The 72,089-nt window shown below is 38.3% G+C and overlaps 1 protein-coding gene and 1 pseudogene across 2 annotated transcripts; one reads left to right on the top strand and one right to left on the bottom strand.

Annotated features, from left to right (window-relative positions):
- Positions 1-29,529: 29,529 nt before the first annotated feature.
- On the bottom strand, positions 29,530-31,085 carry LOC109730683 (choline-phosphate cytidylyltransferase A pseudogene; annotated as a pseudogene).
- Positions 31,086-35,843: 4,758 nt separating this feature from the next.
- LOC105862037 (NXPE family member 4) lies at positions 35,844-57,681 on the top strand. 2 transcript variants are annotated; one of them, XM_012748020.3, is made up of 5 exons: positions 35,844-36,940; positions 51,367-52,100; positions 52,598-52,659; positions 54,018-54,224; positions 56,696-57,681. In XM_012748020.3, the coding sequence occupies exons 1-5, from the start codon at positions 36,758-36,760 to the stop codon at positions 57,229-57,231; spliced, it is 1,722 nt and encodes a 573-aa protein (XP_012603474.2). In that variant the 5' UTR covers positions 35,844-36,757; the 3' UTR covers positions 57,232-57,681. The 2 variants fall into 2 exon arrangements, with proteins under 2 accessions (XP_012603474.2, XP_075858645.1); XM_076002530.1 differs by lacking the exon at positions 35,844-36,940 and having other exon boundaries at positions 51,618-52,100.
- The last annotated feature ends 14,408 nt before the right edge of the window (positions 57,682-72,089 follow it).

Below are 72,089 nucleotides of genomic sequence, written 5' to 3'. Positions count from 1 at the left end.
AAGTGATTTGGCAGGGCTCTTAGTAAACAGACTTAGTAAAGTCTGATTCTCCCAGAGTGAGTAGCCTTGGGCACGTACACAATCATCTTGGGATAACAGTGGTTTTATCAAGGCTGTCTTTGACCTTCTCTTATCCTAATTTCTCTGTTAAGTTTTCTGCATCTATTGGTATCACACCCAGCTCTTGGCCACCGCTACTTGTTAGCTGATTGCTCCATTGTACATCATAATGCCCTTGGAGCATAAATTGCTCCACACTCTAATCCAATTAAATATGGGCCCCTTTGCAGGGGCAGTTTTTGAGACCAATCTTTGAGGTTCCAATTCCAGAGGGCTCTATTTCGCTGACTTTCTGTGTGGCCCCTGCTGATAAATTGGCAACCTGCTCTTAATTACCTACAGCCAATATCTTCATTGTTTTTCAGAGAGGTTCTTTAGGATTGAATTTCCCCCCAGTCTGCTCCAAATAAAGTCAGTTCCCATAGGAAGATCTTTGGAGCATTCTGTTTTTATATTCTACCTCTCTTCGCAGGCCATTCCTCCAAAACTGAAGTCAGGGACAATGGCCTATTTCTCTCAGAGTGACATGCCAACACACTAGCTTTACATAGGTCTTCTTGACCTTTCTCTCCTAGCCAGTGAGCTGAAGTGGGGGTGATTGAGGTCTCATATTCTCAGCCTGTCACACCCAGAATAGTGCTTCTGCCCTGCCTTGTAAGTAAGGGAGGGAGGGGTAGAGGAAGAGAGTTCAGGACTTCTCAGCCATTCTTAGCTGGAATGGAACTTCTATAACATGGAACTGGAAAGGATGAGAAATGCTGGTGGCCTGATCTCCTAGAGAAAGACTCCACTGACAGGTGACAGAAGATGAAGCCATGTCTTCTTGATTGCACCTGCCAGAGTGGAGCTTCTGTCATGCTAAGCCAGGGGCTTGGAGTGAGGAAATGGAAGCATTTTGTGGCTCAATTACCACACAGACTTTTGCTGTTCTTACTGAGATATAGAAGATTTTCTTTTAAAAATGTCTCTTCATTTGCTGTATGCCCTTAGGATAATTTCCAAAGACTTTAAATCATTGTTTAATAATTTTCATCAGTTATGGTTGTTCCACTGGGGAAAAGGTTCACAGAGCTCCTCCTACTTCTGCTGAAGGTCATTCATGATTTCTATTGTTTTTGAAATTACTACTGAGCCTGAGACTTTTCCATGAGGCTCTAAATTTGAACAGACTCCCCCAGTTGCAGTGAGGATACCATTCATATCCACTGCTCTACAGAGGTAGGAGTGGGATGGGAGCAGCCCACATTACAATCTCAGTGATTCCACTCTTCTTATCAAATTTCAGTTACTTTCCTTAAATAAAAACTGTTTGATTTATTGTATACCTATGGTTACTTTTCAGAGTTCTGAAAACATTACTTTTGATAATTCTGTTCCGTTGTTTTTAGGGAGAGGATTTGACAAGGTTCTCATTCTACTATTCTGCCCTAATAATCTGATTTTATATTTATAATTTCCAGTAAAGATTAATAATTTATTAATATTTTATAAAGAAAATATAAAGACAAGGCATATTCCCTGCCCACTCCCATTTGTCTTCCTAGCCTGTTCTCTTTCCCTACTGGCTCTGACCAGACCCTAGATTACCTGTACCCTTATATACCTTCTGGCTAGGTTTATCTGGAGAACCCCAACTAAGACATTGGCCTTCACTAACAGAAATAGAAAGAAGACAAGCAGAAGCCTGTTCTTATCTTCCTCTAGCCTTGAAGTCTCTCTCTAGTGTCCCTTAATGATAGACTCTAACAAGAAATCAGCTGAGTTTTACAGAGTCCCAGCCACAGAATCACAACGCAGTATAGAAAAGCAGGCTGCAGTTGGGGGCCAATAGCTTAATAATAGGCACACCATCTATCTGCCTAGAGTTACTCAAATGTCATTTCTAAGAACCCTTCCTGAAGCATCCTTCTCCCTAATCAAGACTTGGGCTCCTTCTTTTTGTGTCTATCGAACTTCAACCTCACTTTCATCACAGCACTTATTACAATTTTTGTGTTTGCTTGTTTTGTGTATGTATGTCTAAAGTCAAGAACCGTATCTTTTATTTTTGTATCCCCTGTCTATTAGTTATCTACTGCCATGTCACTTAGTGGTATAAAACAATAAACTTTTATTATCTCACAGCTGTGTGGTGGGGAACTCAGGACAGGTTTACTCCTGGGTGGTTCTGGCTCAAGATCTCTAATGAGGTTGCCGTCCAGATGGCAGCTGGAGATTCACTCATCATCTGAAGGCCTGACTGGGGCCAGGAGATCCCTTCCAAGACGGCTTACTCAGACGGCTGTCATCAGGAAGCCTCAGTTCTTTGCTGTCCTCACCATGTGGACCTCTCCTTGGACTGCTTGAGTGTCCTCATGATGTGGCAGCTGGTTTCCCCCAAAGTAGGCAATCCAAGAGAGAAGGCAAGGAGGAAACTGCAATGCCATCTATAAGCTACTCCCACGCACCATCACTTCCACCAAACTATGTTTGTTAGAAGCAAGTCAAGCCCAGCCCTACTCAAGAGGAGTCAGGCTCCACTTCTTAAAAGAGGGAATATCAAAGAATTTATGGATATCTTTTGTGTTACATGTTTTAATTAATGAATGACCTCCAACTGAATTAACATTTAAAAGTCTATTACATCTCAATTAAAGCTTCATCAATATTTTAGGAGCAATTTTTCTAGTTACTAATTATAATTATGTTTATTTAAAATGCTGTTTTTTTGTTTTTTTTTTATTTTTTTTATTTTGGCATATTATGGGGGTACAGATTTTAAGGTTTCAATAAATGCCCATTTCCCCCCCCCCAAAAGTCTGAGTCTCCATCATGACCATCCCCAGATGGTGCACATCTCACTCATTATGTATGTATATACCCCCCTCCCCCCCTCCCCCCTCCCACCTCCCCAATACCCTATTACTGTAGCACCTATGTGTCCACTTAGGTGCTACTCAGTTAATACCAGTTTGCTGGAGAATATATCTGGTGCTTGTTTTTCCATTTTTGGGATACTTCACTTAGTAGTATGGGTTCCAGCTCTAACCAGGAAAATATAAGATGTGCTATATCACCATTGTTTCTTAGAGCTGAATAGTACTCCATGGTATACATATACCACATTTTATTAATCCATTCTTGGATTGATGGGCACTTGGGCTGTTTCCACAGCCTTGCAATTATGAATTGTGCTGCTATAAACAGGTGTTTATATTTAGTCTGCCACTCTTTCTCGGTTTCCTGATTTTTAAAGCAAAAAGAATGAATTAGAAAAGTTCAGAAAGATTCCTACAAGTTCTAGAAGATCAAAACCAGTTTCATCGCTCTCTGCAAATCAGGGTCTGGATGTTCATGTAAATAACTTTGGATACTCAGATAACTCACTGGACCATATGGCCAACACAGCACAGGTAGAACACTTGGCACATAGTAAATGCTCAATAAAATTTTGTTGAATAAATGAAAGAATAAATAGAAACAGAGAGGTGAGAAGCTTAGATGTCCTTTAATGTTCAAGCCTGTGTTTTGTTTCCGAGGGCTATGGGTATGGGTGTGATATGTGTGTGGGTGTGTGCAGGGGTGTGTTTTATGTGTATATGTTATATACAGAGATGTGTGTATTGTGAATGAAAGATAGTGTTTGTTTTTCCTTTGGTAATTCTGTCCACTATGACCTACACAAGAATTCAGTTTAATCAAAGGCTATAAACCCAAGGAAAAGACCAACAAACTAAGAAAGCATTCCAAGAAGAGCTGATATTCTAGCTTATATAAAGGTATCATACACTAGCAATTTGAGTCCCTTAATACCTCTTTAGAAATTATCTAGTGAAACAATGCCACATTTTTCAGATCAAGAAACCCAACTTCAAAGTGGTTATATGATTTAGGCCATATAGTTGATTAAACAACAGATTTAGGATAAACTAAGTCTCTTGACTACCACTCCAGTGAATTTCAGTTATACTGTTTTACCATTTCTGGGGGGGAAAAAAAGAGAATTACCTTTTGTTTGAAAATTCATGGATAGGCCAGGCTCGGTGACTCAGGCCTGTAATCCTAGCACTCTGGGAGGCCGAGGCAGGCAGATAGTTTGAGCTCAGGAGTTCGAGACCAGCCTGAGCAAGAGCGAGACATCGTCTCTACTAAAAATAGAAATAAACTACTTGGACAGCTAGAAAATATATAGAAAAAATGAGCCCGGCATGGTGGCGCATGCCTGTAGTCCCAGCTACTCGGGAGGCTGAGGCAGAAGGATTACTTTAGCCCAGGACTTTGAGTTTGCTGTGAGCTAGGCTGACAGCTAGGCTGACACCACGGCACTCTAACCTGGGCAACAGAGTAAGACTCTGTCTCAAAACAAACAAACAAAAAAGAAAACTCATGGATAGCAACATATTAAAACAAATCAGAACTGATCTGGGGACACACCCTTTAACTTTTGATGATACTAATAGAATTGAATTACTTTTAGGGGGGAAAAACCCCTTCCATCACCATCAAATTAAGGGTAGTTATGGATCTGGGGAACTTTCACCCTAAAGAAGGCCCTGGCACTGGCCTCAGGCTCACAAGGAATGTTGTAAAAATAAAAATGCTACTGTGTGTCTAGGAAGATGATGTCGTAAGAGGAATGAACCTATTACAGGGGAGCAAAGGTGTACAGGTTTCAAAAAAGCAAAGTGGAGGAAACTGCTGGGGCCCTAAAAGAGAGAGAGGGCAGGTGGAATGAATAGAACGGTGCTCTGAAGATGTGGAATGAGTCGTCAGATGTCTGGGAAATGTGCACTAGGGCCAAACCAGCCTGAGTGCTGGCAGGATTCTCATTGTGGGATACAAACTAACCGCTATCGTGGCTTCTGTACCTTAGCTTTTGTAATTCGCTTGCTTGCTTGCACTTAGCCTGACTGAAGCCATGACAGGCTTCTACAAAGTAAGAAAGAAAAAAAAAAGGCCCCAGGGAGGAAACTGTAAGGCTCTACCTTATGAGGTAGTGCAAAGTCCCTGGGACCTTGCCAACCAATCAATACACGGCCAGCGCGATCAGTGCGTGAACAGCTTGTGGGGGGTGTGTGCGGTCCGGGTAGGTCCCAGGTATCAGTTGTAACCAGAAACCTGAGTTGCTCAACAACCAGAAGTATAAAACCTGTGCTAAAACCTTGCCAAGGGTCCTTGTCTGAAGAGACCACTGGTGCTCTGGGACCTGGACCCTAGCTAGAGCCTGCATGAATAAACCTCTATTTGTTGCTTGCGCCGGTGTGAGCTTGTTACTCTGACATTCTGTTCTGGGATACGGAATTCTTGGACACAACACTCATAAGATACAGGAGAGTGCGGAACAAGTCAGGACCTTGGAATCAGAAAGTTGTAGATTTAACTCCTGGCCCTTCCCTGAGCTCAGTCTTCTCACCTGTAAAACAAAAGTTATACGAACTGCACACAAGCTTACCGTGGAGATAAACACTTTAGCGTAAAGCAAAGGTTCTAGTGCACTGTAGATGTTCAATAAGTTGCAGCTTTCATTAGTCAGGGCAGTGTGATGCATGAAGGGACAGTTCCAAGGCAGAACCTCTTAACTTCCAGTCTTAGCCCTTCTTCGAGTCTCTGGATTCTGACCTTGACATTATCTCTGGATGTTTGCCACCTACACACTCTGCTTTGCTAACTGACTCGAGATTATAAATTCTTCCTAACTTGTTAAACTGCCTTCCACCTACGCTAACTCACAGCAATCTGTCTGGCTGTGGCCGTCCTGTGTTGCTGACACTCGGGTAACTACGTGGGCTTCAGAGAAGTTGCTGGAATACTTTAAAAGGTACATGTCTTTCGCATGCTTTAAGAACCTCAGGCTTTTCAAACCCTTCTATTTTTAGAACTGATATCTTAAGTACTGGTGTACGGATGGTTTTCACAGAGTATGACTACCAGTGATATAGAAATCATGCAGTACTGTGCTCATAAAAATTATAAACTTTGGACAAGTTCAGAATATACATTATTGTTAATACATCACTGAGATGCGATGGGCCTTATAAGTACTGATATATTCCTTAAAAAGAGAGAGAAAAAAAGATGTGGGGGCCTTATAATCACATTCTAATTGCAGAGACTGTTGGGAAAAATTATCATTTCTAATTACTTATCATATAACTGGATGAGAGAAATATTTTAGAGAACAGCAAACATTCTTTTTTTAATTTATTTTAAACAGGTATTATTTTTTTGAATTTCGCCAAGATCATAGCATTATCATAAAGAAAATGGGAAAGGTGTGGCAAAGCTACCTTATATATCTGAAATGAAACTTTAATTTAGGTTTTGTTTGGTAAATGGGAATATAGGATTATATGATGTGGTGTATAGAAGCTTCTTGGCTTATAATGGGGTTACTTTTGACAAACCCATTGTAAGTTGAAGATGCATTTAATACTCCTAACCCACCGAACACCATAGCTCAGCCTGGCCTACCTTAAATGTGCTCAGAGCACTTACGTTAGCCTGCAGTTGGGCAGACTCATCTGGCAACAGGGTACACTGCAGAGCATCAGTTGTCTGTCCTTGTGATTGCATGGCTGGGAGCTGCGGCTCGCTGCCTCTGCCCAGCATCCTGCGAGAGTGTCCTACCACATACGGCTAGCCTGGGAAAAGACCAAAATTCAAATGTCAAAGTATGGTTTCTACTGAATTCCTATCACTCTCACACCATCAAAAGGTGAAAAATAGTTGGACCATCACAGGTTGGGGACCATCTGTATTTAAGTGCACACACAATGGTGTGTGTGTCGCTTGAAGGAATGTGTGTGTCCCAGGGGCTCCTTTTCTTCAGTGTGTGCAGAACAGTCTGTCAGGGAGCACATGTGGAAAACGACACTCCATCCAGGTTTTTTGAAAGTCAATTTATTGAGGTAAAATTTATATGCAGTAAAACTTACCACTTTAAATATACAGTTCTATGAGTCTGTACTATGTGTAACCACCACGACAATCAATATGTGGAACAGTTCCACCACCCAAAACTTTACCTCATGCCCCTTTATATTAAGTCCGCCCTTGCAGCTACTCCCAGCCCTTGCTAATCCCTTAATCTGTTTTCTGACACCATGGTTTTTCCTTTTCTAGAATGCCATGCAAGCGTTTTTAGTCTGTGTTCTTTCTCTTAGCACAATGCATTTGAGATTCATGCTCCAGTACTTGTGTGCCTTATTTGCTACCGCTGAGGAGTAACCACCAGTATGGATGTATCCCAGCTGGTTTGCCCAGTTGAAGGACGTTTGAATTATGTCCAGTTTTTGGCAATCGTGAATAAGACCTCTGTAAATATTCATGTATAGGTTTTTGTGTGAACATAAGTTTTCATTTCTCTGGTGTGATGTTGCTGTGTGGTGAGTCTATCTGAACATTATAAGAAGCCATCAAATGGTTTGCCAAAGCGTCTATGCCATTTTTGCACTCCACCAGCAATGTGCAAGAGTTGACATTCTAATAGGTGGGTAGCAGCATCTCACTGTGATTTTAATTTTCATTTTCCTAATGACATATAATGCTAAGCATCTTTTTATATATTCATTGACCATCTCGATATCTTTTATTTTTTTATTTGTACAAATTTATTGGGTACATGTGAAATTTTGTTACATCCATATCTTTTTTGATTAAATGTTTAAACTTTTTCTATTTTTTACTTGGATTGTTTATTTTCTTGTTATCAAGTTTGGGAGTGTGTATATATATGTATATATATGTGTGTATACATATGCTTTTTTTCAAGAGGCAAGTCCTTTATAATTTAAGTGATTTTCAAATATATACAATATTTGAAAATATTGTATTTTAATAGCAGTGTCTTTTGAAAAACAGAAGCTTTTAATTTTGTTGAAGTCCAATTTATCAACTCTTTCTCTTATGGATTGTGCTAATAGTGTCATGTCAAAGAAGCTTTTGCATAATTCAAGATCACAAAGATTTTCTCCTGGGTTTACTATTAGAAAGTTAATTGTTTTAAATTTTGCATTTAGGTTTATGATTCATTTTGTGTTAAATTTTGTGTAAGTATGGGTCAAGTTTCAATTTTTTTGCATAAGAATGTCCAATGGTTCCAGCATCATTTCTTGAAAAGACAAATTTTCTTCATTGAATTGCGTTTGTACTTTTATCAAAAATCCACTGACTGTACATGGACTAACCACATACTGGGAATCTCTGTTTTCTTCTATCGATCTAGGTGTCTGTCTCTTCACTGATACCATACTGTCTCAATCGTTAGCATTATAGAAAGTCTTGGAATAAGCTATTGTGAATTTGAGCAGAACAAGATGTTCTGCTATGCTTGCACTCAGCAATCCAAGTGGTACGTACCTAGGGTATAAAACCCAGAGCAGAGTGCTTTTGGGGTTCCTGAGCTACAGCATGATGACACAGGTAGACAAGACTCAAGCAGCTTTCCTAAGCCTTGGGGGGCTGGCTCACCATGGATCTAAGGCTTCTGTTTATCCCTGCTGCCTACCTGTGAGTAATAAAGTTGTTTTGCCTGATTTGTGGTACAGGTGTTCTGCTTCACAGGACTAGACCCAAGAAGCTTTGCAGAATCTTCCAACATTCCTCTTCTTTTTCAAAACTGATTATTCTAGCTCCCTTGCCTTTCTATATAAATTTTAAATTAGGTTGGTGATTTATGTAAAAAAGTATGCTACTGGATTGTGATTTGAAATTTATTGAATCTATAGGTCATTAGAAAAGAACTGAGTCTTCCCATCCACAAACATGGTCCATTTATTTATGTCTTTGTTGATTTCTTTCATCAGAGTTTGTGGTCTGCAGCATATAGATCTTGTGTATTTTTTTAGATGTATATCTAGATTTTTAAATATTTCACATTTTTGGTGCTATTCTAAATCATTCTGTGTTTTTAATTTCAATTTTTAATTGAAGATAGAATGACAATAAAGCTTTATATTAACTTTCAACATTATGATTTTGCTGACACTAAATAGTTCTGGTAAATTTTAGGTATATTCTTTGGGATTTTCCATGTAGATAATCATGTTGGCTGTGAAGAAAAATAGTTGTATTTTCCTTTTTCCAAGCTGTATACCTTTTATTTCATTTCTTTCTAAGACCTCCAGTAGGATGTTGATTAAGAGCAGCAAGAGTGAACATTGTTGACTTTTTACTGATGTTAGGAGGAAAGCATTCAGTTTTTTACCATTGAGTATGAGGTTAGCATAGGTTTTCCTAAATGCCTTTATCAACTATGGACATTCCTTTCTATTTCTTGTTTACCGTGAGTTTTTATTATGAGAATGCTAAATTACGTCAAAAAATATTTCTACTTATACTGATACTATCAATTTTTTATCTTTTGCCTAATAATATGATTACATTGATTTTCAGATGTTGAACAAAACTTGCATTACCAGAATAAACCTCACTTTATCAGGATGTATTTCCCGTTTTATAAATTGCATCTATGTTAATTCTGGTTTTGGAATCAGGGTAATGTTTTGCTCATAAAATTTATTGCAAAGTGTCCTCATCTCTTCTATTTTCTGGAAAAAAAAATTCTGTAGAATTGATATTATTTATTTCTTAAATATTTGGTAGAATTTGCAAATGGAACTGTCTATGCCTAGAGTTTTGGGTTTTTGTTTTATTTTGTTTGATGGGGGGGACAGATTTTTGACTATGAATAAAATTTATTCCAAAGATACAGAACTCTTCAGATTATCTATTTTTCTCAAGTGAACTTTGGTATAGTTTATGTTTCAAGGAATTTGTCCATTTCCTTTAAGTTAGAATTTATGGCTATAAAATTGTTTTAGTATTCCCTAATTGTTTTAGTATTCCCTGATTTTAATATCTGTATCATATAGTACAGATACAGTACATAGATACATAGTACTAGTATATACATAGTACTAGTATAGTACATAGATACTCCCTATGTGATTTCTAATATTGAGAATTTGTACCTTATGTCTTCTTAATCCGTTAATTCTCACAAAGGACTTCATTGTGTTTCTGTTTCTAATTTCATTTATTATTTGTTCTTATCTTCATTTCCTTCCTGTGCTTACTTTGGGTATATTTTTCTTTTTCTAATTTCTTAAGGTGAAAGATAGTTTATCAATTTTAGGCCTTTGTTCTCTTCTAATACAAGTATTTAATGTTACAACTTTCCCTCCAAGCACTGCTTTACTCATATCCCACATATTTTGATTATTGTGTTTCCATTTTCATTCCATTAAAAATATTTTCTAACGTCCTTGTGACTTTCTGTTTGTCCCTTGAGTTATTTAGAAGTGTGTTGATTAATTCCAAAATATTTGGGGTTTCCAAATATCTTTTTGTTAGACCATTTGGTATTATTGTTCCACACCACTTGGATACAGTAGTATTTTTATTCACCTTTTTTTTTCTCTTGTTTGTTTGAGCAGGATAACTTTCATTGACCTATCTTAACATTCAATGATTCTTTTCTCATTTCTGTCAAGTCTATTGATAAGGCCATCAAAGGTATACTTCATCCCAATCACTGTTTCTGTGTGATAATTCCATCATTTGGGTCATCGCTGAGTCTGAATCTATTGATTGCCTTGCTCTTTACCATGGATTATTTTTTTCTTCCTTTTTCGTGTGTCTCATAATTTTTTTTTTATTTATTGACAGACATATAGTTTAGAACAGTATAGAGTAACATAAATAGTATTTATGCAAAGAAACGAATACACGTCTTCTCCTAAGCAGTTAGTTGGGAAGGAGGGTTGACTCAACCTGGTCAGTCCTGCAGGGTTTGAGGTTCTTGGTGCTACGGCTGTTTTCTTTCACCAGCAGGTTCAAATTTCTCTGGAGTTGCTTGGCGTTTAGGGTGGGTATTGCGTTGACCAAAGGGTTTTCTCAGTGTTCCTATTTCACCTTTAGCTTAGCTCTTCCTCCTTTGCCTATGCCCCAGAGCCTCTCTCTAGGCCCCTGTTCCTTCTCCCATGGTAGGCTGCTGTTGCTTTTCACTTGGTGCAAAGAGAAGGAATGGGCTTTTCTTTTGTTTGGGTTCAGCCTCAATCTCAGGCAGGTCTTGTGCTCAGCTTTTGGGTTGTGGCAGGCAGTGGGTGGGGGCTGGGGGAGAGGGTTTCAGTGATCCTCTCCCTTTCTCCACAAGGTTAGCAAATCTCTAATGATCTGGGCTCAGGAGAGTTTCCTGCCTCTTTAGTAAGACAGTTTTCTGCCCCTCCCTGAAAGTTCACAGTTAATTTCTTTTCCATTTCCCCAGCCACAATGGGTCTTCATTTGTGCCTGGGAGTCACAGGATGTGCCTCCCCTCCCCCAGTGGCTTAAGGCTTTAGTGCTCTTAGAGGAGCAGGTATGGGGCAGCTTTTTGCCCTTCCCATCAAGGGCTGCTCTCCTCCAGGCCTGCACAACTGAGGAGGCTCCCTTCAGCCTCCTGCCCTGACCCCAGTCTTTCTCAGGAGTGCTCAGGGGAGTTCAAGGGGAAGAGCCAGCAGGTAGGTACAAACTCTCTTTACGTGCAAAGTCTCTTACGCCTGTGTTCCTAGAAGTTCTATACTCTCACACTAGCCCAGGCTCAGCCTTTAGCAATTCATTTTAAAAATTTAGCTGAAGTTTTCTTACTCATTTGCATGACAGTTTCATTGTCTTCCCCTGCTTCCTTCAAAAGTGAGTCAGTGTTTGTGTTCCTTCTGTTCTCTTTCCTTAGATATGAAGTTGGATGGTTGGCCTGTGATTTCAGTTTCTGATAAGTTAAACAAAAGTTATCATTTTGTAGATTAGCTGGATTTTTCTGGTTGCTGTGGGAGTAATGATGTTCCTTGCAGCCATCTATATCCTAGGCTGAAGCTGGAAGTCCTCCAAGTTTTATTTTAAAGGAAACAAAGCAATGTTAGAAAGACAAGATCCTTAGACCAGAGAATGCAACCCTAATTTAAAGAAAGTACACATTCAATAAGCTAACTGATTGGGCATTAATAGCCTACAACTAATAGTAATTATGTGTTCTATTCCCCTTTTGATTTAGAAGATAATGGCATTAAATGAGACTATGAAAAAATTTTGCTAAGTCTGTAAATGGGGCTGGAGGCTGATTTGCAAGTGAAAAGAGTATATTTATCTAAATTAGTGGAAAATACATTATGGTAAGTGCTAGGACAAGGGTTCTTAAACCTCTTTTTTTTTTGGTACATGGAACCTTTTCATGATCTATGGGCTTTTTCTCAAAACAATGTTATTAAATGCATGATTCAAAATATATAAGATTACAAAGGAAATCAATTAATTATACTGAATTACAATTTTCAAAGTATTTTTCATTAAGATATATAAACATATGCCCTTCCTATTTAAAACATTAAATAAAAGTATATAGTGGTGGGTCTAATTACTATAATTTCAAAGTAGTAGGGTAAAAGGCATTTTGTGATTCCTGCAACAATTGTAGCATGATATGAAATACTGCACTTTCAATTGGTACAAATCTTAGATATTGCTAATACTGCTGAGCTTTATTACCTACACTCAAATTAGAGAAAATGCTGATTTTCGGTTGGATGCTTCGGTTGGTGAAAATAAAGATGTCATCTTTGTCCCATACAAGTTCACAGATTCCTCTGAATTCTATCTAGAGATCCCCCTGGGGATCCCTTGGACAATTTATTGCCTGTATAACAAGACCTTTGATCTTACTGGAAAAGTAAAAATATCATAAACAGATTGACATCACTGCTGCTTCTTAAACAATCTCGTCCAGGGTTCAGCCCTTATATAATATGTTTATAATGTTTGCTTATAAACATTTCCTTTTGCATCTCTAATCTTAAATTGTTAAATCGTGAATCATAAGGTTATGTTTTAAAATCCCTTTCTCCATACACTTTTATAACTTTGAAACTTATATAGCCAGTTGGTATTGGTATTTATGCTTCTTAGAAAACCCTTTTTTTAAAAAAAAATCATTCATCCAACCAGTAAAAAGAAACAAGGAGGCCCAGTGTGATGGCTCATGCCTGTAATCCTAGCACTCTGGGAGGCCAAGGCTGGAAGACTGCTTGAGCTCAGGAGTTCCAGACCAGCCTGAGCAAAAATAGAAAGAAATTAGCCAAACAACTAAAAACAGAAAAAATTAGCCAGGCATGGTGGCCCATGCCTGTAGTCCCAGCTACTTGGGAGGCTGAGGCAGGAGGATTGCTTGAGCCCAGGAGTTTGAGGTTGCTGTGAGCTAGGCTGACTGACCCACCACATTCTAGCCCAGGCAAGAAAGTGAGACTCTGTCTCAAAAAAAAAAAAAAGAAGAAGCAAGGCACTCTGGGACATATAATGATGAGTTCAACGTCAGCAAAACCACTAAGATTTTACAAACAGGTTGCAAATTTGCACCTCTTAGTCATCTTTTGTTTGCTCCCAATTTTAAAAAATATTAAAAATTCAAATTTCACATGATCACCTGTATTTCTGGCTTCAATTAGAAAAGGCACTGGGCCTGCAGTCCCAAATAGAAAGGAGCCTTTTGTGAACCAGGCACAGGCATCCCGGTGCCCCATGGGTGCCACCACTCTGCCAACCCAGCCTCAAGACGTAGGTGCCTCCTTGATCCTGCTCTCTCCCTCATCCTTCATATTCATTCAGCGAGTCAACTCAGTCTCTACACTATCCTTCACCTCCATCTCCTTTTCATTCTAACTTCAAGAATGGTTCCAGGCCTTTATTGCCTCCTGAAAAGAATGATCATAATCATAGCTAAGGAGTGGCACTCACTGTGTTCAGCCTTGTACATGGACCATCTCATTTAACACTCACAGCAGCCCCCTGAGATAAATTCCATTGACAATATCATTTTACAGTAGAGAGAAGTGACACACTGAAAGCTTAACGCACCTTCCCACGACCCCACGTCCTGCAAGGGATGGAGTCTAGACACTGTACTCTTGACCTTAAAAATGATAGTCAGGAGAGTTTTAAGCTTGGGTACAGGTAGTTCTGATGCCTTGAGGCCTTCCCAGAATGGGTAGAAAGGAATAGGATGCTTAAGAGCATCATTTTCCATTCCAGATGCTCAGCTTCCATAAATACTCTTTCACGCCCTGGGTTCACCTGCTAACCCAACTGAGGTCTCAGAGCCCCCTTCCACTGCGGCTCTTCTCTCTCTACTTACCCCTCTCCCATCTTGATTCTTACTCGGGTGCATTGGCCCAGGGTGTGAAACACTCTAGGCACTAAATGAAAAGACAATTTAAAGTATTGGTGTAGGTTTTGGAAAAGGTGAATAGCTTTATCAGATCATCTGGAGGTCCATTTGAACTTCAAATTCCACTTCAGCCTGGGGTATAGCCAGCTGGAGTGCCAACACTAGGCTAACACCCTAATACCTTTTTTTTATTTTTTTGCTATTATTACCTCCGGTGTACCACAGACTTGAAATTCTTCATTGCCTTGTGCTTAGAGTGGGGGCTGAGAGGCAGAAGGATTTTTCCTCAGTTTTCCTGATTCCTGCTCCCCTCTCAGCCATCTCTATGCCAGTGTTACCAGCCTCCGCTCTGCCAGCTACAGATCACTGTTACTGTTGTTACCGGGTGCTAGGCTTGGGACTGGGGCAGGAGAGGTACTCTGTTTTCCTGCCCCAGCCTCTGTCTTAGGCAAGTGCCTGTCCAGAGTTCCCGCTCCTCCTTCCCGTGGCAGCCACGTTCTGCTTTGCGTTTATGGTTGGTCTCGGGTGGGCGCTGCTTGCCCTCCTCCCAGTGGTAGCAGAGCTCTGCTTGATATCAGTACATACCTTGGATCCAAGACGGCTTCCTGCCCCTCTCCTAGGAGTAGAGGGCTTATTCTTCTACTTCCTCCCTTTGCAGCAATAGGTCTTTGCTTCCGTCCTGTGGAAGGAGGATGTTACCTGCCCCTCTCCCAAGGCAGACAGATTGTATTTCTACCCCTGCTTCATTGGCAATGGATTTTTGCCTGGCCTTAAGGGCCAGAGTATTTGCTGCCCTCTTCCATTGATTCAAGGCTCTTGCTTAAGGCCAGGGTTTTATGCCCATCCCCTAGCAGCTGCCTGCTCCAAATAGTACTGTCAACTCCTGCCCTGTCCTTAGTCTTTCTCGTAAGCATCAGCGGAGCACCTTAGGGAGGAGCCTGTGGGTGACTGTGACCTCCCCTTGTCTGGTGACCCTTGCCATTCCAAATCAGCACACTAGCCCACATTTGGCCTTTAACAATTCATTTACATTTTGCTGGTTTCTTCTTTCCTTTTTCTAATCCTCTCTTCTCTTTTTCATGTGCTCTGCCAAAGTTGAAATAGTTTGTGTGTCTCATCCCTTCTTGAAGGGGCTTGTTCCTCTTTGGAATTCAGGTCATTTGACTATCTTGCTACTTGAGCCGTCTGATGTACTTGAAAAGTTATCTTGTTGTATAGTAACTGGGTTTTTTTCCCCTCGTTGTTATGGTAGAAGCAGTGTTATTGCAGCTTGTTAAATTTTATGTGGAAACAGAAATTTTTATTAGCCTTTTGTAATATGACTTTATTGATGCATATTTTACATTATCACATAATTCATCTATTTCAAGTGTACAACTGAAGTTTCTTTCAAACTGCACACAACCACCACTCACCCCTAGAATCCCTGCCTTAGCAAAACACTGTAAGTGAGAGCAGGGTCAGAATCCTCAGACATGCTGAAACGTGGAAAATGGTTGGTAAACATTAACCTAGAGGCAGAAAGACTATTCCAGAGACTATTGTGTGTAGATAGTAAAGGCACCTGGATTCATCCCTCCCCTGGACTCTATAATCATTTCCACCTCTCTATTTCTCCTGCCACCAGTCTTCCTCTATTTCTACCTGTTTTGTATTTCATGGTGATGTATAAACTTCACCATTAATCAATGAGAACATTTTCATCACTCCAAGATGACCCTACCTGGTTGCCCCAAGCAACCACTAACTGACTTCCTGTCTCTACAGCTTTGCCTATGCTGGACTTTTCATACAAATGGAATCATATAATATGTGGCTTCTTGTGTCTGGTTTCTTTCACTGAGCATAATGTTTTCAAGGTTTACCCATATCCTAATATGCATGTACCAGTTGTTCATTCCTTTTTATTGCAGAGTACTATTTACTGGAAAAAATATATAGTATTTTCTGGAGAACATTATTTTTTTTTGCTATTATGAATATTGCTGCTAAGAACATTTATGTGCAAGTCTTTGTGTGGTTCATTAGTATTACCATGCCCTGTGATTAAGATCAATGGAGAACACAACCACCAAATCCAGGCAGGACTACTAATAGGCCAGACCCTGCAAGAGTGAAAGCTGGAATTGTCGCACCAGATAAAGAACCATGGCAAACTGGGGTGCTTGCTGAATGCAAAAGGAATACAGAATGGGTGGTGGAAAAGGTAGTTATAAATATCAGCTGCAACCATGTAGCCAATTACATAAACAAGGACTGAAATTGTCATGAGTATTTCCTTCATATTTTGTTATGAATATATTTGTGTGTGTTTAGAAAGCAAATGTCTTTGTTTTCTTTCCTCATATCCCTTTGACATATACTGACTTCATATCATAGTATTTAAGAACTATTAACTTCACATTATATTTAAGTTACGGAATATGAAGTATTTAAGTTATAAGCTATTAAGAAAAGTAAACATCACTCAAGGACTTTATCTCTTCTGGGGAAGAGGTTAGTGCATTTTCAGTTGAGTGCAGGATAGTTGATTCATAGTAAGTGGAATTATAACCTTGTTGTCTTTATTTCAAGGTTAAGTATAATTTAAGGAGATGTATATGAGTGTCAAAGGGACAAGAGGTGGACTTACTTGTGATGGTTAATTTTATGTATCAACTTGACTGAGCCATGGGATATATTTGATCAATCATTTTTCTGGGTGTTTCAGTGAAGTTGTTTTTGGATAGCTTAAGATTTAAACTAGTAGACTGAATAAAGCAAATTGTCCTCCCCAAAGTGGTTGGGCTTCATCCACTCAGTGAAGGCCTGAATAGAAAAAAAGGCTGATTCTGAGTAAGAAAAAATTCCTCCTGCCAAACTGCCTTCAAACTGGGATATTGATGTTTTCCTGTCTTTGGACTAGAACCCAAGCTCTTCTTGGGTCTTGAGCCCACCAGCCTGGAGGCTGGAACTATACCATTGGCTCTCCTGGTTCTTAGGCCTTCAGACTCAGACAGAAACTACACCATCTCCTTCCTGGGACTCCAGCTTGCCAACTTACTCTGCAGATCTTGGGTGTGGTCAGCCTCTGTTGCTTGTGTCAATTCCTTATTAAAAATATACACACATACATACACACACACACACACACACATATGCTCTTCAAGTTGCAGTGGAGTTATATCTAGACTAACTGATTGTAAGTTAAAAATATCATAAGTCAAAAGTGCATTTTCAACTTATGATATTTTCAACTTCCAATTAGTTTATTCAGACATAACTCAATCATAAGTCAAGGGGTATACTAAATGAATATCACTTTCACACTCCTGTAAAGTCAAAAAATCATAAACCAAACCAGGAACCATCTGTATGTATACTGTCAATTCCACTTCTCTGGAGAACCCTGACTAATCTACCTTCTATGTCATATGTCTTTTTCTTTTTGGGTTGCATATAAGATTTTTCATTTTTGCTTCTTGACAGTCTGACTGTGGTATGCCTAGTTGGGGAAGTCTTTATTTTTTTGCTCTAGAAATTCACTGAGTTTCTTATACCTGTGAGTTGATGTCTTTTATCAGTTTTAGAAAATTCTCAGACATCATCTCATCAAGTACATCTACTGCCCCATTATCTCTCTCTTTTCCTTTTAGGCCTCTAATTACTCATATACCAGACCAACTGACATTGTTCCACAGACCTTATATATTCTGCTCTTGTTTTTTTCATTTTTCTCCTTTTGGTTTTTCAGTTTGGATAATTACTATTGACCTGCTTTCACGTTCATGACTCCTTTCTTCCTCTGGGTACAGTGTGCCATAATTCAAATAAATTTTTCATGTCTGCATTATTGTTTCATTTTTAGCATTTCCATCTAGACGTTCCATCAAAGAACCATTTGTTTCTTTTTAATCATTTCGATTCCTCTGCTGAAATTCCCCATCTTGTCCAGTTTTTCAGCTGGATTCTTTAGCATATTTGTCACAGTTATGTTAAAATCTCTGTCTAATAATGCCAACAACAGGACCATCTTTGAGTCTTCTTTGTGTGACTTGTAATTTTGACTGCGTCAGACATTCTGTATAAACAGATAATAGATTTTTAAGAATATATTAATAATATTTACTCCCCCAAAAGGGCATGTTCCATCTTCTGTCAAGCTGCTGGTATACAGGATGGGTTCAATTTAATCTCTATTTCAGCTATGTCTGGCTTTGTTACAGTTTTATCTTGATTAACTTCATCATTGGCATCAAGACTTTTGAGAGCAAGGTCAGGGATTTCCCTCCAGCAGAGTCGGGATCTGAGCATGCAGCAGACTCCATAGATCCCTGGGGGCTTTGGAGACCAACTACCAGCTTTCCAAATTACAAAGCCTGCTTTTGGGGCCTCTGGAGATTTCTCTTTGCTCCCCAGTCTCACCTCCAGATCACTGCACTTGGGCAGATTCCTCTACATGTGGCTGTCTTGTCCCCCAGCCTTTGGAGGGATTGATCACCACCTTGAACTTGAGGAAAGACACCTGAAGGGCTCTGGAGAGATTTCTCCAAGGAACTTGGTGAAAGCTTGGGTTGCCTCAGAGCAATTGGGTACAACATTCCTACCTTGTCCCCAGCTCAGCACTGTCTTAGAACAGCCCTGAATGTCTTGACAGGAATCTCTCTTAACCTTGTTTTCAAACCTCTAGTACAATCTCAGTAGGAATGGTAAGAACAGACATCCTTGACTTGCTCTTGATCTTAGAGAGAATGCGTTCAGTCTTGCTCTATTAAGCATGATATCAGTAGAGTTTGGCATAGATAACAAAATTACTACATGTCAGAATTTGTAACACATGGCCAGGCATGGTGGCTCAAGCCACTAATCCCAACACTCTGGGAGGCCAGACAGGAGGATCACTTGAGGCTAGGAGTTCAATACCAGCCTGAGCAAGAGAAAGACTCTGTCTCTACAAAAAATAGAAAAATTAGCCAGGCGTCATGGAGCACACCTGTAGTCTCAGGAGGCTTGAGCCCAGGAGTTAGAGGTTGCTATGAGCTAGGATGATGCCACTGCTCTCTAGCCTGGGTGGCACAGTGAGACCTTGTCTCAAAAAAATTTTTTTTTCTTATAACACATATATAAACAGAACTAGAAGGAAATTTACTTTCAATATATTTATTAAAATAAGAATATTTTAATTAGAAAACTCTTGAATTTAAGAAATTAAAACAGAGATAATCTCAACAAACAAATTAGCAAGAAATCAATGGATTAGCAAACCAAAATGCAATTAAGAGGACGGGTTTTTTTTCCTGACACCAGATATGTGTCCTTTTCCCACACATCAATCAATTCTCCAATTCTCTGCCACAAACTGGATGTCCCGCAATTCAATTCAATTTTGACACTAATAATCTGGTGTTGACAGAGACCACACAGGTTAAGGGCTCAGTCCCAGAAGACTTGTGTTCTCCTTTAAATAAGCACTAGATTTAGATGGTTTTACGAGTGACAGCTATCAAATTTTATGGAAGAGATCATTCTATCTTATACAATAAGATATATTTTGTTACAGAAAATAAAAGGAAAGCCCAAAGTTCATTCTATAAAACTTTTCTCCAAAACTAATAAACAGAGTACAATAAAAGAAAATTATAGACCCATTTAATTTAGGAACACAGATATGAAAATTCTAAGTGAAACATCAGTCATCCAAATCTACTATTAGATAAGGTGAATAATATACCTATACTAGTAATAAATACCCATTCAGGTTATGAAACTTAACTAGTGGTTTTATTTAATATTTTCACTTCACTGTATGAAGCCTCATGTTTGTTTACAAGGTTTGTTTGGACTTAAGACCCCTGGCAAGCAGGTGTGCTCTATGAGATGAAACCCACCATGAGAGCACATTTGCAGGTGTGTCATTGGTGTCTCTCTTTTCAGGGGACTTGCGCTGGTTTGCAGCAGTGACAATCTCCAGCCTCATGCTCCTTATTTGTCAACTTTGCAGTGAGTATGACATAATTTGCCTTGTGTCTATCAAATTCTTTTGCTCTGTTTTTTGTTTTTTTCCCCTTAAAGATTGAATTACATAAACATTGAGAACCACCTATAGCAGTCTTTGTGAGCATGAAAACTCCTTAATGAGAGAAGATAATATTTCTTATATTATGTAATTAATAAAGAGAAAGTGTCTTGGTAGGTTGTGTTCTCAAAATGATTTTTAACTATTGGAGTAATTGTGTCTATTTTAATGGTATTTGGTGGTGTTATAGTAAAAACAGGTGCTATTTTGATGGTGAGAATACTGAAAATATCTCCTGTTGAAATGAATAATAACTATATTTGACTTATGAGAACTTGCTTTTATAACTCGGGGGTTTTTTTTGGAAAAAATGAATTTCCCTGATAGGGTGAAGTGATCTTGAACTCATGATCAAATGAGATTTACCTTAGGAATGCAAGGATGTTTTAACAACAGAAAATCTATAAACATAATGACTGAAATCCCATTAAGGAACTTAGAAAGAAAAATTAATGCTTGTTTTAATAGATGCACAAAAACATTTTATAAAATTATTCTTATTTATAATAGATATTTATGATTAAAACGCTTAAAAATCTAGCAATAAAAGGTAGTCTTCATATTTCTAAAAGGCTGTCTGCCAAAATTCTGCAGCAGTCATTGCACTTAACAGAGAAAACTTAGACATAGTTCTTCTAAGATAGAGAAATGATAGGATGCCCACTATCACCCCAGGCCAGCACTTAAAGATGAGAAAACGGATAACAAAATATAAGAATTTGAAGAGAGGACACAAACTGTCATTATTTGCAGATTATATGTTATCTGCGTTTAATTTAGCAAAATCAAGAGATTTTTCTCTGAACTACTAATAGATATAAATGCTGGGTCAAAGATTATACACATATTCAATTTTACTAGATGTTGCCAAAATGTTCTCCCAAATTGATACTTATGCCAGCAGTGCAAAAGAGCCCCATTATGCCAACTATATACCAAAAAATTATAATTTTTTATATACTCTCAAATTTGACCTATATGATGAATGTGACATCTGTCACTGTGATCTGAATTTTCACTTACTGGATAACTAGTAACATTGAATACTTTCACATATATTATTTGTCATTCAAGTATCATTTTATATAGATTCTTCATTCATATCTTTTGCTCATTTTTCTGTTGGATTATCTTTACTTTTACTTTGGAGAAGTTCTTTATAAATTTTGGACATGAGCTTTTCGTTAGTTTTATTAATTGGAAATAGTTTATGCCTTGTATTTTTACTTTGTTTTAGGGAATCTTGTTGCACTGATGTTAAAATTTTTTAATATTCTTCTATAATTTATGTTTTTGTTTCTTGGTTTTTGTCTTTAAGAAATCCTTTTGTACTTCAAATTCTTAAATAAATTATTTTACATTTTCTCCTGAAAGTTTTAAAGTTTGCCTTTTCACAATTCAATAATGACTCCACCTGGAATTTGCAGAGGCATGTATGCTGTGGTGTAGGAATCTCATTTTACTTTTTTTTTTTTAGTATAAATAATCATTTATCGTTTATCCTTTTCATCAACTTGTAATGGCAATTCTATTTATCAAGCCTTCTTAATAGATTGATTTCTATAATTTTTTTCTCTCTCAGTGGTCAGTTTGTTTATAGCTATGCAAATACTATGTTGTCTTAATTATAATTGCTTTTTTAAATAAATTGCTATTTGGTAGCATAAGTTTTTTTATTTTGCTCTTCTTCTGAAGATTTGGTTACCTATTTTTGGCCCTTTGCTCTCCCATATAATATGCAGAATCAGCTTATAGAGATCTGATAAAATTTGGGGGAGAATTTCCATCTTTATGATATTAAACCTTCCTATTCATAAATATGACACAATATTACATTTAGTCAGCTCTTATTTTATGTCCTTCAATATCTGTAATGTTGTGCATAAGAATATTTTATATCTTGTGTTAATTTTAGATGTTACTGCAAATGGGACTTTTTCTATTATATTTTTAATAGGTTATTAGTACTGCTTAGGGATACAATTGAATTTATATTGTTGATCTTCGTATTTGTTTCCTTGGACTGCCACAACAAAGAAGCACAAATTGTGTGGCTTAAAACAACAGAAATTTATTCTCTCAGAGTTCCATAGTTCAGAAGTCTGAAATTAAAGTGTCAGCAAGCCAGTGCTTCCTCTGAAGACTCTCAGGAAGAATCCTTGGTGGCCTCTTGTAGCTGCTGGTGGCTCCGGGTATGCCTTGATTTGTGGCGGCATCACTCTCATCTCTGCCTCTGTCTCCACGTGACCTCCTTCTCTCCGAGTGGCTCTCTCTGTGTCCTCTTTTGCTTCTTATAAAAACAATAGTCACTAAATTTAGGGCCCATCCTAAATTGAGGTTGATTTCATCATGAGATCCTTAACTAATTACATCTGCAGAGATTCTATTTCCAAATAAAGCCACACCCTGAGGTTCCAGGTAGGGATGAATTGGGGGAGAGCACTGTTCAACTGACTTACAGTCTTGTATCAAACAATTTGACCAAGCTTCCTCATTATTTCTAATAATTTGAGGATTAACTATGTAGACTTTTATGTCACCATCAAATAGAGACAGCTTTTCTCGTTTTCTCTCTTCTCTCATTCTTTTTTCTTCTTAGGTGTTCTTATTTTGGCTACAACTCCAGGAAAATTGAACTGAATTAAAGTTGTGATAACAGAAAATTTAATTTATTTCTAACTTTAGTGTGAATTCTTCTAAAATTACACAAATATGTGTAATGTATTTGATGTAGGGTTTTAAATAAATATCCCCTATTACTGAGGCCTCCAACCTCTGGGCCACACAGCTGTGCCACCCCACCACCCTGTCTGTGGAAAAATTGTCTTCCATGAAATTTAGGATTTGGGGGTGGCAAGGGGAGCGGTGTCACACAGCAGGAGATGATCCTCTGGCAAACAACCGAAGCTGCATCTGTATTTACAGCTTCTCCTCTCTCCATATTTGCATCACCACCTGAGCTCTGCCTCCCTTCCCCCACCAGTCAGTGGAAAAATTGCCTTCCGTGAAACCATTTTTTTATTTTTTATTTTTTTGGGGACAGAGTCTCGCTCTGTTGCCCAGGCTAGAGTGCCATGGCGTTAGCCTAGCTCATAGCAACCTCAGACTCCTGGGCTTAAGTGATCCTCCTGCCTCAGCCTCCCAAGTAGCTGGGACTACAGGCACTCGACACCACCGCCAGCTAATTTTTTGTTTCTAGTTTTAGCTGTCTGGCTAATTTTTTCTATTTTTAGTAGAGACAGGGTCTTGCTCTTTCTCAGGCTGGTCTCGAACCCCTGCCTACAAGCCATCTTCTCACCTCAGCCTCCTAGAGTGCTAGGGTTACAGGTGTGAGCCATGGCACCCACTATTGTTTTGTTTTTAAATTATGAGTAAGTGTTGCATTTTATTGATGTTTTTCAGTATCAATTGAAATAAGAGGGTGGTTGGAAAAAATATGATTAAGTAACTAGGGGATTGCAAATTAAATTGACAAAAGACAGATGAACTGGAGTAAAAGATTTATACTATGCATATGAGAGCCAACGAAAGTTGCTGGCTCATTAAATGATTAAAGTTAGAAGTTTATATACCTCACTTAGTATAGAAAAAGGAGGGGTAAGAAAAGGCTCTTCTTATAGGAAGAACAAATAGGTTTCTTTAGGAAAGACAAATGGGTTTTTAGGCAAACAAAGGGAGACAAAAAAAGTTTGTGTAATGTTTATGTTAGGTGAGTGGAATCTTGCTTATGCCTATGAAACTCCCCAGAGAGGGAATTTATGGCTACCTCATTCCCCAGATGTTGCTGCTTTTAGTTAGATATGTAAAGCTCTGAGAAGGCTTCTGCACATTTGAATCACAAATGTCTTCAGCTTAAGATAATCTTTATATCAACTCTGGCATTCCAAGTGATTCCCCATGTGGTAAAATACAACAGATGTCCATCATATTCTTCCTGGGACAAACCTAACTTAGCCATGATGGTTTTCTTCCCCCATACACTGCAGAATTCAAATGGCTAGCAATTTATTTAAAACTATTCACTCTTGTTCCACGGTGAAATTAATTTTTCCTTTCTTTATTTTCCTTGCAAAATAGTTTGGGGGAATTTGCAATCTTTTTTCTATTTCTAAAATAGTTTATGTAACTTAGGTAAAGTAGAGTAAAAATGAAACGGCCCTTCAATAATGTGGTACGAGGTGAGAACTGTGGTAAAGGCCTTGCTAAAAATAATGACAATAATTACTAACTGTCCCCCTGTAATTGCCACTCTGGAGCCACACAACTGGTGGTCATAAAAATTCTTAACTTCTCCCCATAGCTGGTGTCCATAAAGATTCTTAACTTTCTCCATAGGTAACATCACCTTTTCGAAAACTAAAGGTAGTTTTTCAGGTATCTTCCAAGCCCCACATTCCAGTGGATCCATTGGTTCACCCAGACCAGTGACCCATACCAAGAAACTGACTCAACTGGAATTGTGACCCCAGGGACTAGAGCAACACAAGAAGATGATTTCTACATCTCTATAGTTTTGCCCTAATGAACAAATCTATTTGCCTAATCCCTTGCCTACCAAACTATCCTTAAAAACCCTGTCTCCCATGTTCTCGGAGAGACAGATTTGAGAAATTTCTCCAGTCTCCCCGCTTGGGGCTCTGTGAAATAAAACTCTTTCTCCATTGCAATCCTGACTGTCTTGGTACATTGGCTCTTCTCTGTGCAGCGGGCAATACATCCTGGTTGGGTGGCAACAATTAATAGGGTGAAATTTGTGCCCTGTGGCTAGAGATTCGAGAATTTTTTATTATGAATTCATATTCTATAATAATTAAATGTTAGCTGGACGCAGTGGCACACGCCTGTAGTCCCAGCTGCTCAGAAGACTGAGGCAGGAGGATTGCCTGAACCCAGTCTGCACAACATAGCAAGACTCTATCACTAAAAGTTAAAAATTAAAAAAAAAACTAAAATTTTTAATAGACTTTATTTTTTAAAAAAAATTAGATTTAGGGAGAGAGGAGAAGAAAAAGAAAAAATATTAGATTTACAGAGAAATTAAGAGGACAGCAAAGGTTTCCCCATATACCATGCCCTCGTCTATTAGTCACATCTTACATTACTATGGCACATTTATGCTATGATATAAATGTATATAGAGAGTATGTATTACTTTGGTAAATTACATATTATGGTACATTGTTACAATTAATGAGTCAATATTATCATTAACTAAAGTCTATACTTTATTCAGGTTTCCTTAGTTTTTACCCAGTGTTCTTTTTCTGTTCCAAGATCCCATATTACATTCAGTAGTCATGCATTCTTAGGCCCCTTTTGGTTATAACCGTTTCTTGGACTTTCCTTGTTTTTGATGACTTAGTTTTGAATATTAGTCATGTATTTCATATATTAATAGAATGCCCCTCAATCAGAATTTTTCGGGTGTTTGTCTCATGGTTAGACTGGGTTTATGGGCTTGGGGGAGGAGGACCACAGATGTAAAGTGCCATTTTTATCACATCCTATCAAGGGCACATATTATTATGATTTTCGTTGCATTTTTCACCTTGATCATTGGGCTGAGGTAGTGTTTGCCAGGTTTCTCCACTTTGGAAGTTACTCTTTCCCCTTTCCATGCTGTAGTCCTTGGAAGGAAGTCACTGTGTACAGAACAATTCCTTTTTTCACCTGGGTTTTTTTATTCTTCATCCCATCAATTTTTTGTGTTATCTACCTCAAAAATCTTCCCTCTGTGTTAAACTTTGCGAATATGTTGGCATAAAGTTATTTTAGTATTCTCTCGTGATTTTAAAAATATTCCTGGTGTCAGATGTGATATATCCTTTTATAATCCTAAAATTAATTATTTGTATATTTTCTTTTTCCTTTGATCAACTTTACTGGAAAGTTGCCCACTTTTTAGATTCACTCTAAGAATTAGTTGCATATCCTGCTGATCATTTCTGTTGCTTGTTTTATTTCCTATTAGTATCTTCTCTTATATTTATAAGTTCCTTACTTCTACTTTCTTCAGATTTACTGTGCTGTCCTTTTTCTATTCTTAACTTGGACACCTAACTCATTTAGTCTTAATTTTCATTGCTATGTAATAGCTGCATTTACACTTACATGTTTTCCTTTCCGTGTAATTTGGCAGCATTCCACAATGTTTGATACTCTCATTGTTAGTCATTGTCAAATAGTTTGCAATTTCATTGCAATTTACATGTAAATGATGAATTTGAAAATTTTTGAGACTTCCTTTGGGACCCAGTACATGGTCTATTTTTGGTTTTCACATGTACCCAAAAATAACGTATAGCCTCTCTCTTTTTTCTTAATTTTGCCCCTACCTTTCTGGGGATTTTTATTAAATATTGGTACCGATTTTTTATTCCTTTGATCCATATTTTTTATATTGTCTTTCATATTCTTTCGATTCTGTTTGCTTTCTTGATGATTTCTGGGAAAGTTCCTGAACCTGATCTTCCAGATCACTAATTTGATTTTTGTATACCTTCTACTCTTGCATCAGGCTACTTTTATTTCAGTTATTATATATTTCAGACCAAGAATATTCAACTAGTTCTTCTTTCTGACTGCTTGCCTCTGCTTTACATTACATTTTGCGGATTTATACCTCATCACTCTTTAATGATTGTTTATTATGCTTAATTGTAATTCTTGCTCTATGTATTTCATTTCTTTTTTCCATTCTTATATAGTAGTTGTGCTCTTCCAATGCCTCATTATTTATTCCTGTGAGGTCACACTGCCCTAGGATTGTCTGCTACTTTGGATGGCAATGTCTCCCTAGGAGAATAAGCCAAATTCCAAGCCTTAAACCTTGTGCCCCCTTTTTTAGTGCTAAGAGCCTCTTTTTTTTTTTTTAACTACTCCAGACTGATTGGTAGTAAGAGCCTCCGTTTTCATCTGTCCTCAACCATTTTTCATCCTCTCACACACATAATGAGACACTGACCTCAAGTGATTCTTCTGCACCTCCATCTAAGCACAGCTTTTCCCAACAACTATCATCATCTTGGGATCTAATCATCTAGACCAGAAGTTCTCAACCAAAGGTGGTATTTAGAAATGTGTAAGGGAAATTTGGGGATTGCTGTAATGATTCTGGGTTACTAAGGGCTTTTAGGGCAAGAGGCTAGGGCATACTAACCATCCTTTTTAATGCATGGAAAAATCCCACATGATGAAACATTGTCCCAGACAAAATTACGACAGTGCCCTTGTAGGTGGCCATGGAGAAGATGTCAAAGTTTAGGACTGTCTCAGTCATTTGTACACAGAGGTTTCTCCTGTCTACACACAGGGTTCTCTGGTGGTACCTGATGCTACCACACTGTCTCCAGTTGGTGCTGAATGATGATGCTGTCTCTCTGTCTGCCCAGCAGTAGCAAGAAGGCAGTCAGTGCTCTAGCCAGGGCATTGCAGGGCAATTAAAAGAACTTGGAATGCTCACTGAGTCCTTTCCGTGTCTTAGCCCCCAGGTTTTTTCTTCCCTAGGCTGGCTACCTCTTCTTAAACCTTTTATCTCCATCATATACGTTAGAACCTAATCATCTGGCACTTTCCAGAGATTTCTCACAGTTTTTGCTAATATCCAAAGCCTATCATCTCCCTTTCACTCTGTGGCATCCCCAAGATTGGATCAAATGAGGGCACCAGCATCCTCTGTTAGTATTTCATCTTGCTACCTTACAGTGAACACTGATTCTTAATGGTATATCAAAAAGGTAATAATAAATGAATAGCTAATTTTGAAAAATTAGAGCCACAAAAGGGGATATACCCTAGAAGATATACAAAGTCATGTTTAAAGATCAAAACAAAAAGCAACAATGGAACATTGACAGATGAAAAATACACCAAACACAATGAAGATCCCAGAAAAATAGATGGCAACTTGAAATGACAGAAGTGGCAGCACCAATCTGTGTGGAAATGATAGGCTATTTGGTGGATTTTCGTAAATGATATGGGAAACTGGATCATTGCATGGAGAACTATAATGAATCAATCCATGGAGAACTATATTTTCTCCTTTTGAGAAGGTTTTCAGAACGTTTTACTTTTAAATAATTTTAGAGTCACAAAAATTTCAAAAGTAGTACAGAGGATTTTCATATACCCTGCAGCCAGCTTAAGTGAGTGACGACATCTTGTGTAACTATCATACAATGTTCAAAATCAAGAAATTAACACTGGTACATTAGTGACCATCAACTAAACTACAGACTTCATTTGGAGTTTGCTAGTTCTTCCAGTAATGTCCTTCTTCTGTTTCAGGACCTAATCTAGGACCCCACATTGCCTTTAGGCATCAGGTCTCCTAAGGTGCCTCCAATCCATGACAGTTGCTTGGCTGCTTAGTCTTGCGTTGTTTTCCATGATTGTGACACTTGTGAAGGGTACTAGTTATTTGTAGAATGTTCCTCAATTTTGTTTTACCCCAAATTTTCTCATCATTAGATTGAAGTCATGCATTATTGTCAAGAATGTCACAGAAGGGGTGTACCTTTCTCGGCACAGCATTCATGAAGCAAGTTATGTCTCATTACTGATGATGTTACTTCGACCACTTGTGTAAGCAGTTTTCTGTTGAATTTCTCCACTGTGCCCTTACTATTTTTCACTTTGAAATTAATAAAATATGTTGGTGGAAAGATATCCTTGTTTCTCCTCAAACTTCTGCTCACTACTTTTAGGATTCATCAGCATATCTGGAATATAGCAATTATTACTGAGGAGTTCTCATGGTGATTTTGTATTTCCTTCACTTTTGCTACATATTTTAAATGTAATTCTTCTGTAGGGGACAGTTGTTTCTCCTACTCCATTTATTTGTGCTATGATTTATTTTTATCAACATGGACTCATGGATTTATTTTTATTCTATGGGTTATATTCCAAAACTCTTGTTATTTATTTTGTGGCTCAAACTGTTTCAACTTTGGGCATGGGGAACTCTTTTAGGTTGGCTTCTGTGCTATTTTGATATGTCCTTTGCCTTTTTTTTTTTTTTAGCTTTTTTAAAGCAAATCAAATTTATGATATTTCCCCCCAAATTACCCATATCATAAATTTGATTTGCTTTAAAAAAGCTAACAACTTGGTAATCCACTTTGCTTTAGAACAGAAGGCAAACACTACAGTGTATCAGGAAGAAAAGGCCTCTGCGTGTTACGCCACTTCCTTCTTCTGCCCACTCCTCAGGGGCAAAAAATTAATTCTACATACTATATTTGAAAGACTAATTTTTAAAAAAGTAATAAAAATGACAATTTCCCTGTCAAGATCACATGAACATAATAGTAAAACAAAGTCCTTGGGGAGGGCAGATGGATGCAGAACAGGCTTCTAAGCTATAGTCAGTCTCCTTCTTGGTGTGGGTGATTGGTATCTCTTGGAGGATAGGCTGTTTCGGTTCCCCCATTTCTAGGTCCTCTTGCTCCAATTCTTTCCTTTGTAGTTGTTCTTAGGTTTAGTGTTGGGATCACAATTTGGAATTCAACAGAGAGCTTCTGAAGGTGATGAGACAGAGGGAGGGGACAGGAAAGGAGGGATGAAAAGGTAGTCTTCTTCATCCTCACTGATATCATAAGCTGCAGCCTTGTGCCTGGAGAGATTTGCTGGGGAGGAGGGTGGGGAAGTCTTGCCAGAGAAGGGCCATCGGAAAGAGGGGGAGGGAGAGCCTTCCAGAGTAGGGCTGCTGCTGGGACTCCGCTTTGGACTGATGGCCTGCAGCATCCGACCTTTTCCCTCTTTCAGCATATGTTTCAGCGTTCCTTCTGGACCAAACATTTCCAGGAAACTTCCAATGAATTCTCGAGACTTCTCCTCCCATTTCTGAATGAGGTCAATGCTTTTTTCCTCCACCTTCTGAACAAATTCTTTTGACTTTTCCTCCACGTCTTTCACTTTCTTCTTTACCTTGTCAACCCTCTCCTGCAAGTGGTATTTCTTCTCATTGATAAAGCTGACATTGAGCTCCTTTGCTGTGTATCCTCTCTGTAGGTTCCGTCTCGCATACACATCATAGTCCCGGACAATCCGGGTGATAATGTCTGATGTGGAGATACCTTCTGTCCTCTGTGTTGGAGCAAACATGCCTGCTTCCTTGATGTGCTTATAAACATCATCACTCCCAGCAGAAGAATAAGGGATATCATCATGGGCTACAAAATCAATCCGGTGTTCTGCCAGGAACTCGGGTGTCAGGGTCCAGGGGGCATTCCTCACCACCTCATCCACGTAGCGGCAGTGCTGCACTGCATCATAGCGCTCATTTTCATTCATCACCGTGAAGCCTTTGAAGTTGTGTTAGCTCATCACTGCAGACTCCCACAATGAGGTATGTATTGGGGAAAAGGTTCTTTGCTTGCATCAGAGCCCGGACATGACCAGAGTGAAATAAGTCAAATATTCCATCTGCATAGACTCTCACAGGCCGCTCACAAGGAGTTCCTTTCCTGGCTTCTTCCATAGTTACCCTGACACAGGGCTTACTAAGGTCAACTTCAATTTCATCAGAAAATGGAGCTGGCTGCCGTAAGCCAACTGCACAGCGTTGCACTTTTGAAGGAATTCCATCTTCCTCTGTTGCCCCATTGGGTCCAGGTGCCTCTTTCCTCCTCTTCCTTGCATTGATTTTGGTTGAACTGTGTGCATCCATCTTCTTTTAACTGCAACTCACCCTCCCTCGACCCCAGTTCCTTCGGATTTCTGCGGGCGCCGCGTCACTGACTAGGGAAGTTAAGGAGGTTGCGGGGAGACGCCCCTCCTTTGCCTTTTTAAAAAGCATTTCCTAGCACTACAAAATGCTGCAGGTTCATCTCATATCCCCTGAAAAAGTAGTGGAATCAACCAACTACTTCACCAAGGAGCTCTGGCTCCTTTTCTTGAAGAATTAAGAAACCAAAGTCATTAAGTGTGATTGCTTCTGGGGCCTCTCAGTGGACAGAGCTTGGTATATACGTCTGTGTGTATGAACTCACATATACATGCAAATGCATATCTATCTATCTATCAAAAATCTCTGAGTACATACTGATAACTCTAATTCTAATTAAATACCACAAGGTTAATTTTAATATATCTATTATGTTTTCTTATTTATAATTTATTTTTCCTAAAATATTTAATATCTGGCTTTTATAGAAAAAATTTTCCACCCCTGGTTTATATCATTCAGATGTCAGGTCACTATTCATATCTTTAGATTTAAATCTGTCTTGATAGCAGTTTTCTATGTTCCACTTCTCCTTTTTTCCCTCTTCCTTTGTCTTCTGTTGGGTTAACTGAGCATTTTTTTATTATTCCATTTAATCGCCATTGTTGATTTATTATTTATATCTCTTTTTAAAAGAAATGTTTAGCAGTTACACTAGAATTACAGTATTTTTCTTAACTAATTAGAGTCTACATTCAAACAGTATTAGCCCACTGCACATATGGTATAAGGACTTTAAGATAGTTTTTCCAACTTCCTACCTTTCACTTCTTGTGCTTTTGTTGTTATACATTTTACTTTAATATATCCAATAAACACATAGTGCACTGCCTACTATTTTTACTTTATAGAGCCATTTGTCTTTTAAAGCAATTAAAACTATGTGGGGAGGGGGAAACTGGGGGATGAGGCAGGAGGATTGCTTAAGCTCAGCAGTTCAAGACCAGCCTGGGCAAGAGGGAGACCCCGGTCTCTACAAAAAATAGAAAAATTAGCCGGGCATGGTGGCACATGCTTGTAGTTCCAGCTACTCGGAAGGCTGAGGCAGCAGGATCGCTTGAGCCCAGGAGTTTGAGGTTGCTGTGAGCTAGGCTGATGCCACTCCACGCTAGCCAGGGTGACAGAGTGAGACTCTTGTTTCAAAAAAAAAATAGAAGGAAAAAATATTTTTATATATTATATCCTCATTTATTCATTTTCAGCACTCTATATTTCTTTGTGCAGACCCAAGTTTCTCTCTGATATCATATTTCTTCATATTCAAGAATGAACTTGATTTAGTATTTATTTAAGTGTAACTCTACTGGTAATAAGTTCTGTTTTTGTTTGCTAAGAAAGCATTTCTACTCCATTTTTGAAAGGTATTTTTGCTAGGCATAGAATTCTCATTCTTAGATTTTTTTTTTCTTTCAACACTTTAAAAATTTTTAAACTCCATATTCTTCTGGTTACATGGTTTCTGATAAGTAGTCTGCTGTAATTCTTATTATAGGTCATGTGTCCTTTTTCTCTGGCCACCTTTGGGATTTTTCTCTGTCTTTCATTTTCAGCAGTTTAAATGTAATGTGTGTGTGTGCATGTATGTGAGTGTTTGGTATTTATCCTTCTTGGTGTTTACTGAGCTTCTTGGATCTATAGTTTGATATGTTATTAATTTTGGAAAATGATCAACCATTATTTTTTTAAATAACTCTTAAAAAGTCATTCTCTATCACTGGTCTCCTTCCAAGAGTCCGGTTATACATATATTAAACCATTTATTATTACCCCCATAGACCTTGGATTCTCTGTCTTTTTTTTTCTCTCTCTCTCTCTCTTCGGGTTTCAGATTGTGTTATTTCTACCAATCTATCTTCAAGTTCACTGATTCTTCACTTTATTGCCTCAAGTCTACTGATGAGCCTATCCAGGCATTCTTCAACTCTGTGACTGTGGTTTTTATTTCTATCATTTTATTTTGAGTTTTACTTATCCACCACTTTGCTGAAACTCCTCATCTGATCTTTCAAGTTGTCCACCTTTTCTATTGCTTTATCATATCAATCAGAGAGATTTTAAATTCTCTGTTAGATAATTACAACATACATGTCATACCTGAATCTGATTCTGTTGCTTTCTCTACCTCATAGGAGTGTGTCATTTTATTCCCCTGCATTTCTATATGCCTCAGAATGTTTTATTGAAATTGGACATTTGTATCAAATAATAAGAGACTTGGGTAAATAATTTTTATGCTTTAAAATATGTGTGTGTTTTGTCCTGCTAGGCCTTGAGTGTGGGTGGGTTGTGTTAATTTAGGCAGGAATCAGGCTGGGCTTGAAGTTTATTGTTACTATGGTTGCCCTCAATGTACCAAAGACTTCAAATTCCTTTAGCAATATATAATGTTGGGAATGGGAGCTAGCTTGTCATAGTGTTTTTCTCAATGTCTGCTCCACCTACAGTTTTGGATCTTCCCTTTGTGCTGTATCTTGAAGAGGGTCTAACACTTAATGTTCATTATAGTATTCCACTGTTACTTGTTAATTAATGTCTTTTAGACTTATGGTAGGGGTGGGGCTATATAGTAAGTCCTCAATAAATGTTAGCTGTTGCTAATCTATCTATGTATGTGCTTCTCCACATCTACCCCACCAACTGCTTTCTTCTTTACTTATATGCATCTCTTTCAAATTCCAGCAAAAAGGAGATCTGAGTGGTAGGCAGTCACCACCTAAAAGGAGCACTCCTATTTAGCAAGGTTCTCATGCCAGCCTCTCCATAGGTTCCTGCCACCATATAGTTTGTTGCCTTTGAAACAGGTGCCCATCTCTTGTTACAGGGTGGTGGGGTAATAAGTAACTTATGTATAAGAACTTTTCATTACCTTTTTCAAAGAGGGCTATGGGCATGGCAGTCACCCTAAAGCTCATACATTTTTCCATTGCCACTCTGAAAATGGCAGAGTCCATGATGCTCTGTGACTAGTAAATCTAGGACCATTATGAGCTATCTATCCATGAACCTGCCACAGCATTGGTCTTTTTACTCTCTATTAATTAACATTAAACTATAATGGCCTGTGCCCTTCATCATTGCTTAATGACATATAAAGAGTCCTATGCCAAATTCTCATGGCTGGAATCTTGAGTCATTCTTGCTGTTGCATCATCTCTAATCTTTATGTTTATCCTTCAATGATTAGAGACCCTCTTTTTGTACTCAGAAACCATGGAAATGAGATGTCCTACCAAGCAATGTAGCCTCCATAGTTATGGGGGACAACTTGTTTGATCCATGAGACCACAGTAGTTGTTTCCTTAACTTGTGGTTCAACCTGATGCTAACACTCTGCCCATTTTGCTTTGGGCTCTTTAAAACCTGGCCAGCACTACTCTTGCCTTACTCATACCCCCAAAGAATTGTTTCCTGGATTATATTTTACTATGTAAATAATGGACAACAAATACAAATACATGAATCGTCGAATCTACCTGAACTTGGTTACTGCATACGTGGGGAGTTACGCTGATAGTAGAAAATACTCTGAATCAGAGATCAAAATGACAGGAATTCTGCACTCAGCCCTGCCTCAAAGCTCATTAGATGACCTAAGCAAATCATTTAAACTCTCTTTTGTGCTCCCAGTTCTTTACGTCAAGAATATCTCTTATGGCTACCTCATAAAAACATGCCAGTTTAACATTAATAACGACCAAAGCAAACTAAAATACATAAATCTATGTGTGTCACAGTAGACTGTGAACTTGAGTGGTTGCTGGCATCAGTATCCTAAGAAGCAGCCAAAGCAAACCCATTGCAAATGTTTTTTCTTTCTTTTTGTTTGTTTTTGTTTTGTTTTCTTTTCTAACAGCACGACCCGCATGTTTCCCCACAGGTGAGGAAACCTGTGGTCGTGCTGTGTGAGGGGCAGCCCAGCTCCCCTATTTTTTTCTTTTTCTTATTATAGCCTCTTTAGGGAAGAATTGAGCAATCCTCGAATCAGTCATACACCTTTTCCAAAGGTCATGATATAAAGACATAAAGATGTATTGTTAAGGCTAGTTTGGTAGAGCATGATCAGGATGTTAGAAGAAGTATCTGGAATATCCTTGTGAAACATGTCTTGATTCTTGCATTATTGTTTTCTTCTTAATAAGAGTGGAATGATTGATGGACTTGTTTACATATGTTTACTCTCTTGTGTGGGGCAGCACAAATGAAACCCATAGAGGGAACCACAAACCAAGCAGTTATGCTGGGCACTGGTGCAGCTGTCCTGGGCAGCTGCTCTTTCTGGCACTGTTTCTATCGGATCAAGAATACAAATCCCAGGTGGATTCAAATGTGTGATCGTAAGCTGTCACTGGTGGTCTGAGATATGATAAATATTGTTGTCTTGCTTACATTGCATTAATATTTAAGGTTCTTTTGGTTCGAGCTTACATTGCATTAATATTTAAGGTTCTTTTGGTTCGATTCAGAAAATTTTACTGAGTGTCTACTATGTACAAGATAATATGCACTTGGAGTAGGGAGAGTAAATTTTGACAGATGGAAAATTTTAGAAGGGCAAGAGTTGTCAATGGAAAAAAGCCAAACTCTGTAAAATAATTTTAAAGATATTTATTTTGAGCCAAATTTGAGGACCATGGCCCAGACCCACCCTCAAGAAGCCTTGAGGAGTGGACTGGATGTGGCTGGGTTACAGTTTGGTTTTATACATTTCAGGGAGACAGGGGTTATAGGTAAAGCCATAAATCAATACGTGGGAGGCATACATTGGTTTGGTCCAAAAAGGTGGGACATCTCTAAGGGGGGGGGGGGCTTATAGGTTATAGGTAAGTTTAAAGATTTCTTGACTTATAGTTGGTTAAAGACATGAAGTTTTGTCTAAAGGCTTGGAATGTTTTAACATAAGGAGCTGTTTATCAGAGACAAGCCAGCAGACATAGATTTGTTGTGTAAACTGAGGACCTGTAAGTTTGTCTTGCATATCTTTAGGCCTGTTAATGGGTTACAAAGGATGTTTTCAAGAAGGGGGGGGGTAATAAGGCATGTCTGACCTCTCACCTCCTGGCAGATAATTTAATTTTAGGATATTCCTTTGGCCACCAGAGGGTCCATTTAGTCAGCTGGTGGAGAGGGGGGTGAGCCTTAAAATTTTACTTTAGTACACAGAGTCAAGCAATCTGATTTTAAAAGAGAACTTGAAAGAAATTTCAGTATAAAGATAAACAGTAAGATGAACCATAGAAAAACATTGATAAAGCCTGACAAATTTTTAAAGAAAGTAATAATATAAGTTTTAAAGTAATTCTCTTCCAGTTTGAAGGGTGCTAGATAGACTGATGAGATAAGAAAGAGGAACATACTAACAATCTGAGATTAAGGAAGCTGGAAAACTAATTTACATTCAAAGGGCACTATAACCATGTGGTTCTCAGTGTCAATATTTGCTGGAGTGGTTTGTGTCTGTTCTTTGTGTCTAAGGGAAGATGTTTAAGAGAATAAGGAACCTGTTAGCAATGTGACAAACAGCCTGGAGACTTCAGCTCGACATGAACAACCCTGCATTCTTCAGGCCTATAGCTGTTGAATTTCTTAGAATTCATGGTTGAGTCCATGGAGTATCTCTTCTGTAGAATATATAATACAACTGATAGCCAAAAGATAACCAAAAGCTGCTGGGAGGGCCAAGAATTAGTTCTGGGAGTAATTTATCTGAGGATAAAAATAATCAGAACCCATAAAAAAATTAATGTTTTCCATATTTGTTTTCATTTGTTTTGTTTGGTTGTGTGTTTGTGTGTGTGTGTTTTGTATTGTCTCTTGTAGGATCCTAATCATGAAAACAAGAATGACAAATTATAAGCCACTGTTGGTGCTGTTGTTTTTATTAGCCTCCTGGATCACATTTACAGTTTTCCAAAACGCCACAAAGGTAGGCAGTGCTTTCTGTGTTTTATAAAAGCTTATTTTTACTTGCTACCTAATCTATTGTAAAAAAAGTCCAAACTACAAGGCCTATAGATTGTAAGAGGAGAGTTTTAACAGCTTTTGCTTTTGTTGCCTGTGCTTTTGAGATCTTATCCAAACAATCTTTGCCTAGACTGATGTCCTGAAGCATTTTCCCTAAGTTTGCTTGTAGTAGTTTCATAGTTTGGGGTCTTACATTTAAGTCTTCAATCCATTTGATTTTTGTATGTGGGAAGAGACAGGGGTTTAGTTTCATTCTTCTGCATATGGATGTCCAAATTTTCCAGCACCATTTATTGAAAAGACTTGCCTTTCCCCACTTTATATTCTTGGTACTTTTGTCAAAAATCAGTTCATTGTAAATATGTGATTTCTGGGTTCTCTATTCTGTTCCATTGGTCTATGTGTCTGATTTTATGCCAGTATCATGCTGTTCTAGTTATCATAGTTTTGTAGTATATTTTGAAGTCAGATAATGTGATGCCTCCAGTTTTATTCTTTTTACTCAGGATTATTTATTTATTTATTTATATTACTATTGTGGGTCTTTTGTCATTCCATATGAATTTTAGTATTGTTTTTCCTAATTCTGTGAAGAACATTATTGGTATTTTGATAGGGATTTCATTGAATCTGTAGCTCAATTTGACTAGTATAGACATTTTAACAATATTAATTTTTCCAATCCATGAACACGGAATACCTTTCCATTTTCTGTGTCCTCTTCAATTTGTTTTACAAGTGTCTTATAGATTTCATTGTAGAGATCTTCCACCTCTTTAATTAAAATTATTCCTAGACATTTTTTGTAACCATTGTAAATAGGATTGATTTCTTGATTTTTTTTTAGATTGTTTGCTATTGGTATATAGAAATGCTACTAATTTTGTATGTTGATTTTGTATCCTGCAACTTTATTGAATTTGTTTATCAGTTCTAACAGTTTTGCTGGAGTATTTAGGTTTTTATAAATATAATATCATGTCATCTGCAAATAGTTACAATTTAACTTCCTCCTTTCCAATTTGAATGCAGTTTTTCTGGCCTGACTGCCTTTCAAGTTTATTCCAGGCCCCAGGCCAGGTCAGCAGGTGGTGGAGCTAACTAGACCTGTTTCCTATCTTTGGGGTGGAGGATTCCCTCTAGCCATGACTGGTCTAAATGCTCTCCATGGGTATGAGCCAAATTCTACCCTGTGTTGTGTCCCACTGTGATAGGGAAGCCCTGAGTTCCAATGCAAAGTCCCACAATCACTTCACTCTCCCTCCCCAAGCACACACATACTCTCTTTGTAGGACCCTGCCAGGGGTTAGGGGAGGGGTAGTGTAGGCAATGCAGGAGTGTCTTTTCGACTCTCTTTAGTGCCTCTTTCCTTGATATAATGTTAAAACCAGGTACTGTGATCACTCACCTGATTTTTGGTTCTTATTAAGGTGCTTTGTGGCATGGATAGTTATTCAATTTGGTGTTCCTATACAGGGATGATAGCTGGAAAGTTCTATTTGGCCATCTTGCTCTACCTGCCACTTCATATCTTTTTTTTTTTTTTTAGTTTTTTTTTAATTTCAGCATATTATGGGGTTACAAATTTTAAGGTTTCAAATAATGCCCTTCCCCCCTCCCCCAACAAGTCTGACCTTCCAGTGTGACCATCCCCCAGACAGTACACATCTCACTCATTATGTATGCATATACACGCCCCACCTGCCCAATACCCAATTACTGTAGTTCCTATGTGTCCTCCTACCTGCCCAATACCCCATTACTGTAGTTCCTATGTGTCCACTTAGGTGCTGCTCAGTTAATACCAGTCTGCTGGTGAGTATGTGTAGTGCTTGTTTTTCCATTCTTGGGATAGTTCACTTAGTAGTATGGGTTCCAGCTCTAACCAGGAAAATACAAGGTGTGCTATATCATCGTTGTTTCTTAGAACTGAATAGTACTCCATGGTATACATATACCACATTTTATTAATCCACTCATGGATTGATGGGCACTTGGATTGTTTCCACAGCTTTGCAATTATGAATTGTTCTGCTATGAACATTCGAGTGTAGGTGTCTTTTTTGTAGAGTATCATTGGATCTTTTGGGTAGCTGCCCAGTAATGGGATTGCTGTATCAAATGGTAGATCCACTTGTATCGCTTTAAGGTATCTCCATATTGCTTTCCAAAGAGGTTGGACTAGTTTGCAGTCCCACCAGCAGTGTAGGAGTGTTCCTATCTCTCTGCATCCATGCCAGCATTTATCGTTTGGGGACTTTTTGATAAAGGCCATTCTCACTGGAGCAAGTGATAGCTCATTGTAGTTTTGATTTGCATTTCCCTGATGATTAGAGATGTTGAGCATTTTTTCATATGTTTGTTGGCCATTCTACTGTCTTATTTTGAAAAATTTCTGTTCATGTCTTTGCCCACCTCATGATAGGGTTGTTTGATTTTTTTTCTTGCTGTTTTTCATGAGTTCTAAGTAGATTCTAGTTATCAGCCCCTTATCAGATGTGTAGGATGAGAAAATTTTATCCCATTCTGTAGGTTGTCTGTTTACTTTCATGACTATTTCTTTGGCTGTGCAGAAGCTTTTTAGTTGGATCATGTCCCATTTATTTATTTTTGTTGCTGCTGTGATTGCCTTTGGGGTCTTCATAAATTCTTTGCCTAGGCCGATGTCTAGGAGAGTGTTTCCAACATTTTCCTCTAGAATTCTAATAGTTTCATACCTTAGGTTTAAGTCTGTTATCCAGCGTGAGTTGATTTTTGTGAGAGGTGAAAGGTGTGGGTCCTGTTTTAGCCTTCTACAAGTGGCTATCCAGTTTTCCCAGCACCATTTATTGAAAAGGGATTCTTTTCCCCAGCGTATGTTTTTGTCTGCTTTGTCAAAGATTAGATGGCTGTATGAGGATGGTTTTATATCAGGGTTCTCAGATCTGTTCCACTGATCAATATTCCTATTTTTGTACCAATACAAGATTGATTTAATTACTATAGCTTTGTAGTATAGTTTGATATCTGGCATATTAATACCTCCCATTTTGTTTTTATTGCCTAGAATTGCTTTTGATATGTGGGGTCTTCTCTGGTTCCATACGAAGCATAAAATTATTTTTTCTATATCTGTGAAGAATTATGATGGGATTTTAATAGGTATTGCATTGAATCTGTAGATCAGTTTGGGTAGTATAGACAAAACTCTGGAACAATTGGGTCTCACTGACATTTATAGGACATTCTACCTCAAATCCACTGATTATATGTTCTTCTCTTCAGCTCACAGGACATTTTCTAAGATTGACCATATCCTAGGACACAAAGTAAAGCCTCAAGAAATTTTTAAAAATAGAAATCATACCATGTATCTTCTCAGATCACAGTGGAATAAAAGTAGAAATCAACCATAACAGAAACTCACATTTCTACACAAAAATGTGGAAATTAAACAACCTCCTACTAAATGATTACTTCATAAATAAAGAAATCAAGATGGAAATAAAAAAATTCTTTGAACAAAATGACAATGGAGAGACAAGTTATCAAATCCTCTGGGACACAGCTAAAGCAGTTCTGAGAGGAAAGTTTATCTCCATAAATGCCTATACCAAAAAGTCAAAAAGATCACAAATAGACAATCTAATGAAACAACTCAAAGAGCTGGAAAAGGAAGAACAGACCAATCCCAAACCCAACAAAAGAAGTGAAATTAACAAGATCAAATCAGAACTAAATGAAATTGACAACAGGGAAGCTTTACAGGAGATTAATAAAACAAAAAGTTGGTTCTTTGAAACAATAAACAAAATAGACACACCTTTGACTAGGCTAATGAAAAGCAGAAAAGAGCTCTAATAAGCTCCATCAGGAAAAAAAAGGAGATATTACAACTGATCCCAAGGAGATACAAGATATAATTTACAAATACTATAAAAACCTTTATGCACACAAACTGGAAAATGTGGAGGAAATGAACAAATTTCTAGAAACACACAGCCTTCCTAGGCTCAACCAGGAAGAAATAGAATTCCTGAACAGACCAATATCAAGAGCCAAAATACAAACAGCAATTAAAAATCTCCCTAAAAAGAAAAGTCCCGGTACAGATGGTTTCACACTCGAATTTTACCACCCTTACAAAGAAGAACTGGTGCCTATCTCGCAGAAATTATTCCACAACATAGAGAAGAATGGAACCTTCCCGACACCTTTTATGAAGCGAATATTACTCTAATACCAAAACCAGGAAAGGACACAACAAAAAAAGAAAACTACAGACCAATATTCCTTATGAATATAGATGCAAAAATTTTCAACAAAATCCTAGCTAACCAAATCCAGATGCTTATCAAAAAAAATAATCCATCATGACCAAGTGGGCTTCATCCCAGGGATGCAGTGATGGTTCAACATGCACAAATCTATAAATGTAATTCACCACATAAACAGAAGCAAAGACAAAGACCACATGATTCTTTCAATAGATGTAGAAAAAGCTTTTGACAAAATTCATCACCCTTTCATGATACGAACACTTAATAAAATAGGCATAGAAAGGACATACCTAAAAATGATACAAGCCATATATGACAGACCCATAGCCAACATCATACTGAATGGGGAAAAATTGAAATCACTCCCACTTAGAACTGGAACCAGGCAAGGCTGCCCACTATCTCCACTTCTATTCAACATATCTTTTAAATGGAGAATTTAATCCATTTATATTCAGGGTTATTATTAATAGGTATAGACATACTCCTACTATTTGGTTAATTGTTTTCTAGTTGTTTTGTAGATGCTTTGTTTCCTTCTCTATTGCTTTCTTTCTATGTGTTTTGATGGCTTTCTGTAGTTGTATGCTTTGGTTCTTTTCACTTTATGTTTTATAAAGATAAGCCTGTCTATTATAAGCTTTTGTTTTGTGGTTACCCTAAGGCTAACATAAAACATCTTATAACAGGTTAATTTAAGCTAATAACAGCTTTATTTTGATCATATACACAAACGTTCTACTTTTACTTTCCCTCTCCTCCTATTCATGTTTTTGATGCCATACTTTGTATCTTTTAAAAAATTATTATTGCTTCTGTTGTTTTTAATGGTTTTGCTTTTTGACCTTTATAATAAAGATATAATTGATTTGCCCACTGTCATTACAGTAACAAAATGTTTTGAATTTGACAACATTCTTACTTTCATCAGATGTTTTTATACTTTCATGTATTTTTATGTTTCTAAATAGTATCATCACCTTCCTTCGGCTTGAAGAGCTTACTTTAGCAATTTTTGTAATGTATGCCTAGTGGTGACAAACTCTCTTAGCTTTTGTTTGTCTGAGAAAATCTTTATTGCCTCTTTGTTTTTGAAAGACAGGATTGCTAGTAATAGTATTCTTGGCTGACAATCTTTTCCTTTCAGAATTTTAAATATATCATTCTATTCCCTTCTGGCTTGCAAGGTTTCTGCTGGTAAATCTGCTGATAGTTTTATGGTGGTTCTCCTATACATGACAATTCACTGGGGTGTTGAATGTGTCTTTCAGTTCTTTGTATCTTCATGGGGGGGCTGGGTGCAAGAGTTGATCTCCCACTTTCTCTACACTAACCATGGGAGAGGATCTATGGCAAATCCCCATAATTACACTCAAGCTTCACCTTCTGATCCTGGAGAGATTTTTAGCTGGTAGGAGTAGGCCCCAGCACCTCAGCTTTTCCTACATCCACCTATTTGTTTTCTGTGGTCTTGGGTAACTCAGAATTGCAAAGCCCCTTGACTCCCAAAACTAGGTCATTAAAGAGACAATCCCTTAGGTGGGAGCTATGGAAGTTATGGCACTTGGCACATGGTCCAACTCCATCCAGAAAGAATGGATAGGCCTGGATTAATCTCTGGGGTGAGCCTAGGGGAAGTCTCATGAAGTGCTAAGCTCTGGCCTCAACTACTGAAACCCTGTTTCTTTGCTCTGCTAGCTCCCTGATGCAAGTTCTTTAGAAACTAGACTGTCAAGTAGCCACTGGGTGTGTGTGGTGGAGTGGATGTTGTAAGCCCTTTCCAGAGGGAAAGTGAGAGTTGCATGTTTCTGCCCCTTTTTGCACTGTTCCAAAGACAGGAAGCCCCTGGAAGTGTTTGGATTCCTGTTTAAACCTATCTCTCTGTTCTATGATCAAGAAAGCCTTGCATATGCCTAGTCCCTTCTATTCCCAGGGGTACTGGATTTAGTATGGAGTCCTTCAATAATTAGCTTTAAAAATTATGTCTCTCAATGTGTGTCTTAAACCTCTTCTGGGGAGGAACTGAGAGTTGCATTTCAAGCCCCTGCTTAGCATCACTACAGGAGCCAGAAGTCCCTGGAAGTGCTTGCATTCCATTTTAAAATGTACCCTTTTTCCTGCCATCTAGAGAGACACATGTATGTCAGTCCCTTCTGCTCTCAGAGTTAGGAGATTTAGGATGCAAGTCCCTTAGGTAGATGTTGTAAGAGTTGAGGTGTTTGGTATGAGTGCAGACTCCTCCTGGGCTGGGAGAAGGTTAATAATTGACTGTTTCTTTAACTCCCTGATGCAAGTTTTCTAGAAGTAAGGCCACCACATAGCTACTAGAATGGTGTTTTGTAAACCCCTTCTAAAGGAAACAGAGAGCTGTGTTTTTTAAGCTCCTTCTCTGATAAAGCCCCTGAAGTGTTTGTATGCTCATACAAAACCGCCACTCTTTCCTGTAGTCCAGAGAAACATGCTTGTGTCCAATTCCCTCCACTCCTGTAGTTGATGAACTAAGAGTCCAACCATGGGGAAATTTACGGTTTGGGTCCTATATGTGAGGTCCAAATACTCCTCTCCATAGGGAGAAACTGGGTGTTGGGGATTCCTCTCCCAATTTTATGGCACAGTGCCTGGGTAGGGTCCATGTCCACATGAACTTCAGCTCTTCCTATCGATTTGGTGTGGATGTTTTCTCAGTTGACTGCTGGGTAGGAGTCTCCCAACTGGTCTCTGACTCTCTTACTCAGAGAGAATTGGTACATGGAAAGGTGTTTATTTGGTGCATCTGTGAATGGGGAGAGATTCAGGAGCTTCCTATTCTGCCATGTTGGTGATGTCACTCATGTACTTTGTAATATTCTGTTGCTATAATTTTTTGTTTGTAAATGGTGTTCCTTTAAAATTACATTTTCTAATTATTTGTTGCTGGTACAGAGGAATGCAATTGATTTTTGTATATTGAACAGCAAAATTTTGCTTTCCAAACTCTCTTGATTCCTTTATGTCATCTAGCATCTCTCTGAGGATAGAAAGTATATTTATTCTAAAGCTTCTATCTTTTTCAAAACCCGCATCTACTTGCATTTGAAGCTATGATTTTCTTCCTCAATCTAATTTCATCTTTTGTTTTTCAGAAGATTCCTCAGAAGTTCTGCCTAAATTAAGGCATCTCTTCCTATTTCCTAAAATAAGGCTCCTTTCTGTCTTTTATAGGATTTTATGGTGGGAAATTGAGGCAGCAATATGTGCTTAGTCCCTCATTTTGAATCATAATTTTCCCATTATATTTCTACCAAAAATTGTGTACAGAAAATTATTCTACCATTCTAAAAATCACACATTTTTCATTTGAAGTTGTGATTATATAAAAATATTTTATAATATGGTATAATGGTTAAAAGACATGACTATAATGTTATTTAGATCCTCTAGATCCTTACTCATTTCTTCAAGTAGTTCCTACAGCAACTACTGAGAGAAGTTTTAAATTTTCCAATTATGACTGTGGATTTTTCTATTTCTCCCTTTGTTTCTGTCAATGTTTGCTTCATGTATAAGCACATGTATATATACACACATACACATTTGTGATTACTATGTTTACTGAAAAATTGACCCTTTTATCACTATGAAATGTCCATATCCATTTCCAGTAATATTCTTTGTCCAAAAGTCTACTTAATTTTAATATTAACTTTTTTATGCTTAAATGGTACATCATTTTCCATCCACTTACTTTCAACCTGTAAGGCATCTTTATACTTAAACTGCAATTTTTGTAGACAGAAAATAAGTTCTGCTTTTTTATCTCTGCCTTTTAATGGAGTGTTCAGTCTATTTATATTTAATGAAATTATTAAGAGATTTATTTATTTCTTTTACTTCAGCATATTACAGGGGTACAAATGTTTAGGTCACATATGTTGCCTTTGCCCCACCCAAGTCAGAGCTTCAAGTGTGTCCATCCCCCATACGGTGCACACTACACCCATTAGGTGTGTATATACCCATCACCTCCTCCCCCTGCCATCTGACCAACACCCGATGTATGTTACTACTATATGAACAATTAAGTGTTGATCAGTTAATACCAATTTGATGGTGAGTACATGTAGTGCTTGTTTTTCCATTCTTGTGATATTTCACTTAGTAGAATGGGCTCCAGCTCTATCCAGGGTAATAGAAGAAGTGCTAGATCACCATTGCTTTTTGTGGCTAAGTAGAACTCCATGGTATACATACACCACATTTTATTAATCCACTCATGTATTGATGAGCACTTCGGTGGTTTCCACATCTTTGCAATTGTGAACTGCATTGCTATAAACATTCGAGTGTAGATGTATTTTTTATAGAATGTCTTTTGTTCTTTTGGGTAGATGCCCAGTAATGGGATTGTTGGATCAAATGGTAGTTCTACTTGTAGCTCTTTGAGGTATCTTCATATTGCTTTCCACAGAGGCTGTACTAGTTTGCAGTCCCACCAGCAGTGTAGGAGTGTTCCTATCTCTCCACATTCATGCCAACATTTATTATTTGGGGACTTTTTGATAAAGGCCATTCTCACTGGAGATAACTGATATCTCATTGTGGTTTTTATTTGCATTTCCCTGATGGTTAGATATGTTAAGCGTTTTTTTTTTATATGTTTATTGGTCATTATCTTCTTTTGAAAAGTTTCTGTTCAAGTCCTTTGCCCACTTTTTGATAGGGTTGTTTGATTTTTTCTTGCTGATTTTCCTGAGTTCTACATAGACTCTCGTTATCAGCCCTTTATCAGATACATAACATGCACATATTTTCTCCCATTCTGTAGGTTGTCTGTTTGCTCTTCTGATAGTTTCCTTGGCTGTGAAGAAGCTCTTTAATTTGATCAGGTCCCATTTATTTATTTTTGTTGCTTCTGTGATTGCATTTGGTGTCTTTTCTATAGTTTTTTTTGCTCAGGCCAATGTCTATAAGAGTTTTTCCAACATTTTGTTCTAGAATTCTTATGTTTGACGCCTTAAGTTTAAGTCTGTTACCCAGCATGAGTACATTTTTGTAAGAGGTGAAAGGTGTGGATCCTGTTTCAGTCTTCTACATATAGCTATTCAGTATTCCCAGCACAATTTATTGAATAAGGATTATTTTCCCCAGTGTATATTTTCATCTGCTTTGTCAAAGATTACATGGCTATATGAGGATGGTTTCATATCTGGGTTCTCAGTTCTGTTCCATTGGTCTGTGTGTCTGTTCTTGTGCCAGTCTAATGCTGTTTTAGTTACTATAGCCTTATAGTATAGCTTGAATTCTGGTAAATTGATGCCTCCCAATTTTTTCGTTTTGCTTAATATTGCTTTTGCTGTGCTTTTGTATGTATCCAAAATACTGTCCAGACCAGTGCTATGCAGATTTTTCTCCTATGTTCTTTTCTAGTAGTTTTAGAGTTTCAGGTCTTACATTTAAGTCTTTAATCCATTTTGAGTTAATTTTTTATAAAGTATAATATAAAGTCCAACAACATTCTTCCATATGTGGATATTCAGTTGCCCCAACACTATTGTGTTCTTTCTCCATCATATGTTCTTGGCACCTTTGTCAAAAATCAATTGACTTTTATTCATTTATGGGCTCTCTATTCTGCTGGTCTGTGTCTGTTTTATGCTAGTTTCATGCTGTTTTGCTTACTATAGCTTTGTGGTGTATTATTAATTCAGGTGGTGTAATGTTTCTAGCTTTATTGTTTTGCTAAGATTGCTTTGATATTTGTGGTCTTTGTGGGTCTATATAAAGTTTAGGAATTATTTTTCTTCTGTGAAAAATATCACTGGAATTTTGATAGGGATTGCATTGAGGCTATAGATTACTTTAGGTAGTATGGACATTTTAAATATATTAAGTATTCCAATCCATGGACATGGGATATCTTTCCATCTATTTGTATATTTTTTTAGTTTCTTCCATCAATGTTTTATAGTTTTCAGTGTACAGGTCTTTCACCTCCTTGGAGAATTAATAACTAAGCATTTAATTTTTTGGTAGCTATTGTAAATGGAATTGTTTTCTTCATTTCTTTATCAGACAGTTTTTTGTTAGTGTATAGAAATACTACTGATTCTGTATGTTGATTTTATATTCTGCAACTTTATTGAATTCATTTATCAGTTCTAAGAAGTTTTTTTTGGTGGAGTCTTCAGGGTTTTCTATACATAAGAATATGTACTCAGCAAACAGACATCATTTAAGTTTAAATCTCCAATTTTGATATCCTTTATTTCTTTCTCTTGCCTAATTGCTCTGGCTAGGACTTCCACTACTATGTTAAACAGAAGTGGTGAAAGTGGGCATCCTTGTCTTATTCCTGATGTCAGAGGTAAAGCTTTCAACTTTTCACCATTTTATTTGATGTTAGCTATGGTTTGTTATATATGGGCTTTATTGTTTTGAGGTACATTCCTTCTGGGATATTATGAGATACATATTTGGTCTTCATCCCTGTTTCCTGGCATACAATTCCTACAATCCTTGGAACTTCCAAAGTGTTTTTTATATTCTAATGCTGACTGATAGCTTCAGGATGGGGCCAGTCACAGAAAAGACAAAGGCATTATTGCAGGATTGTGATTTTCAGTCCCACCCCCAACCTCAGGGGCTGGTGGGGGAGAAGGGCTGAGGGTCAAGTTGATCATCGGTAGCCAATGGTTTAATCAATGATGCCTATGTAATGAAGCCTCCATAAAAACTCAAAAGGACAGGGTTCAGAGAGCTTCTGGATAGCTGAACACATGGAGGGTATCCTAGTGGGTGGCATGCCCAGAAAGAGTATGAAAGCTCCAGGCCCCTTCCCCCATACCTCACCTTATGCATCTTTTCATCTGTATGCTTTGTAATATCCTTCATAATAAACCAGAAAATGTAAGTAAGTGTTTCTCTGAGTTCTGTGAGCTACTCCAGCAAATTGCTTGAACCCAAAGAAGCAGTCATGAGAACCGCAACTTAAGGTTCCCCAACATGGAAACCCCTACCTGAGCCAGTTGCTCAGAAGTTGTGATGGCCTTAACTTGCAACTGGTGCCTGAAGCAAGGGAAATCTTGGGGACTGAGCCCTCAACTTGTGAGATATGATGCTATCTCCAGGTAGATAGTGTTAGAATTCAATTAGAGGGAACTGAACTAATATCAGTTGGTGTTTCGGGGAGGAAAATCCACACATTTTGTTGCAGAAATCTTCTGTGTTGATGCTTGTGTTGGTGTGAGAACAGGAGAAAAACACAGTTTGAGAGTTCTTCTAAAACACCTTCTATATTTGATTTGCTGAGAGTTGTTATCATGAATGGATGTTGAAGTCTGTCAAATGCTTTTTCTTCAGCTATTGAGATAATCATATGGGTTTTGTCCTTCATTCTGTTAATGTGAGATATAACAATTATAGATTTGTATATAACGAACCTTAGGACAAATCTTGCTTATTCATGGGAAATGATCCTTTTAATTCACTACTGAATTCAGTTCACTAGTATTTTGTTAAGAATGTTTACATCTATATTCATCAGGAATGTTGGTCTAAAATTTTCTTCTAGTGTCCTTGTCTGGCTTTGGTATCAGTGTAATGCTTATCTAGTAAAATGAGTTTTAAAGAATTCTCTCCTCTTCAATGTTTTTGGTAGAGTTTGAGAAGGACTTAGTTCTTTATATGTTTGATAGGATTCAGCAAAGAAGCCATCAGGTCCTGGGTTTTTCATTGATGGGAGACTTTTTATTACTGAATCGGTCTCCTTTTTTGTTACTGTTCTGTTCAGATTTTCTATTTCCTAATGATTCAATCTTGTTTGGTAGGTTACATGTGTCTAGAAATTTATCCATTTCTTCTAGTTTATCCAATTTGTCAGTATATAATTGTTCATAGTAGTCTCTTATGTTCCTTTGTATTTCTGTGGTATCAATTGTGATGTCTCCTCTTTCATTTCTGATTTTAAGTCTTCTCTCTTTCCTACTCTAGCTAAAGGTTTTCCAATTTTGTTTATATTTTTTAAAAAGCAACACTTAGTTTCATTGATCTTTTCTATTGTTTTTCTAGCCTCTGTTTCATTTATTTCTGCTGTGATATTTATTATGTCCTTTCTTCTGCTAACTTTGGGCTAGTTTGTTGTTATTTTTGTAGCTCCTTGGTGTGTGACATTAGGCTTTTTATTTGAGATCTTTTTTTCTTTTTTGATGTATGCATGTATTGCTATAAACTTCCCTCCTAAAACTTTTCTGCATCCCGGGAATTTTGGTATGTTGTGTGTCCATTTTCATTTGTCTTAAGATACTTGTTTTAATCTCCCTTTTAATTTTTTCTTTGTCCGGTACAACTGAAGCTGGTTATTTAATTTGCATGTACGTGTGAATTCTCTAAAATTTCTTCTATTATTTATTTCTGGTGTCATACCATTATAGTTTGAAAAGATACTTGATATTAGTTTAGTCTTCTTAACTTTGTTAGACTTGTTTTGTGGCCTAACATCTGATCTGTCCTCGAGGGTGTTCTGAGTGCACTTAAGAAGAATGTGTATTTGGATGTTGTTGCATGGAATGTCCCATATATGTCTATAAGATCCATTGGTCTAAAGAATAGTTTAAAGCCAATGTTTCTTTATTGATTTCTTGTCTGGATGATCTGTCCAGTGATGAAAGTGGGTACTGAAGTACCCTACCAACATTGTATTACAATTTGTCCTTTCACATCTATTAGTATTTGTTGTATGTATTCAGGTACTCTAATAATGAGTGCATATAGATTTATAATTATTTTTTTCTCTTGATGAATTGACCACTTTATCATTATATAATGACATTCTTTGTCACTTTTTACATTTTTGACTTAATGTATATTTTATCTGATGAAAGTATAGCTACTCCTCCTGTGTTTTGGTTTCCATTTACATGGAATATCCTTTCCATCCTTTCCTTTTCAGTCTATGTGTGTGCTTACAGGTGAAGTGAGCCTCTTGTAGCCTAACATATAGTTGGATTTTATTTGTTTGCTTTTTTCTTAATCTATGCAGTCACTCTAAGTCTTTTGATTGGGTACTTTAATCCATTTACATTCAAGGTAATTATTGATAAATAAGGATCTACTACTGCCATTTTGTTAGTCATTTTCTGGTTGTTTTGCCCATCCTTTGTTCTTTTCTTCCTCTTTTGCTGTCTTTCTTTGCAATTAAGTGATTTTCCCTAGTGTTATGTTTTGATTCCTCACCTTTTATCTTTTGTGTATCTACTATAGGTATTTTTTTTCTTTGTAGTTACCATGAGGTTTACAAAAAACTCTTACAGTTAAATAGGCTATTTTAAGCTGATAACTTAACTTTGCATAAAAATAATCTCTACACTTTTACTCCACCCCCAACATTTAAAATATTTGATGCATAATTTATATTTTTATATTGTGTATCCCTTACCAAATTTTTGTAGCTACTATTTTAATAGCTTTGTCTTTTAACCTTCATATTAAAGATATAGTGATTTACATATTACTATTAGAATATTAGAGTATTCTGAATTTGACTATGTACTGACTTTTATTAATGAGTTTTATTTTTTTTTCTTTTTTACAGAACATACTTCTGCAGAATATTAATGAGTTTTATACTTTCACATGTTTTTGTGATATTACATAGCATCTTTTTATTTTAGCTTGAAGAACTCCCTTTAGCATTTCTTATAAGACAGATCTGGTGGTGATGAACTCCCTTGGCTTTTATTTGTCTGGGATTAAACATTTTTGACTAAATTTTAGTTTTAAGATAAAAAATATTACAATAATAAGCATTTATTCTCTACTATACAGTCAAAAAACATTTTCTCATTTGGATTTCATAATTGTCCTGTAAAGCAGATTTTATCACCATCATTTTAAGGAAGAAGATCCTAGGGCTCTTTTGGTTAAACTGCTCTTCCAGAAAAGGTTAGCCAGTGAGAGGTAGAGTTACACCAAAAAATTTTCTAAAGGAAACTGTTTTGTCTATGAAACATATATGATCATAAAATCTCAGTCTTGCTTAATTTTTGTAGTTCTCATTATTCTATAAAATACAAATATTGGCTCACCCACCAAAAATTACTATATTAAACAGGAACATTTTCTATAGTCTCCATTCTATTTCTCATCCTTTCAGTTATGGACTGCACTCAACTTGCCCATCTCCCTCCATCCGTGGAATTTTATCACAAAGGCCTCATGGCCTGAAGCATCATTTCATCCAGTAATTTCAGCAGCAGACACTGAGCTGAGAATAAAGGCGATCGTGGAGAAACTAGACCAGCAGATCCCGCCCAGACCTTTCGCCCACGTGAACACCACCACCAGTGCCGCACACAGCACAGCCACCGTCCTCAACCCTCGACACACCTACTGCAGGGGGGACCAGCTGGATGTCCTGCTGGAGGCCAGGGACCACTTGGGACGCAGGAAGCAATACGGTGGGGATTTCCTGAGGGCCAGGATGTCCTCCCCAGCCCTGGAAGCAGGTGCTTCAGGAAAGGTGACTGACTTCAACAACGGCACCTACCTTGTCAGCTTCACTCTGTTCTGGGAGGGCCAGGTCTCCCTGTCTCTCCTGCTCATCCACCCCAGCGAAGGGGTGTCGGCTCTCTGGAGGGCAAGGAACCAAGGCTATGACAGGGTAATCTTCACAGGACAGTTTGCCAATGGCACCTCCCAGGTCAACACTGATTGTGCCTTGGTTTTAAACTCAAGTGCTGAACTGTGCCAGTACCTGGATGCTCAAGACCAAGAAGCCTTTTATTGTGTGAGGCCTCAATACATGCCCTGTGCTGCACTCACCCACATGCATTCCAAGAACAAGGATGTTTCTTATCTTAGCAAACAAGAAAAGAGCCTCTTTGAAAGGTATATCATTATTTCTGGAGACTACCAGGGCAGTTATGATTTGGCCTATATGTCAATCAACAAAAAAGTCCTATCAATATATCTACTCTGGGACTCTTTAATAAGAGCCTTTTGGGAAAGAACCTGTGAATTCATTTGGGGACAGTGCCCACTCTCTAGTAGTCACCAAGCTTTTTGGATATTTCATTCTTCTGAATGAAATAAAAATATAGGCAGAATAAAAGTCAAAAGAGAATGAGAAATACCCACCTCAGTATGTGTGTGTGCACGAATATATTCCTTCTGCATCTCAATAAATCACCCGTCACACCTTCTGGGTAACTGTATCTCATGGAGTATTAGACAAAGAAATGGAAATTTACTAAATGGCCCGAAAATATGGGCACAGTAATTGGCGTATCACTAAGAAATGACTGAAGCACTGTATAATCTGGCTTCTTGACTGTTTCCTGATTTGGGACCACCTGCAGATTAATTTCTGTATTTGTCTCTTTAAGGTCAAACGTGGGTGTAGAGATTATGGAAAACTTCAATGTGATTAGTGTCTCCAAATGTAACAGTAAGTGCTCCTAGGTTGATGGGTGGTGGTTAATTCCAAGCCCATTTAAAGAGTTTCTCCTTTCTGCTGGACTTGTTTACTGTTTCAGTCCTCTCAGCAGTCTGCCTATCTGCTTGTCTAAGGTGGGCCAAGAGACCAGTTACTTAGGTGAAGCAATAATTGGCATCACTGGGATATAATAAACCTCTTATAGTAACTGTAACTCTCATCATCAGTCTACTCATCAGACAATGTGTTACCTGCCCATTTTACACAACAACCTTAAAGCATTAAAACCCTCTCCCAATTCTACATCTAGTTCTTACCTCCCCCACTCCAGCCCTCCCCACACCACTGCCACCACCACTTCCCACCTTACTACCAGCCCTAGAATCATCTCCAAGTTTCCAGCCTGCCATCTAGGAGTCAGTCAACTCACTACAATTCCCCTCTCCTAGTCTTTGCCAGCTTTGAAGCAATTTTGAGCATAAACAACAGAACTTCCACACTTATATTTACTAATTTCTCTTCAATTTCTTTGACCCCAGGCAACGTAGGAAATTCATATCTAAAATGATTTAAGGCAAGCGCTTTTATGTCTCTGTAAGTTCAACATTAAAAGCTTGCTAATCACTAATCCATACTGAAGTGTAATTATGTACCTAGATATATAAATGTTATTTTTCACCCCACATACATGGGTATACTCATCCCAATTAAACAACTTCCTTTAGTTGATGAATAATCACTGCCCCAGACCTACCATGGGCTCCTCACCATCCTAGGCATTTAAGCCCCTCAGATTCTCAGACTCTTCATAAACCAGTGACTAAGGGGTTAATAATACCTAGCCCATCTTAGGCCCCCAGGACTTTCTCTGGCTTATAGCCATATATATTTGATTGACGAGTTCCCAGGCCAAACTTGTGGTTAATTTCTTTTATATTATCTGTGTTTAACTTAAAGGATTCATAGTTTGATTGTGGCATTTAAGACACTATAACAGAGTGCCAGGAGTAAAGTGGGCTAAAATGTTAGGATAATTGAGCTCCCATTACTATGCAAGAGTTTATGACTTTAGTTTTATAGGAAGGCTCACAAATACTTAAATTTTACCCAAATGACCATTTTTTTCTGGAAGGAGGCATGTACTCTTATAATGAACATTAATGGATATCATTTAGGAAATTCACATCAGAGAAAAATTTTACTAAAAAATAGCTATTCCACTAAGAGGATACATTAATAAGGCTTTTCTACCACTACCACCACCCCCATCCCCTATTAAGAGGATATTTAGAAAAGACAGAAGGCTCTTAATAAATACCGATGGACAATGTGATGTTTTAAAAGATTCTATCTTGCTGATTCTTTGGCAGAAGAAACAGTTCCAGTGAAAGAGAAATGCAAGCCTGGAATGACATCCACAGTCCCCAGTGGGCATGTCTGGAAAAACACATGGAATCCTGCCTCCTGTAATTTGGCTACAGTCGAAATGAACAAATGCCTGAGAGGAAAATCTGTATATCTACTGGGAGATTCCACAGTCCGCCAGTGGATGGAACACTTCAAAAGGAGTATCAGAAGTATGCCTCAGTCTAAGCTATTACTCATATTACCCTTTCAGAAAATTATTTTTCATTTCAAGGGGAGAAAGGAATGTGGGAAATTTGTCTTCTTTTTCATATTTCCTAATTACAACACACCAAATTTTTCCGTAAGACATTGTTATCTTTCCTTTAAAAGAACACATTTATTGACTGGAAGGGAGCCAGTATAGAAAAAGGTTTATTTCATCCCTACTGCTACAGAATTCACACTTTAGGATGTACCTAGCATGCTCACAAAATTATTAATGGAGCCAAAAATAACTTAAGATATTTAACTGTCCATCTTCTATGGTTGGCATAATGATTAAGGGTGTGGATTCTAGATCCAGATGAGCTGGGTTCAAAACCCGATTCCTCCTATCTGGGTGATCTTGAACAAGTTACAAAACCATTCCATCCCTCAGGATCCTCATCTGTCAACTAGCGATGAAAAGAGTACACCCTGGCAATATATGCAATACATACAGAATACTGTTTATTACAAAATAAGTTCTCTTTGGTGTCAATTATTATCACTATTATCATTATCTGAGAGGACAGACGCCAGGAGCAAGGTAGTGACCTTGCATCAAGTAGACACTATAGTTAAAAGGATGGGCTTTGGGGTCTAATAGACCTAGACTGTGCCACTTAGAAATAATGACCTTGAGCATGTTATTTTTTTCCCTGCATCATTTTCCTCAACAATCAAGTAGGACTAATAATAGTACCTGTTATTTGTTTTGAAGATTAAATGAAGTAATGGATACACAGCATTTAACACATTGTAAGGCACATGGATTCATAGAAAGTGCTCCCAAAATAATAGCCATTGCAATTATTATCATTAATAATTAATGCCGGAGTCAGGCTAGAATCCTAGCCCAGTTTTTCTGTTTATTAAACCAAAAGAGTACACCAGTAATAACTCAGAAGGCACTAGTGATAGAAACTGTCAAGCCAGCATAAAAAAAAAAAAAAAAAAGAAGGCACTAGTAGACCTTAGCAATCTCACCTAGAACCATCACTGCTTGCCCCTCCATGTTCCCAGCCACTGGCTCTCATCACTGAGAACAATGCAGAGGCTATGGCTTTGACCTGGCCTTCTTGCTATGAGGCCACTTGTGATCTCAAACTTAGAAGGAAAGTTGATCTGATCCAAATGGGGAAATCGGTAGGGCCTTGGTTCTATGTTATAAAGGAGAATTCTTAACAGAAAGGAAGGTTTTAAATTGTGACCTCTGGTAACTGACTACACTCCTTGAGACCTCAGTTTCCTCATCTGCAAAATTAAGGGTCTAGTGATAACTTTTAGTATCACATTCTATAATGGTAGATCTCTTAAGTCATATAAAGTACTGAGTTATTAAGTTACCTGCCTTCTTCAACTCATCTTTAAAGTTGTGGTAGGAAAACATCTGTTGTACATTTTGTTAAAAGTTAAATTCTATGGCCAGCATGCGCTTTGGAAAAGAAAACTAAAATAAGTTGGAAGTGGAGTGAAGAAAATAGTTCTACCATTTTCTTCCAGCCAATCTCTGTTTTCCACCCTCACTGGGTTAAGACTTCAAATGAAGCCCTTTACTTCTATAATAAGATGGTCCATGTTACAAAGCTTCAATAATCTTTCTCTATACGTTTCCCTCAGAAGTTCCAGCTACAAAGCAGCTGGCTCTGTCATTCTGATAAGGTTCTCATTGATATGACTAAAAACAGAAAGATTTCATTTTATTCTACTCATATTGTGCTTACTTTCAGAAGTGTCAAGAACAGGTAGACTATTTTCACAAGAATTGGAGGAACTTCAAGTTTAAATGTTGATTCTGTCACTAACTGTAATTTTGGGCAAGTTATTTCCTCTCTTGGTTTTCTTTTCTATAACACGGGAATTAAATATGTATATAAGGATCTTTGAGGTGAAAGGATATATCAATCTAAATGCTTTGTAAACTGTAAAGGACTTCACAAATGAGTGGTAATGCTATTATTATTATAGATGATGTAATCAATACCATTCCATGCATATGTGAAGGAAACACGAAAGGAAGGAATACAATCTCAGTCTTAAGGGAATTTACAGAGTATTTGGGGAAATAGGTTTACTTGTTTGTTTGTTTTTTTAATGTAAAGACCATCAATGAGTTCCTTTCTCCATCATCAAATGAGCTTAGTCTACAGTTAACAAAATGTACACAAATATACCTCCAGTGAAGTTACCTGAATACCTTACCATCTCCACTGCATTTGATTCCACATGATTCTAAAAGGGGGCATATATGATTTCTTAAATTTGTATAATAATTTTGATTGTTCAAATAATTTTCAAAAGCATACCCTCATGTAAGCCTATAATAAATCAGGCATGATTAGTTTAATTATAAAGATCAAATCTTTTCTCCTACTTTATGACTAGTCAATCTTGGTAACTTTATTCTCCTTTCATTCTGGGATTGCCTATTCGTCATCAGCACTGAAGTCAGTGGATATGCATGAGTCTGGAAAACTGCAACACCAACTTGCTGTGGACTTGGATAGGAATATCAACATCCAGTGGCAAAAACATGGTTACCCCTTGATTGGATCAATAACCTATTCAGTCAAAGAGATTGAGTACATCGCCCGGGCCATTGACAGAATTGGAGGAGAAAAAAACACTGTCATTGTTATTTCTCTGGGCCAGCATTTCAGACCCTTCCCCATTGATGTTTTTATCCGAAGGGTCCTCAATGTCCACAAGGCTGTTCAGCGTCTTCTTCTGAGAAGCCCAGACACTATGGTTATCATCAAAGCAGAAAACATCAGGGAGATGCACAATGATGTGGAGCGCTTTAGTGACTTTCATGGATACATACAATATCTTGCCATAAAGGACATTTTCCAGGATCTCAATGTGGGTCTCATTGATGCCTGGGATATAACAATTGCATATGGCACAAATAATGTACACCCTCCTGAACATGTAGTCAGAAATCAGGTTAACATATTTTTAAACTACATTTGCTAGATAACACGTATGTCTGAAATTCATTTACTTAAGTAAAAAAAAAATGTATTATTGAGTGTCTGTTAACAGGCCAGATGCTGTGTGAACTCCCAATTAGCAGGAATAGAGAATCTACACTACCACTGATCTATAAGCCTCCGGTTAAGCTAAATCAGATAGTTCTAATCTGGGATTCCACTTCAAAATGGAACTATCAGAGGTGCTAGTTCACCATTCATTTTTATGGTTGAGTAGTACTACTACATGGTATACACATACCACATTTTATTAATCCACTCATGTATGGATGGGCACTTGGGTTGTTTCCACACCTTTGCCCTGGGTGGTCCATTCTTTGATGTGAAGTATCACAAGAATGGAAAAACAAGCACCACATGTACTCACCATCAAATTGATACTAACTGATCAAAACTCAGGTGCTCACATGGAAGTAATATTTATCAGGTGCCGGGCAGGTGGGAGGGGGGAGAAGGGGATGGTAAATTCATAACGAATGGGTGGGGAGCCCACTGGGGGATGGGCATGGCTTGGGCAATGCAAAGGCAATATATGTAACCAAAAATGTACCCAATAATATTCTGAAATTTAAAAATCTAACTAAATAAATAAAATAGCTTTTGATTTAAAAAAGATGCTAAAAATATTCGTGGAAAGAACCTACCCTTCTTAATCAGAGCCATGCCACTCTTCACCCATGGGAAGTGAGGACACCTATGGGTAAAAGTTCTTCTCTATGGTGCATGAAAATCCAGAGCAATAAAGTAATTGTAAAATAAACATTTAGAAAAAGAAAAGACTCATTTGCTTATTTCTACTACCAAAGAAACTTATTTCTACTACTTGAGATGATTTCCAAGTGAGAAGAAAAGTCTTATCGAGCAATTCTCCCAGTCATAGAGAAAATTCTAAGCAAGGACCCCTGGATCCTACAAACCTTTGTCTCTTCTCTCTCTATAGAAACTCCCACAGCTCCTATCCAATTCTATAGAATTTATAGGGTTTAAAGTCTGTGGCTAACACAGGTTAAAGCACAGTGCACTAGAATTCAGAGAGCTGAGCTTTAATCCTGTTGCTGCCCATCATTTTAGGACTTTGGATAGGTCACTTCAGCTCTCTGGGCCTCACTTTCCCAAATGAATGATTTGTGAACAGTCCATGATTTGTGAACTTCAAACCTTGCTCTGTGCAGCTGTGGGTGCCACAGGTGGTACTCTGGGCACTGCCTTGAGGGACAGGAATCAGGAGAGGCCTGTGGGGGAGAGTTCCAGTCCTACTACCACTGCTTCGGTCAGAGCATCAGCCACTCTTACTTACCTGTATGTGTATTGGACTTCATTCAAGTGTTTAAAACATGCTTGAAAGCCATTGTGTAGATAATCAACAACATTGTTCCTACAATCTACACTGTACGTTAACATTTTAATCACTCTCATTTGCATTTTAATAGGCTTTCTCAAGACTTGACCAAAAAGGCGTGATGGATATGAGAATTTCAGTTGAATAGAGCAATGTAATTATTGTAAAGTAATTTGGTACCATATTCTTCCTTAATTTTGTGCTCTTCATCATGCCCCAGATACCATTTGGCCCCGACTTATTCTTGCCACATCTGGAAAAAAAACAATTATAAGAGGATATCTTAAGTCTGTTTATCCAGTTTTCTTTGGGCAGGAGATAATACAGTTTCTATTTATTTGCCAATGAACCACCATTCACAGCTCAATGCCTAGTATACAAACAGATGGTCAAAAATATTTATTAAGTCCCCACTGTGTGCCAGGGACTGTTCTAATCTTTAGGGATACAGTGGTCAAAAAGACACATGAAATCTCTGCCATCAACAATTTTACATTCTAACAAAGGAAAAAGATAAAAAAAAAAAAAAAAAGATATAAAATGATTCCATAATAAAGTCACAGGAACAAAACATGTAACAGGGAGACGTGACAGAGTGACCGCGTGGTGGTGATGGCAGTGACTAGTCAGGGCAGTTGGAGAAGCATCTCAGAGGAGAAACACTGCAGATGGAATCACAGCGAGGGGAAGGGGACAGCCAGGAGACAACAGGGACAAGAGAAAGCCTGGAGAAGTTAGACAGGAGAATGAGGTTTAATCTGGGATGGCCTTGTGACCTTTGAGAAGGAGTTTGAATTTTATTCTAATTACAATGAGTGGGTGGTTGAGGGAGGAAGTGTTATTCAAACACTCACTTTCCTTTGTTTCTGTGACACAACTGTCTTTGTGTTTTCCGCATGCCTCCCTAGAGACTCTTTCCCTTTCTCCTTTGCCAACCCCCCTCCATTGCTTGGCCTCTAAAATTGGAGTTCCCTGGGGTTCATTTCTACACATCTACTTTGTTTGCTCTAACTCATTTTGGGTGATATCCACTCCCTGGTTTAAGTATCACCTGTGATTTCAACAACTTCTAGATATTTGTCTCCAGCTCTGATCCCTCCACTGAGCTTAGGACTTGCATATCCAATTGTTTACTTAACTCCCCATTTACCTATCTCAAAGGCATCTCAAATTCAACATGATCAGAATAAATTCTTGATTTGTATTCCAAAATGTTTGTCCGTAGTCTTCTCCAATTCAAAAAATGTTGCCAAGACCCATACAGTAGTCATAAATTATCCTTGATTCATCCATTTCTCTCATTTATTTCAAAGTTCAGCTGTATTTTCTTATCATATATGTAGAGAATCTTTCTCCTCTTCTCTATCTCCATTGCTACCTCTTTTCTGGACTAGAATAATTAGTCTTTCTGCTTATAATCTTGAAACAGAAGTTATTCACATAGTAGCCCCGGATTGAGCTTTTTAAGCTGTGAATGAGATCATTTCACAACCCTGGGTTGCAGAAAAAATAAAAATTATTTAATGGTTTCTAAAATCCTTTCTAAGAACCATGGGCTGTTTTTTTTTTTTTGTCAGTCCAATCTCAGATAATTTTTCCTGACTGCACAATCTTTTTTTTATTTCATCATATTATGGAGGTACAAATATTGTTAGGGTTACAAATATTGCCCCTGCTCCCCTCCCTCCCCCCAATGTGTCCAATCCCCTGGTGGTGTGCATCACACATGTTATGGAAGCATACACCCCTTTCCTCCTCCCCCCTACCGCCTGCCCACCACCTGATAAAAAGTTTTGTTTTGATTTTTTTTTAACATTTTGGTTACATTGTATATCTTTGCCTCTCCCTAAGAAGGGTTAAAGTTATGCCCTTCCCTTCCCAAATACTCGCCACCTCCCTAAGATTGGGTCCTCCCCCCTCCCAAATCCCTGGTGATCATTGCCACCATTTGAAAACCACAGTTTTAATCAGTCAGTACCAATTTGATGGCGAGTAGATGTAGGACCCATTTTCCATGTCTTGTGTCGTCTCACTTTGGATAACGGGCTTAAGCTTAATCCAGGATAACATAAACGGTGCTAGCTTACCGTCATTTTTTAGGATTGAGTAATATTCCATTGTGAGGATATACCACATTTTAATTATCCACTCATGAATTGATGGGCTCTTGGGTTGCTTCCATGACCGTGCAATAGTGAATTGTGCTGCTATAAACATTTGGGTGCAGATGTCTTTATAATAGAATGTCTTATGCTCTTTTGGGTAGATGCCCAACAATGCTATTGCAGGGTCAAATGGTATTTCTATTTCTAGCTGTTTGAGGTATCTCCAAATTCTTTTCCACAAAGGTTGCACTAATTTGCAGTCCCACCAGCAGTGTAGGAGTGTCCCTGTCTCTCTGCATCCTCGCCAGCATTTGTTGTTTGGGGTTTTCTTGATATAGGCCATTCTTACTGGGGTTAGGTGGTATCTCATTGTGGTTTTGATTTGCGTTTCTCTAATAATTAGAGAAGTCTTTCTATGTTTGCATGCCATTATTCTGTCTTCTTTGGAGAAGTTTCTTTTCATTTCTGCCGCCCATTTCTTGATGGGATTGTTTGCTTTTTTCTTGTTAATTCTTTTCAGTTCTAGATAGATTCTTGTTATTAGACCTTTATCAGAGGTGTAGAGAGCAAATATTTTCTCCCACTCTGTGGGTTGTCTATTTGCTCTACTGATGGTTTCCTTGGCTGTGCAGAAACTTTTTAATTTGATCAGATCCCATTTGTTTATTTTTGATGCTGCAGTGATTGTCTTGGGGGTCTTCCTCAAAAGTTCTTTGCCTAGGCCAATGTCTGATAGGGTTTTCCCAATATCTTCTTCTAGAATTCTTAAGGTTTCATGCCTTAAGTTTAAGTCTGTTATCCATTCTGTTATCCATTGAATTTTTGTGAGAGGTGAGAGGTAAGGATCCTGATTTGCTCTTCTGCATGTAGCTAGCCAGTTTTCCCAGCACCATTTATTGAAGAGAGATTCTTTTCCCCAATGTATATTTTTGTCAGCTTTATCGAAGATTAGATTACCGTATACTGATGGTTTCATCTCTGGTATCCCAGATCTATTCCAGATATCTATGCTTCCATTCTTATGCCAGTACTAGACTGATTTAACTATTAGTGCTTTATAGTACAGCTTGAGGTCAGGAAGACTGATGCCTCCCAGTTTGTTCTTTTTATTTAAGATTGCTTTGGCTATACAAAGTTTTTTCTGGTTCCATACAAAGTGAAGAATTATTTTTTCTAGATCTGTAAAGAATGCTGATGGTATTTTGATGGGGATTGCATTGATTCTGTAGATCACTTTAGGTAATATTGACATTTTAACTATATTGATTCTACCAATCCATGAACAAGGTAGATTTTTCCATCTGTTTAAATCTTCTGCAATTTCTTTTTTTAGTGTTTCATAGTTCTCCTTGTATAAATCTTTTGTATCTTTCGTTAGGTATACTCCTAGATATTTAATTTTCTTTGGGGCTATAGTAAAGGATATTGCGTTTTTGATTTGAGTTTCTGCTTGATGGTTCTTGGCATATATGAATGCTTCTGACTTGTGTATATTTATTTTATAACCTGAAACTTTACCAAATTCGGTTATCAAGTCTAGGAGTCTCTTGGAAAAGTCCATGGGGTTTTCTAGGTATAATATCATACCATCGGCAAAGAGCGAGAGTTTGATTTCATCTGCCCCCACTTGGATGCCCTTAATAGCCTCCTCCTGTCTGATTGCTATCGGTAGGACTTCAAGTACTATGTTGAATAGGAGAGGAGATAGCGGGTACCCTTGTCTAGTTCTGGATTGAAGGGGGAAAGATTTCAATTTTTCTCCATTTAGAATGATATTAGCAGTGGGTTTGCCATAGATGGATTTAATAAGTTTAAGGTATGAGCCATCTATGCCTATTTTGTTAAGAGTTTTTATCATAAAGGTGTGTTGGACTTTGTCAAATTCTTTTTCTGCATCTATTGACAGAATCATATGGTCTTTGTTCTTGATTTTATTTATGATGTGAATTGCATTTATAGACTTGGGTATGTTGAACCATCCTTGCATCTCTGGAATAAAGCCCACCTGGTCATGGTGAATTATTTTTTTGATGTGCTGCTGAATTCTATTCGCTAAAATTTTAATTACGATTTTTGCATCTGTATTCATGAGGGATATTGGTCTGTAATTTTCTTTTTTTGTTGTGTCCTTTCCTAGCTCTGGTATCAAGGTGATATTGGCTTCGTAGAATGAGTTAGGAAGGATACCATCCTTCTCAATGGTGTGGAATAGTTTATGTAGTATATGTATGAGTTTATCTTTGTATGTTTGGTAGAACTCTGAAGTGTAACCATCTGGCCCAGGACTTTTCCCTTTGGGCAGGTTTTTAATTACTGCTTCAATTTCTGAGCTTGAGATTGGTCTGTTTAGGAATTCTGTTTCCTCCTGCGTGATCTTCGAGAGGTTGTATGAATCCAAGAATTTGTCCATTTAACCTTCGTTCTGTAGTTTTTGGGCATATAGGTTTTCATAATAGTCAAATATAATGTTTTGTATTTCTTTGGTATCTGTTGTGACCTCTCCATTTTCATTTCTTATTGAGTTGATTACAGTCCTTTCCCTTTGGGTCCTTGTCAATCTAGCAAGAGGGCCATCAATTTTGTTTTCTTTTCAAAAAACCAGCTTCTGGTTTTGCTGATTTTTAGTATAGTTCTCTTGTTCTCCATTTCATTCAGTTCTGCTTTGATATTTGTTATTTCTTTTCTTCTATTAGGATTGGAAATTGTTTGCTCTTCTTTTTCCAATTCCTTGAGCTTATTTATTAGGTTGTCAGTATCTAAGATTTCTGTTTTTTGGATGTGAGCATTAATTGCTATTAGTTTTCCTCTCAGGTAAACTTTTGCTGTATCCCACAGGTTTTGGTAAGAGGTATCACCATTATCATTTTGTTTGAAGAAATTCTCGATTTCCCTCTGAATTTCTTCCTTTACCCAATAATTTTTCAATAATAGATTGTTTAGTTTCCATGATTTTGTGAGGGGTTGAGTGTTTCTATAGGAATTGAACTGTAATTTTATACTGTTATGGTCATAGAAGATATGAGGTATAATTTCTATTTTCTTGAATTTTTTGAGATCTGATTTGCAACCTAGGATGTGATCAATTTTGGCGTAGGATCCATGGGCTGCTGAAAAGAATGTAAATTCAAGTTTGTTTGGATGGAATGCTCTGTAGAGATCTGTCAGACCTTTTTGATCAAGGGCTTTATTCAGGTCCATTATTTCTTTGCTTATTTTCTGTTTGGATGATCTATCCAGATCATTCAATGGAGTGTTGAAGTCCCCTGCTACTATGGTAGTGTTATGTAACAAGGTGTATATATTAGACAAGGTTTGCTTTAAGTAATTGGGTGCTCCTGTATTGGGTGCGTAGATATTAAGAATTGTTAAATCTTCTTGTTGGATCTTCCCTTTCACCATTATATAATGGCCATCTTTATCCGTTTTTACTTTTGCTATCATAAAGCTTATATTATCTGCAAATAGTATAGCTACTCCAGCTTTCTTTTGACTTCCGTTTGACTGGATGACAGTTTTCCAACCCTTGACCTTAAGCTGGCGGGCATCTTTGTGGGTTAGATGTGTTTCCTGTAGACAGCAGATGCTAGGCTTGTGAGTTTTTATCCACTCTGCCAGTCTATGTCTCTTCAGAGGACAGTTTAAGCTGTTTACATTTATTGAGAGGATTGAAATTGGAGGAAGATTACCATTCATATTGTTGGGTGGAATCTTGTTGCTTTGTCTTACTCCTTGGGCCATCATTTAGTTCGAGATCTAAACTTTAATTCTTTGACGATTTCACTTTGAGGAGTGTCTACTGCCCTGTTTGGTTAGAAATGTGGCTCTAAGAACTTCCTGTAGGGATGTTCTGGTCTTTGCAAATTCCTTCAGTGATTGCTTGTCTGAGAAAGACTTTATTTCTCCCTCATAGATGAAACTTAATTTTGCCGGATAAAGATTCTAGGTTGGGCTTTGTTCTGTTTTAGAAGGTTAAGGATAGGCACCCAATCCCTCCTGGCTGTAAGGTTTCAGATGAGAAGTCAGCTGTTAGTCTGATAGGCTTACCTTTATAGATCACTTGCTGCTTTCATCTTGCTGCATGGAGAATTGTTTCTTTCATATTTACTTTGGTCAGCCTAAAAACCACGTGGCGAGGTGATTGCCTTTTCACATTGAGTCTCCCAGGAGTTCCGTGTGCTTCTTGTATTTGGATATCAAGGTTTCTGGCCGGCCTCGCATATTTTCCTCCAGTATTCCGTGAAATAAGTTTTCCAGCCCTTGAGAATGTTCCTCTTCCCCTTCCGGATTCCCAATCAATCTCATATTTGGTTTTTTAACATAATCCCACACTTCCTATAAACTTTGGTCTTGTTTCTTGTTTCTGTGTTCCCTTTCTTCCTCTGATTTGTTTAGAGCATAGGCATAATCTTCAAGTTCTGAGATTCTTTCTTCTGCATGGTCCATCCTGTTCTTTAGGCTTTCCACTGAATTATGGAGATCCTTGATTGTTTCCTTCATTGCCAGAATTTCTGTTTGGGTTTTCTGGACAGTCTCAATTTCTTTGGAGAATCTTTTATTCATTTCTTGTATTGTTCTTATGGATTCTCTATGTTATGATTCTATTTTCTCTTCAATTCCATTCAGTTTTGTAGCAATCCATATTCGGAAATCTTCCTTTGTCAGTTTATTCATATCATGTAAGTTGGTGTCAGATGATGGAGAATGAGTATTTTGCTTTGGAGGTGACTTTTCTCTCTGTTCCTTCATGTTTCCTGTAAACTTTCACTGGTTCTTTCTCATCTGGATGCTTTATTGAGGATCAGAGATGCAGGGAATGGATTATTAGCTACAATCAGCTGTGCTTGACCTGCCAGAGACCACTGAGAATCTCTACTGAGGGGTGAAGACTGTCCCTTTTTTGTTTGTCACCAGTGGAGCTTTAGTCGCTGCAGACCCCTGGGGAGGATCCATGGAGGATGGCGCTAACCTCCCTCTTATGCCCCTTCACGGGCAGAGCTCAAGCAGCTGGGGGCCGCAGACAAGTTTCGCTGAGGGGTGAAAACTTTCCGCTCCCTGTTGGTGGGGCTTAGGCTGCTGGAAACCCTTGGGGAGGGTCCGTGGAGGATGGCTCTCACCCTGCTTTCTGTCCCTTCACCGGGAGAGTTCAAGCGACTGGGAACCGTGGACAACCGCCGAGGGTTGAACACTATCCGCGCATCCCCACGTCAGCAGGGCGTGGGACGCTGGAGACCTCTGGGGAGGGTCCGCAGAAGATGGCTCTCACCCCACCTTCTGTCCTTTCACTGGGAGAGTTCAAGCGGCTAGGAACCATGAACAAGTTCCACGGAGGAGTGAAAAATATTTGTGTGTCCTCGCAGCAGCGGGTCGTGGGATGCTGGAGACCCCTGTAGTGGGTCTGCAGAGGATGGCTCTCACCCCGCCTTCTGTCCTTTCACCGGCAGAGCTCAAGTGGCTGGGACCGCAGACAAGTTCCGCCGAGAGGTGAACACTATCCGAGCGTCTCCACGGCAGCCAGGCATGAGACGCTGGAGACCCCTGTGAAGGGTCCCCAGAGTTTGGCTCTCACCCCGCCTTCTGTCCCTTAACCCGGAGAGTTTAAGAGGCTGAGAACCTCGGACAAGTTCCACCGAGGGGTGAACACTATCCGAGTGTCCCTGCAGCAGCAAGGCGTGAAACGCTGGAGACCCCTGGGGAGGGTCTGCAGAGTTTGGCTCTCACCCCGCCTTCTGTCCCTTAACTGGGAGAGTTCAAGGGGCTGGGAGCCGCGGACAAGTTCTGCCAAGGGGTGAACACTATCTGCACCTCCCGGCGGTGGCGGGGCGTGAGACACTGGAGATCCCTGGGGAGGGTCCGCAGAGTTTGGATCTCACCCCACCTTCTGTCCCTTCACCAGGAGAGTTCAAGCGGCTGGTAACCACGGACAAGTTCCGCTGAGGAGCGAAAACTGTCAGGGCATACCGGCAGCAGCGTGGCTTGTGCCGCTGGAGACTCTGGGGAGGGTCCGCAGAGAGTGGCTCTCACCCTGCTTCTGTCCCTTCACCAGCAAAACTCAAGCGGCTGGAAACCGCGGACAGGTTCCGCCAAGGGGCGAAGACTATCTGCGCGTCCTCGGTGGCGGTGGCAGCGGGGCTTGGACTACTGGAGACCCCAGGAGGGTCCCGGAGGATGCCTCTCACTCCCCTCTTCCCCTCCCTCCTTTACAGGACTTGGGCAGCCGCCCAAGTCCACCGGGCAACTCAGTCAAATGAGCAATCTGTCTCACTATTCTGTCCCTTCATAAGCGAGGCATAAGCCACTGGCGTTTATAGATCCCCCAGCAAAGGCTACCCCACAAGGTGCCCTGGAGATTTCAAATTACTTTCTGCTCCTGCCTCCTCTCCAACCTGCCTGCCTGTCTGCGTTACCTCTTCATGCTGTCTTCAGGCACTTTCCTGCTTGCGTGGGCATGGAGGTCAGTGAAGGAGAAGTCGTCCCCCTGTGGGAAGGATCACACAGCCGTTTGGCTGGCCGCTGAGCATGGCCAGCTTACACTCCAGTCTCCGCAGTACCCCTTGGATTCTCGGAACTTCACAGTAAATCCACTGAGGCACTTTATTCCTTTTCCCAGCACTGCTGCCCCTCGAAGCTTCCCTGCAATTCCATGAAGCTGATCCTGTGGGAGAACTACCGACTCGAGAGATCTAGGCCACCTTCTTCACCTCCCTCTCCAAGAACAGAGACCAAGGAGGTCATCCCTAGTCCGCCATTTTTAACAAAGAGCCCTGACTGCACAATCTTAAAGTAGGTCTCTCCATCTCCCCATTATTCATAATTACTTCACCATGTTTTCTTTTCATAAGTGTATGTATCACCAACCAAGTTAATCTCACTAACTTAATTGTATGTATGATTTATACCTATTCTACTCACAATAGACTCTAAGTTCCCTAACATTAAGGGCTTTGTGTTTGTTCACTGGGTTCTTTGTTCACAGCATTTGGAACAAAGTCTAGAGTATATTAAAGATTCAGTATGCATGTGTCAAATAAAATACAATGACTCAATTTACATTTGTCAAGGAGTAAGTGAAATGCAATAGCTACCTATTTAGTATTAATGAGATGGTTTTGTGTAAAAATGGCACGGCCTACGGTAAAGACATGTTCTCTGTCAAGAGAATATATCCATGATATGTCAGAGAGGCTCCAAATTCACCAAACCTGCAACAGTCCATGTGAAGTGTATCACAACTATTTAAATATTCTGATTCAGGCCAGGTGCAGTGGCTCACGCCTGTAATCCTAGCACTCTGGGAGGCCAAGGCGGGCAGATCACTCGAGGTCAGGAGTTCGAAACCAGCCTGAGCAAGAGCAAGACCCCATCTCTACTATAAATAGAAAGAAATTAATTGGCCAACTGATATATATAGAAAAAAGTAGCCGGGCATGGTGGCGCATGCCTGTAGTCCCAGCAACTTGGGAGGCTGAGGCAGCAGGATTGCTTGAGCCCAGGAGATTGAGGTTGCTGTGAGTTAGGCTGACGCCACAGCACTCACTCTAGCCTGGGCAACAAAGCAAGACTCTGTCTCAAATAAATAAATACATATTCTGATTCAGAAATAAAGTATATAGAAGCAGAAATGAAGCTTCTCATCATTTTCTATTAATGATTGAAACTTTAAGAGAGAAAGGAGAATATGGACATATGTTATAAGTAGTACTGGTTAGGTTGCCAAACATATTTGCTCTTCCAGAATGTGGACAATCATATTGATACAAGTGGTTCCTGGAAAGCGCCTGGAACACTTGGAAAAATAAAAATGAGTAATATTTGCTCCCTGCCTGGGAAGTATTCATTATCCAACCAGAGAGGCAATATTTTATAGAAATTATAGAAATAACTTACAAGTAAAACAAAGGGTCTTCCAGCATAGCCTAAACTCCTATATCCCATACTCAATTAGGCCCTAAAAGTGGCCTTTTGATGAGTCTCCCACTTCCAGAAGTAATATAGGTCAAGGGCATATGAACCACATATTCCTGCATTCAATCCATTGTCCAAACTGTTCTTTTTTCATGGAAAGACTATCCCTTATGGCTCTCTCCAATCAATGAGATCTCAGCCATCCTTCAAGTCTCAGATCTGAGTAGGCACACTCAACCACTCCTCCTTGAATGAACTCATGCACTATTTTCATATGGCCATTCTACGTGTGCTAGAAATAGTTATATATGTGTCTGCATTTATCGCATATAACACTGTGACAAAATCATACATTTCATGGGGGCAGAGAATATATCTATATATCTTACTCACATATAAACAATCCTGAACCTTTTCATCCAAGAGTCCATGCGTGGAATCCCAGTTATTTTCAAGTTTGCAACTGCAGGTATATAATAAATGATTATAATAAGAAAGTGAATGAATGAATAAATAAGAGCCCTATATAACTCATATGGAGAGAAAGCAAAATTTTAGAAAAGCTTCCTAAGAAGCTTTATCAAGAGAGAGATAAAGGATTAGTGGCAGTAAATATGACTCACCTGCCTATGTGCCCTCATCTTTATTGCCTCTTGTACCGATTATCTGTTGTTTTTTCCTGACTATTACTCCTACTTTTAATAACAGAGCCTCTCTTTTCCTGGAGAACTATCCTGTCTCCACTTTACATCATACTAATAGAACTATCAACCAAGTGATTTTACCTCTTTTGGGCTCCTATTGGTCCATCACAACACTCTATCCTATATATAAGTGATTGGTCGTAGCACAAGTGATTAGAGTTGTTGGAGTTTGCTTCTATAACTTAACATAAATTCTGAAAAGAAATGGGTCTCTCTCATTCTGAGATCTTGAGCACTGAAGACCATGTATAGTGCTTAAGCACCTCTGGACTATCTTTGCTGCATTATGAAAAGGGTCATCCTGAAAGTGAATCTAAGAAAAAAGGACAGTAGAGCCTAGAGACTTGGAGAGAAGCTTGATTACATTATTTGAACACCTAGATTCAGCCTTATCTGAAGCTAGATCAACTCCTAAGACTTCCTAGTCATATGAGTCATTAAGTATCCTTTTTCCTTTAGCTGGTATGATTGGGTACAATAACTGGATGAATCCTACATAATAAACTTCTATAAAGTCAACTTGACTCTGGACAGTAATATTAATAAATAAGAGTAAGAGATTACAGATGCAGTTATGAAAATCATTCCACACACAGAAATTATCATAACTAAATGGTCCTGGGATATTATGTTTGATATAAATATCAAAATGATATTTTGATGGAAAATATTTGAAATAATAGTCCTTTTATCTTTTGCTATGACTCTTATTGTCGTCAGTAAAGGTGGACACAGAGTTTGTTTAGAGACTGAGTAACTTTATATCACAGATTACTCCTGAGAAAAGCATAAAAGAAACCAATCAATACAAGTATTAAATTGCTGCATAGATAGGTAGATAGATAGATTATACTTAATCCTCACAAAACCCTAAGAAGTTTGTACTGTTAAACTCCCATTTTATACATTAATTAGTTCTGACGCAGAACGCTAAGAACTTGTCAAAATTCCAAAGCTAATGTATTGCTAACCTTTTGTTTATCAAGTATTATGCACCAGACAGGCTCTTACGATAAAAGATGAACAACATATTCACGGTAGAAAGTAGAAAGCTGACAATAAACAGGAAAAACTGTGGAAGTTTTCAAAATGGTAGACTTGTCATATGCTACAGCTTTCTCTCCCAAATAAGTCCCAAATCAGTCTGGAAAGATTTCTAAAAATTCATTACCATGCTAGAAGAGAAGAGATTCCTTCAACAGAACAGAGAATATGAGAAAACCTTAAAAGACTGAAATCAGAAGGAACTGGAAGAAAGTATGACACTACAATCCAAAATTAATTCAAGACTAGACTTGTATAAAACAAAACTTTTATGCATCAGGAGCAGGAGGAATCTCTGGGATGATTGAAAGAGAAATCCAGGAGGTATGATCCCTCCATGCATCCTAGGAAAGCACTGAGGATATGTGGTTGGAAAGACAGAGCAGGATCATGCATAACCCCTAAGATGAGAAGGGAAAGCATGGGCTCTTGGAAAACTAGCTATTGACACACAGCACCAGGAAATATTTCTAGCAGCTCCCAGAAGAAAATTACAGGAAATAAACCCAACATTTACAGAGAAGCTAACAGGGAATCTCTCATGCAAAGATGAGCACATAACCAAAAACTACCAATCATTTGAAAAAAACTAATATTTGAGAGGCCTCAGGCACAATAATTAGAAAAAATTTACATGCCAAGGAAATAAAGTTAAAACAGCACTGATACAGGAATATGGAATAAGTATGATTAATTACCAGAGTGACATGAGAAGATAGTGTAGCCATACTTAGAGTTAACTAGATCTCTATCATATTTAAAATGTGATAGATAAAATAAAGGAAAATTTGAGGGCCATGCTAGAAATCAAAATGAAAACAATAAGAGATGAAATATTAGCTCAAAAATTCCCCCCCACAGTCTGGGTATGGTGGCTCAAGCCTGTAATCCTAGCACTCTGAGAGGCCGAGGCAGGAGAATTGCTTGAGTTCAGGAGTTCGAGACCAGCCTGAGCAAGAACAAGATCCCATCTCTACTAAAAATAGACAAAATTAGCCAATCAACTAAAAATAGAAACAACAACAAAAAAAACTAGCTGAGAGTGGTAGCGTGTGCCCGTAATCCCAGCTACTTGGGAGGCTGAGGCAGGAAGATCACTGCAGCCCAAGAGTTTGAGGTTGCCATGAGCTAGGCTGATGCCATGGCACTCAACTCTAGCCTGGGCAACAGAGGGAGACTCTGTCTCAAAAAAAAAAAATTCCCTCAGAATATAGAATAAAAGGAAAACGAGATCAAAATTATGAAACAACAATTAACAGATATTATATCTCAGAATTAAAGGGTCATGGCCCCAAGAACCTATTCCTCCATAAAAATAACCATAATCCTAGCAACAAAGTATCAAAATATACTTTTTCAGGACTCTGAAAATCAATCAATGTCTTGCAACAATCTGAGGAACATTTATACCAAAAAAAAAAAAAAAAAAAAAGCTGAATCTCACTAAGAACACTGAGCTCTGTGGTGTTTTAACATCTCCCTCTCCCAACTTTGCTATAACTGAAAGCCAACAGCCTTGCAACCACGGTAGCTGTGAAACAAGAAGGCTTGCAGACCCTGGGGGGAACAGACAGGTTTGGAGTTCCCCAAAATGTTGGCCCCACTATTTAACTTGTCTGGCAGTTCCCTGGGAAAGCTCCATTCCCGGTGCTTTTCTCTGTTTAACTGGCATCAGAACTTGCTCTGTGTGAACAGCCTTATTCCCAATGCATTTGCTGAAAACAATAGGCAGTAATAGCCTAACACT

The sequence above is a fragment of the Microcebus murinus genome, chromosome 4 (genome assembly GCF_040939455.1).
Source record: "Microcebus murinus isolate Inina chromosome 4, M.murinus_Inina_mat1.0, whole genome shotgun sequence".
In the NCBI taxonomy this organism is placed as follows: domain Eukaryota; kingdom Metazoa; phylum Chordata; class Mammalia; order Primates; family Cheirogaleidae; genus Microcebus; species Microcebus murinus.
This window is presented reverse-complemented; position numbering and strand designations above follow the sequence as displayed.

Excerpts from the sequence above, each read along its gene's own strand:
- LOC105862037 (XM_012748020.3), top strand. The coding sequence starts at position 36,758 with ATGTTTTCCATATTTGTTTTCATTTGTTTTGTTTGGTTGTGTGTTTGT. Across the intron at positions 36,941-51,366 it reads TTTTCCAAAACGCCACAAAG|TTATGGACTGCACTCAACTT; the intron begins GTAGGCAGTGCT and ends TCATCCTTTCAG. Across the intron at positions 52,660-54,017 it reads TAGTGTCTCCAAATGTAACA|AAGAAACAGTTCCAGTGAAA; the intron begins GTAAGTGCTCCT and ends ATTCTTTGGCAG.